This window comes from Saccopteryx bilineata, chromosome 1, assembly GCF_036850765.1.
Source record: "Saccopteryx bilineata isolate mSacBil1 chromosome 1, mSacBil1_pri_phased_curated, whole genome shotgun sequence".
Taxonomy (NCBI): domain Eukaryota; kingdom Metazoa; phylum Chordata; class Mammalia; order Chiroptera; family Emballonuridae; genus Saccopteryx; species Saccopteryx bilineata.
Genome location: NC_089490.1, coordinates 304,237,915 through 304,309,671, shown reverse-complemented (window position 1 = coordinate 304,309,671; position 71,757 = coordinate 304,237,915). Strand labels below are relative to the sequence as shown.

General features: G+C 48.4%; 1 long non-coding RNA gene and 1 pseudogene across 1 annotated transcript; one reads left to right on the top strand and one right to left on the bottom strand.

Moving 5' to 3' along the window:
• Positions 1-3,678: 3,678 nt before the first annotated feature.
• Positions 3,679-5,857, bottom strand: LOC136320456 (polypeptide N-acetylgalactosaminyltransferase 11-like; annotated as a pseudogene).
• Positions 5,858-32,047: 26,190 nt separating this feature from the next.
• LOC136320455 (uncharacterized) lies at positions 32,048-62,131 on the top strand. The gene is made up of 3 exons (XR_010728344.1): positions 32,048-32,147; positions 33,576-33,729; positions 62,015-62,131. It is a non-coding gene; the product is annotated as an uncharacterized lncRNA (long non-coding RNA).
• Positions 62,132-71,757: the final 9,626 nt, after the last annotated feature.

The window sequence follows — 71,757 nt, the reverse complement described above, 5'->3', positions numbered from 1 at the left end:
TATCACCCTGCACTTGTCAGGATGGCTATTATCAATAAATCAACAAGCAACAAGTATTGGCAAGGATGTGGAGAAAAGGGAACCATAATGCAGTGTTGTTGGGAATGTAGATTGGTGCAGTCACTATAAAAAACAAGATGGAGTTTTCTCAATAAATTAAAAATGGAACTGCCCTATGACCCAGCAATTCTATTTCTGGGTATATGTCCAAAGAACTCCAAAACACTAATTTGAAAGAATATATTGAATATGTACCTCTATGTTTTTTGCAGCATTATTTATAGTGGCCAAGATTTGAAAGCAACCCAAGTACCCATTGACAGACAATTGGATAAATATTACTTGGCCATAAAAAAGAATGAAATATTACCATTGGGTAAGCATGGGTGGACTTAGAGGGTATTATGCTAAGTGAAATAAGTCAGACAGAGAGATACAAATACCATATGATTTCACTTACTTGTAGAATCTGATGAGCAAAAATAAATTAACAAAATAGTAACAGACTCAGAGATACAGAGAACAGACTGATGTTTGCCAGAGGGGAGGAGGGCTCGAATTGGGTGAAAAAGGTGAAGGGATTAAGAGGTACATATTGGTTGACCCAGCTATCCCACTATTAGGAATATATCTTAAGAATACCAAATCACTGATTCAAAAGAAGATATGCACCCTCATGTTTATTGCAGCATTGTTTACAATAGCCAAGATCTGGAAACAGCCCAAGTGTCTGTCAGTGGATGAGTGGATTAAAAAGCTGTGGTACATATTGTATATACAATGGAATACTATGCAGCCGTGAAAAAGGAAATCTTACCTTTTGCAATGGCATGGATGGACCTGGAGATTATTATGCTAAGTGAAATAAGCCAGGAAGAGAAAGACAAATATCATATGATCTTACTTATATGTGGAATCTAATAAATAAAGTGAACCGAGGAATGGAATAGAGGCAGAGGCAGGGTCACCGGGAGCAGAGGGATAGCAGTCAGAGGGAAGGGGGTTTAAGAGGTTGGAATTGAGAAGTTGAAGGGATTAATGAAATTATATATACACAACACAGAGATACAGATAACAAGACAGCAAATCCCAGAGAGAAGGGAGGAGAGATTTAGGGGGAGGGGGGCAAAAGGGGTGTAAATAGAGACACAGGGGAGGGGGGTGAGGGTGTTATTTTCAGTGAGACACTTGAATCCATGTAAACACAATAAATTAAAATAAAAAAATGAAGTACATATTGGTAGTCACTAAATATTCACAGGGCTGTTAAGTACAGCATAAAAAATATGATCAATAGTATTGTACTAACTATAAATGGTGCCAGGTGGGTACTGGAAATACTAGGGGATCACATTGTAAAATATATGATTATCTAATCACTATGCTGTACATATAAAATGTATACAAAATAATATTGAATGTTAACTCTAATTGGAAAAAAGATTTATTGAGCACCTACTAGACACTGTTTGGATAGAGGGCATACTGCCACAAGTAGGATACTTTAAGACCCTTCCTGATGGACCTGGCAGTCTAGGGTAGAGGTTACAAAACCATGCATGATGAGGACCCCGGGATCAGAATCTTATTCAGAGCCCTGCTGGGGAACTGAAGTACCTAGAAGAGAAACATCTTGAACTGTAGGCTCAAGGCTCCTTGAACTGTAGGCAGAGTGTATATCTGGTCAGCACCTTTCAGTATGACAAATGTTCACACTGTATATGGACCCACTGACTGACCAGTGAGGCAGAATTTCCTTGGCACAGACGAGGGGGACAGTCATTGACTTGGTGGCCTAATGGTGGCCTAGTGCTCTGGCTCCTTAGTTACGTGGGCTTATGAGGTCAAGACTACTTCTAGACCTCAATATCTTGTTGCCCTGGTCTGCATCTCTCTAGAAACCATATGGGACAGAGCCTATAGGTAGGGGGTAGAAAGGACTCTGATCTGGAGGGAAGAGGGCCCCAAGATGGTAGCCCTTACCCTCCATGAGGCTCCAACCCAACCCAATTGTCCATGTGTTGATAGTCATTGTACCTGACACAGGATAAATGTTTGTGTCTTACCCCAACCCCTAAATTCTAAGTGCCCAATGTGACAGTATTTGGAGGTGAGACCATAGGGAATGATTAGGTCATGAGGGCAGAACCCTCATGAATGAGAATAGTGCCCTTTTAAGAGACCCCAGAGAGCTCCCTTGCCCCTCTGCCATGTGAGAACAGAGAAAAAAATGGTCATCTGTGAACCAGGAAGTGGGCCCTCACCAGACACTGAATCTGCTGGCACTTTGATCTTGGACTTCCCAGCTCTAGAGAAATAAATAACTGAGAAATAGATTTCTGTTGTTTATAAGCCACCCACTCTATGGTAGTTTGTTATAACAGCCTGAAGGAACTAAGACAGTGACCTTGGGCAAGTCCCTTCACCTTTTTACCCCTTAGTTCTCTTCTTGAGCCTCAAACTAGATGACCCTGTGGGAACTTCTTCAGCCCTGAGGTTTTCAAGTAGAGCAGAGACCCCCCCGCCCCCCACTACCACTTTCTATCTCCAGAAGCCTGGCTGGAGCACTCATTACACCTTCGGTGTGACATGTGATTGAAAAGTGCAATCTCAAACCCTGGCTCCCCACTCACCCTTCTTGCTGTTGATTTGCAGCTCAGAGTGGGTTGACTGCCAAGTCAAGTAATCAGGAGGTAATAGCTTGGTATCGGATGAATCCCCAGGGTTGGCAGCTGAGTCTGGAAAACTCCGTCCTCATACTGTCTATGCCATTCACAACCAGAAAAATAATGGTGTAAGGCAGGCTGGCTCGGATCAAACTCAGTCTGACACGGCAGTGTAGGAATTGCTGGCACCGTGGTCTGATGTAGTTACTAGTACCTTGCTTGGGGGCTAAGACTGCTCAGAGCACCAGACGTGCCACGATTCATTTGCCCATGCAGAATGGATGCTATTCTCCAACCTGTGGGGATCGCTCTAATGCAGCCTCCTTTGCCTAGCCCCCCCAGATTTCCCCCAACCCCGTCTTCACTGTCTCTTGCTCCTGTTGCCTTTTTCCTTTTCCTGTTCATCCATCGTTGCTAAAATTCCCACAAAGTACTGATTTTATTGAGTGTGACAAGCAGCAGTTCATTTTTTTAAGGTAAATAATTAAAAGGATCCTTTATTTTAAATGTAGATATGACCATAATTCATCAAAAATAATTTATAATCGTTAACTGCCTCTTAAATATGATCTTATAAATGATACTTTCTGAAGTTAAAAGTCATGTGGATTTAATCAGTTTGTGTAAAATTAACTGTCTGCCAGGAAGTCTTCTAAGAAAGGAAATCATGACGGAGTTCTCGATCAGATAAACACCATTCCCTTATCAAAAGGGATTAAAAAGAAGCCTAAACTAATTTAAATAGGCCTGGTAATTTCCTGGGTTTTGTTCTTCTGTATAAACTTGACTTTATATTAAAATTGTATTCTGGTTTCCAACCGTAAGCAAGAAGTTCCTAAACAGCAGCCTAGAAATGACCTTAATGTCTCGGTGATGCATACCTCACTTCCTGAGGCTCACTCGGTGCTCTGATATAGATAATGTGTCTGTGGTCTCACCTTTGTGCATCTTCCCAGACCTGGCCACCCTAGGACAAGCATGCTGAATCACCATTCCAGCCATGGTGGCCACCTTAACCTTCCAAATGCTACTGCTGGATAGGAGGAGTCATCACAGATTGCCATGGCAACATGCTCTTAGTAACTCAGTGGATCAGCCACTCTCAGGCACTGTCCAGCTGGCACGTGGTCTAGCTGATTACTCTTCCCAAAGGCCCATCACTTGGAACTTCTAGCCCATGGCATTGCATGAGTCGTGGTGGAGCTGATCATTGAGTTTCTGACATATCCAGGAGAGGAAATTACTTACAACCAATTCATGTTCTTCATGATAAATCCAGATCTGATTCGGGTCACTGTAGTTACATACGTTAAGCACTATTAGGCCTCCCTTCTGACTTGATGGCCTGGGCCATCAGATATTTTCTGGTCTGGAGGCAATGGCGTCTTCCACATTGAAGGACTTTGGGGCATTTTAGGCCCCTGTTGATAAAAATGGGTTGCTGGGGTTTGGCATTGGGCCCACATAACTTCATTTCTGGGTAAATGTTATCCAAATGCTACTTAAATGATTTACAACCCAACTTTTTACTCAAGTCAACGCCTACTGATATTTCCATAGCTTCTTGTCCTCAGATCAGGTCTTAAGGAAGAATATTGCTCCTTATATTCACCCAACCAAACATGTGCCAGCTTCAGGGAGTTGTGTGTCCTGGTGTCCTGGCCTTCAGGAGAACCATATGATCTACCTTTTCCAGAAAATGTATCCAATTCTGGGGTAAGAGCTGATGAAGAGCATACCTCCACTCATCCATATTCGAGATATTGCTAAGCTTTCTTTTCCTTATCTGTCCGTGCCATTCTCACACTGCCTGAGTTCAGTGAAGTCATTTCTATTCATGGCAAAGAAGCCTCCAGCCATTGCAGGTGACTTTACTGGCGCAGAAACTCCTTCCAGTCCTCTGAGCTCAGAAAGGGGACCAAGACCCCATTTGAAGTGCAGCCCCAACTGAATCCTCCACACACCACATTGCATTCATGTTACAGTGGCTGGCCAAGGACACCAGGACCTGTCCTGCTGCATGGGCCGCTCCCACCATTCTTTGAATGAACCCTTCACACTTTCTATTTCTTTTTCTTAATTTTAAGATTTTCTTTCTTTTTTTAATTTAGTGTGAGGAGGGGAGGCAGAGACACACTTCCATATTCACCCTGACCATGATCCACCCAGCAAGCCCACTAGGGGGCAATGCTCTGCCCATCTGGGGCCCTTGCTTCATTGCAACTGGAGCCATTTTATAGCACTTGAGGTGGAGGCATGGAGCCATCCTCAGTACCTGGGGCCAACTTGCTCCAATTGAGCCATCGCTGCAGAAGGGGAGGAGAAGAGAGAGAGAGAGAGAGACAGAGTGAAGCAAGAGAGGGAGGGTTGGAGAAGCAGATAGGTGCTTCTCCTGTGTGCCCTGACCAGGAATCAAACCCGGGACATCCACACTCTGGGATGACCCTCTACCATGAGCAAACCAGCCAGGGCCCTTTTTAAATTTTTCTTAAGTGAGAAGCAGGGAGGCAGAGAGACAGACTCCTGCATGTGCCCCAACCAGGATCCACCTGGCAAGCCCCCTATGGGGTGATGCTCTGCCCATCTGGGGCTTTTGCTCTGTTGCTTGTCAACTGAGCTATTTTAATGCCTGAGGCAAGGCCATTGACCCATCTTCAGTGCTTGGGGCCAACTTACTCCAACCAAGCCCTGTGAGAGTGGAAGAAAGAGATAAGGAGAGAGAAGGCGGGGAAGGTGGGGGGTAGAGAAGCAGATGGTCGCCTCTCCTGTGTGCCCTGACTGGGAATCAAACCTGGAACATCCATGAGCTGGGCCTACGCTCTACTGCTGAGCCAACTGGCCAGGGCCTGTATTTCTTGTTACTTTAATTTTTTTCAGGGAAATGTTTTGGGACAAATTCATCTAGTTCTCCTTTCAAATCATTGAAGGGCTGTTGTCATCCACAAGGATGATTTCATGGAGCAGTGGGGCTGGTGTGCAGTCTAGCATGCTGTGTGCAGTCCGGAGCAAAGCTTCATGGTGGAAACAAAGAACAACAACTGTTGAATATGTCTTGTGTTAACATGCTGCATTCATTCCTTGCATCTGACACAGCTCTGCGGTGGCCCAGGCAGTAGCTAATGAGCATACTGAAGGCATGCACCTGATAGCCCACATCTCTTCTGATCGTGCTCATTAAAAATCATACCCAGTTCGGCCTGACCAGGCAGTGGGGCAGTGGATAGAGTGTTGAACTGGGATGTGAAGGACCCAGATTTGAAACCCTGAGGTCACTGGCTTGAGCACAGGCTCACTAGCTTGAATGTAGGATTGCTGGCTTGAGCAGGTATCATAGACATGACCCCATGGTTGCTGGCTTGAGCCCAAATGTTTCCGTCTTAAAGCCTAAGGTTGCTGGCTTGAGCCCAAGGTCACTGGCTTGAGCAAGGGGTCACTCAGTCTGCTATAGCCTCTGGTCAAGGCACATATGAGAAAGCAATCAGTGAACAACTAAGGAACTGCAATGAAGAATTGATGCTTCTCCTTTCTCTGCCTTTCTATCTCTCTGTCTCTGTAAAAAAAAAAAATCATACCCAATTCAGAAGATGCCTTTTCTGTATCTTCAATATGACTAGGTACCACATCATCAATTTTGCTTGCTTTGAACTGTCATTCTAATACCCGACTTGGACCTCTAGTGAAATGAGGATACGATTTTCTGGGAGGAATGTCCATGAGACCCAGACTCCTTGATGGACATATTTTTAAGTGGTTGGGTCACTTTGCTTAAGTTGGAATCAATAGGAAACAAATTTTCCAGGTTGCAGATGCAGAAGGGTATCTGTAACAGAAATACCAAACGTGGTGCTTCTTTTTGTAGACCCAGCACAGGTGCAGGGCCATTTCCAGTGTCCTGGAGCAAAAGCTGCTGGAGCCATAAACTGGTGCTGGAGGCTGGCATGAGGCTGGCATGGGAGCTAGAAACTCCAGAGTTGGGGGCCGGGCACACTTCTGTGAGCTCTACTTCCAGGAACTCCACCAAGTTCTCAAGGTAGAGGTGAAGATCCCATAAAGATTCCCTGGTGACTCCTGACACCCTTAGCCCTTCTCACATGATGACATGTGGTATTAGCTTGTGCCCCTCCACTTCCACATGATGACATGTAGTACTAGCCTGTGCCCTTCCCCTTTCTCACATGAAAATATGTGGTATTAGTCTGTGCCCCACCCCCTTCTCACATGATGACATGTGGTATTAGCCTGTGCCCCTCCCCTTCTCACCTGATGACATGTGGTATTAGCCTGTGCCCCTCCGCTTCCACATGGTGACATGTGGTATTAGCCTGTGTCCCTCCCCCTTCTCACATGATTACATGTGGTATTAGTCTGTGCCCCACCCCCTTCTCACATGATTACATGTGGTATTAGCCTGTGCCTTCCCCCTTCTCACATAATGACATGTGGTATTAGCCTGTGCCCCTCCCCTTTTTCACATAGTCATGTGGTATTAGCCTGTGCCCCTCCCCCTTCTCACCTGATGACATGTGGTATTAGCCTGTGCCCCTCCGCTTCCACATGGTGACATGTGGTATTAGCCTGTGTCCCTCCCCCTTCTCACATGATTACATGTGGTATTAGCCTATGCCCCTCCCCTTCTACATGATGACATGTGGTACTAGCCTGTGCCCCTCCCCTTCCACATTGATGACATGTGGTATTAGCCTGTGCCCCTCCCTTCCACATGATGACATGTGGTACTAGCCTATGTCCTTCCCCTTCCACATGATGACATGTGGTATTAGCCTGTGCCCCTCCCCTTCCACATGATGACATGTGGTATTAGCCTGTGCCCCTCCCCTTTCTCACATGATGACATGTGGTATTAGCCTGTGCCCCTCCCCTTTCTCACATGATGACATGTGGTATTAGCCTGTGCACCTCCCCTTTCTCACATGATTACATGTGGTATTAGCCTGTGCCCCTCCCCTTCCACATGATGACATGTGGTATTAGCCTGTGCCCCTCCCCTTCCACATGATGACATGTGATACTAGCCTATGCTCCTCCCCTTCCACATGATGAGGCAGAGCCTATGATCTTCCTCTCTGCTCTGGCTAAGAGATCCTGGTTTCCCAAGTCCTCATTCACATCCTCTCATCTCTGCTCACCTTCTGAAACTGGATGTTATGTCCAAGGCTTGACCCTCAAGAAAGATGTGGAGGTCAGTAAGAGTCTCCTGGCTGTTAGTGGAATAGGAACCCCAGCAGGGGTTCTTTTTCTTGGCATCAGAACCAGTCTACTTTGTCACCCACAAATGTCTTCTCTCTTTGAACTCCCCAGTTTTGTTCCTGGCTTCATAATCCCTGGGCTCCTTCACTCACAACCCAGAGGTATCTCTGAGTCCCTGGGCCAGAGACTACTGGTTGCCCTCCCATGACCATCTCTCCTTTTTTCCTAGTGATAACTCCTAAGTGTTTTCAGAGTACAGCAGGTCTGTCCAAATGACTCCATTTACTACCCTCCTTTATAGTGAGTATTGGCCATGTGCCTAAATTCTGGTCAATGAGATGTAAGAGGAAGTGTTCTAAGAGAAAGTGTGAGGGCTCCTTAAAGGGCGCTGACTCAGAAGGAGAATTTTGCTGTCTCTTCTTCCTCCCTATTGATGCCTAAAATGTAGACAGGATGGAAGAAGCTTCAGCAGCTATTTTGAGCAGTGAAGTGACCTTGGAAATGGAAACCATAGGCTAAGATGTCAGAACCAGAAAGAGAAAAGTCCATATGTCTGGACCCCGGACTGGCTTCCTCCAGACTTCCTTTAGGTAAAAACTCTCTATCTTGGGTGTCTGTTACATTCATTTATACCTAACCCTAAATGATGTACCCGCTTCCTGCTTCCTGCCTCCTGCCTGGTGTGTAGTCAAGTCCAGCGGGCTCTTTCTGCTGCATACTTCCTGCAGTCTCCTGGCTATTTCCCCAGTTTTGAGCATGTCATCATCCAAATCAAATATCTTAAAGAGATCCCCATTCTTCTAAAGAAAGAACAAATTTCTTCTTCTGACATCTGAGACTTTCCATCTCCGGGTCTCAACTAACCTTTTTAGTTACACCTTCTGTGTCCTCTGGTCTAGCCAGGTAAATCCCCAGCTACCTCATGCTTTTCTGCCTCTCTTCTGTGGCTCCAGTGGTGGTTCTCCTACCTGTCAAAACCCTACCCTTTGTTCCAGGCTCATCTAAAAGTTGCTTCCTCCATGAAGTCTTCTCAGTGCCTCTGAGCGAGGTGTGATGGCTCCCTCCTGTGTACTCCCATACTAAACTGTTTGTAGCTATCATGGTCTACCTGATACTATTACTATCTCTCTTTTGTTTTTACCGACTGGGGCCCTTATAGGGCTGGATTGAGTTTTGTTCATTCCCAAATTCCCAAAATAGACTGGCTCAGGACCTGCACATTGTAAGTCCTTGGTAAATGTTGGCTTATCAAGGTGACCTCCACTCCTTATCTCCGGGCTCTGCCAAATCCAAGTGTAAGGCACTTGTGCGGAAGTCCCCTCCTTAAGTGGTGGCTGGCCCGATCTGTTTTTGCTCTCTTCAGCTGTCCTTCACATTGTCATGCAGCCACTTGCTTGGCACTGGCTCTGGCTGCATGAAGGTAGATAGGTGGAGGCAGGGTCTGGCGCACAGACAGACAGGTACTGCCTCCCAGGCGAATGGAGATGCTCAGCTGATGTGGGCCTGAGCTGCTCATTAGAGCTGCTAAACTGCTGTCACAGGCTTGCTCCTCTTCAGTGACAGGGCTCACCTCTCCCCACCTGGGTCCCTCGTTTGCTCACCAGACCCGTCCTCTCTGCTGACAGTGCTGACCTATCTGGGTGCTGCTCTCACTGTAACCCAAAGGCCACGAAGCGTCAGGACTGTCTCCATGGAGTACAAGGCCATTTGCCTTTCAGGAGAGATGGCCTTTCCCTTGGGGGACTTCCTGAAGCTTCCTGTCACTCTACAGCTGTCGTCAGAGGAGCCAGGGGAAAGAGAACTGGCTTGGGCCAAACTTGGCCTTGGATTCGGGGGTGTTTGGAATCTTTTGCGCTTGAGGCAATGAGTTCTCCCTAAGTGAAATCTCAATTAAAACGATAAATCATTCCCAGGATAAAGTGTGGCAGGGCCACGGAGAGTTGAATCCAAATTTGAATACCATAGGCCTATAAATTACAGGGAAGCTGTTCATCAGGGCCTGGGATGAGGGTGCACGCACAGGATCGCTTAGAGGGGAGAGTTTGCATGGCCACGTTTGCGAAGATATATGTTCTTTGGAACTTTCCCACACTAACATGCAATAATAAATTGAGTAAAAGTACACTGCCTTTGAAGTTATGTTGCCAAGGTTCAAATCCCAGTCTGGCTAAGTGATAACTGAATTTAGGGATGTTTCTTAACATTTTTGGACCTCAGTTTCTTTATCCATGAAAAGGGCATTCACAGACCTCTTGTGCAGATTATACAAGATAACATAGGCAAAACACTTGAAGAGTTTTCAGCATGTTGTAAATGCTAAATGAGCTCTGCTTATCTGTTGGAATGGAAGACAGGGACTCATATTGGCCATCTCAGCCTCCCTGGTGAGAGATCAGCGAATGCTTGTGGAATAAATAAATAAATGTGCATCTAGAGAGTAAGCTTTGGGACGAATAGACAATGCATTTTTTTCTCTATTCTCCTGTGTCCTAGAATAGGTACTATATAGCACCCTGCATGCAATAGAGGATTAACAATTAATGGTAAGTCTAAGCACAAAGTATCCTTGAAACTTTGGAAGATACTTTATATACAATAAAGCAGGGGTCCCCAAACTACGGCCCGCAGGCCACTTGTGGCCCCCCTGAGGCCATTTATCCGGCCCCGCCGCACTTCCGGAAGGAGCACCTCTTTCATTGGTGGTCAGTGAGAGGAGCATAGTTCTCATTTTAATACTGGTCAGTCTGTTGATTTAAATTTACTTGTTCTTTATTTTAAACATTGTATTTGTTCCCGTTTTCTTTTTTTACTTTAAAATAAGATATGTTTAGTGTGCATAGGGATTTGTTCATAGTTTTTTTTATAGTCCGGCCCTCCAACGGTCTGAGGGACAGTGAACTGGCCCCCTGTGTAAAAAGTTTGGGGACCCCTGCAATAAAGAGTACTTAAAAGATCTTAACCAAATAATGCCCACATTTGGAAGATTGTTCAACCTTCTGGAGTCTCTTAGGCTCTAGCTAAGTCACTCCTCCTAGAACTCAGAAGCTTGTCCCAATATAAGGTATCGTGGGAAGGGTCCCAGACTGGATTTCGGGAGACCTGGATCCTGTTCCTAGATCTTTAACAGCTTTACCGTTTGACCCTGGCAAGTCACCATCTGGCTCTGATGGGGTTTGTCAGATGATTTTCCAGATTTATTTTAGTCTGAGCCTTATAGCATTCTGATTTTTTAATTTTATTTTTATTAATTTTAATGCAGTGACATTGATAAATCAGGGTACATATGTTCAGAGAAAACATCTCCAGATTATTTTGACATTTGATTATGTTGCATACCCCTCAGCCGAAGTCAAATTGTCTTCCATCATCTTCTATCTGGTTTTCTTTGTACCCCTCCCCCTCCCCCACCCTCTCTCTCTCCTTCCTCGCCCCCTCCCCATCCCCCCACCATTACCATCACATTCTTGTTCATGTCTCTGAGTCTCATTTTTATGTCCCATCTATGTATGGAATCATACAGTTCTTAGTTTTTTCTGATTTACTTACTTCACTGCTGGTGGGAATGCAGACTGGTGCAGCCTCTATGGAAAACAGTATGGATTTTCCTCAAAAAATTAAAAATCAAACTGCCTTTTGACCCAGCTATACCACTTTTAGGAATATACCCTAAGAACACCATAGAACTGTTCCAAAAGGAGAAATGCACCCCCATGTTTATGGCAGCATTGTTCACAATAGCGAAGATCTTGAAACAACCCCAGTGTCTGTCAGTGGAGGAGTGGATTAAAAAGCTTTGGTGCATATATACTATGGAATACTACTCAGCCATAAGAAATGATGACATCGGATCATTTACAATAACATGGATGGACCTTGATAACATTATAGCATTCTGATTTTAAGGTGTCAGGTTTTCGCCACAACCTAAATCTGCATCCGTGTGTGACTCTGCAATCTCTATCAATCGGGGACCCAGGAACATGTTTTCACTTTGTGTCTCTTAGGGGCACACCAACAGGAGAGGCTGGAGGAGGTGGGCCGTCCCGCCTTCCAGCTGAATCTGGAGAAGAGGGCCACCATGGTGAGGTTGAGGGGCGTGCGGCTGCAGTCCACTGTCCTGGCTGGGGTGGTGATGAGGGTGAGTTATAGCCAGAGTTTCATTTTCTGATCCACTCTGACCTAATTCCTTGGGTCAGGAAACTCACAGTTATACCTGTTGGACTGCCCCTTATTCCCATAAGGGAGTCAGTGCTAGATATAGCATGGAGGATGAAGAGGGTAGGAGGACATGATGAAGGGACCCAAGCACAGCTCTGTTATCTCATCTGTCCCAGCTGTCCCAGCCATCTGCTTCTAATGGACCATTTTCTGTGCAGAAGTCTTGCCTGAAAAGACCTAGGTGGAGCCCACTGAAAACCCTCCTCCACGCCAACATCACTTCCTGTACTGCGTAGCTCATGTGGTGTCTGTCAGCCCGCTGTGCCCTCAGCCTCACGCTGGGGTCTGGAGAGCCAGGGAAGCCCTCTCTGTGGAGTCTAGGGCTTTGCTGCCTTCAAACAGATGTCTTGTTTTCTACAGAACAGATGTATAGTTTTTTCAAGTCTTATGGAATTACCTGCTCAAATTCTTAGTCGTGCATGTCTGAGGATACTCTCCTAGCTCCTGGGGACTTCTGTGCCCTGCGTGATGGGGCAGCTGGCAGCTTGGGCAGGGCAGGGAGTCCTGGGGAGCACCTTGAGTGCCAGGATCAAGCCAGGCTCTGCTGTGGGATTTTTGGTCAGTTACTCATTAAGCCTCAATTTTAAAAAAAAATTTTAAAAATATTTTATTTATTGGTTTTACAGAGATGAGAGAGGGGGGGGGGTGAGAAGTGTCAACTCATAGTTGCTTCACTTTAGTTGTTCATTGCTTGCTTGTCATATGTGCCTTGACCAGGCAAGCCTAGCATTTCAAACTGGCGACCTCAGCGTCCCAGGTTGATGCTGCATGGACTGCGCCACCATAGGCCAGGCTAAGCCTCAGTTTTATTCTTGATACAATAAGGATAGTGATAACTACTTTATAGTGTCCTGTTAAGAGCAAATGAGACATAGAGGGTGAAACACATGTTTCAAGCTGTAGAGTGCTGGGCACGATAAGAGGCGCGTGAGCACTGGCACTGAAGGCAGCAGCCCGCCTCCTGGGGAGGGGAGCCCCTTTGGAGCCATGCGCTCCTGCTCACAGAACTCATTGTCTTCCCCAGCAGCTCCTCCCTCACTCCCAGAGCTCTCTGTTACAGTTTAATCCAACTAATTGAAAGACTTCTGGATCAGGCAAGAAATTTATCAAAGGAAAGAGAGGAGAGCCTGGTGCCATTTGGCTCTCTTCACATTTGTCCTTTCAAATTCTTATAGATAGTTCCATTTCTGCATTAGAAGCAAGACCAGGATTTTGCATGAGAGGGAGGGACAGGAGGAGGAAAGGGAGGGGGAGCAAAGGATGAGGCCAGAGCTGGGGCAGGGCTGAGGCTGTCAGAGCCTGGGGCTGGGACCGCTTAGGGGCTGGCTTGGGTGGGAGAGGACATGGGCATGGCAGGGAGCAGCCAGGACAGGGGTGACGCTGCTGGGGCACTGCCCAGCTGAGAGGGGAGCTCGCTGAGAAGGTAGGGGAGGTGATGCCTGGCAACTTCAGCTCTTTTGTCTCCCAGGGATGAGGAGACTTAGACTGCCCTGGTGCTGGCTTTCTTTTTTTTTTTAAATTTAAAAAAAATGTTTTTACCTTTTTTTATTATTGATTTTAATTTACTGTGTTTACACAGATTCTAGTGTTGCCCCAAATGCTGCCAGCTTTCTGACATACCACTCCCTGCACAGAAGTCAGTGAAACTCTCGGTAACCCTTCTCAAAGACTCGGCCCCACACGGGGGGAAGAGAGAGGTAGGGATGGTGGCAGAGGCCTGACCAGAAACTTTTCTAGGAGGGTCCAACCCAGTCTGACACGAGGAAGACAGAATGCCCGGGGAGGAGACTGACAATCTTGGACACTAAGAGAGAAACTGGATGAGGGGAAATGCAGAGTGGGAAGAGTAGGGCCACACCTGCTGTCTGATGGGTGCTATTTATGAATTGAAAAACTTCGTTCCAAGGAAATCCCAAGAGAGATCACTAATCTCATTTCATGATAGAAGATACTGCACTGGAAAAAGTGAGTGCAAGCAAGTGGGTTAGGCTGAGCCTTCAAGGGGTGGGCGTGGTGGAATGAGTGTGCTTAGCACAAACAGGCTCTAGGACAAGTGGGGTCAGGGCACACTGAGTCAAGCCGGGGCATGGAGTGGAGATAAATGGGCAATTCTACACAAAGAAAGAACATTGCTCTCTGTGGGGCTGGACTCAGGTGTTCACGCACTGTGTGCCTGTCGGCTTGGGCATGCCAAGGAATAAGGCCCAGGCCCCACCCTTGAAGACCTTGTGGTGTAGAGAGGGGGCAGATATGCACATGAGCACATTGGTAAAGGTAATGCAGTGTGTGAGCTGGTGAAGGGATGGGAGGTGTGTGCATTGTACTCTGGAAATCCCGGGAGAAAGCTATTGATTAGTTTCCTGATAATGGGACAGGTGCCAGGAAAAATTTCACAGAGAAGATTGCATTGCTCCTGTAGGGAGTTTGGAGACTGATTTCTAAGGTGTTGATATAGGTCAATTATATCCCAGAAGAAAGGAGTGTCAGCCCTCTGCTCCAATACATTAACACATATACCGACCGCATTTCCCCACGTATAAAATGCACCTTTTTTTGAAAAATTTGTGGTCTAAAAACTGGGTGTGTCTTATACAATGGTTATAGATTTTTTTTAAACTTGCATTTATTGCTTTTTTGTGCTTGTTTTTGCACTCATTGTTGAAGATAGTGATTTGTCATCAGACACAGGAGGACAAGCTAATGGATGGGAGTTTTGATAGTGATGAGGAGTTGTATGAATTTTATGATGAATAAAACTTGAGTTCAATAACTTTATAAAATACATTTCTTTTCAAATTTTGTGCCCCCAAATTAAAATGTGTCTTATACATGGGATTGTCTTATACATGGGGAAATACGGTAATTCTTACAATGATATTGTGAGTCATTATTCTTACCTCCATTTTACAAAGGAAAATACTGAAGCTTACCTATGAAATAATTGTGCCTTTTCCCACTTTAATCCACTTTCTGAAGCTCCATGTTAATGGGTCCTCTTTTTGGAGAGAGCATTGGTTATACACAAGGGGAATATGGCCAAGACATTTGACAGGGCCTAAGGGTTGGTCAAGGTCCAATACTCCAATTGATAGGGTGATGAAATCTGGAACCATGGCCGTAAAATGTCTTTCCAAAATCCACAAACCCAAGGAGTGGGCACTATTTCTAAGGTGATGTAATTTGAGATACCAATGAACATGAGCTCACAGACCACTGAGGTGGCCTGTGACTGTTGTGTTTGGAAATAGGACTGTTCAAGCAGAGGATATTAATAAATGTGTTTCAGAGGAGCTCCAGGCTATTTTGTCCCATTTTCCTAAAGGCACATATACACACATGTTACTAATATGCACAGAAGTGTATGAGGGACCTGCTTGCACTTTTATCCACACACATGTTGTTGACTGGTCATCACAGGATGGTGTCTGAAGTCCAAAAATGATTGATGATGACGACGATGATGATGATGATGATGTCCAGCTTGCTAGGTCTTTTGATTTCTTTTAAACACCCTGAGAAGTAGAAAATAATGTTTGTATTTTTCAGATGAGAAAACTGAGGCATGAGGAGGGTTAAACAACTTGCCAAGGTTATGCTATTAGTAGGAGCATAATTGTAACTTGAGTAGTCCAGGTCTTTCAATTTCTTTCTTTCTTTCTTTCTTTCTTTCTTTCTTTCTTTCTTTCTTTCTTTCTTTCTTTCTTTCTTTCTTTCTTTCTTTCTTTCTCTCTCTCTCTCTCTCTCTCTCTTTCTTTCTTTCTTTCTTTCTTTCTGACAAGGACAGAGAGAGAGACAGAGATAGGGACAGACAGGAAGGGAGAGAGATGAGAAGGATCAACTCTTTATTGCGGCACCTTAGTTGTTCATTGATTGCTTTCTCATATGTGCCTTGACCGGGGGCTACAGCAGAGCGAGTGACCCCTTGCTCAAGCTAGTGACCTTGGGTTCAAACTGGTGAGCTGTGCTCAAACCAGATGAGCCTGTGCTAAGCCGGTGACTTTGAGATTTCAAACCTGGGTCCTCTGCATCCCATTCAGATGCTCTATCCACTGCGCCACCGCCTGGTCAGGCGGTCTTTCAATTTCATGTCAAGAACCACTTCTACTGAACCTCAGATGAAGCCAGTGGTCCAGGTAGCCCTGTTCTTGTGGTCCGGACCAATTTCTCAGGGCACACGGAGAGTCAGGCCAATGGGAGTCTGGCCACTGCAATTGGGAGGGCACCGCTAAAAAGCAAGGCATTAGAGAAGGTGGATTCAGGTTTGAATATTGGTGCCTCCTCTCATAGCTGTGTGATCTTGGGCAAATTCATCAGCTTCTCTAAGGTGACATTTTCTCAGAAGCAAAAGGGGAATAACAAGATTTACTCTACAATTTTTTTTTTTTTTTTTTTTTTACATTTCTGAAGCTGGAAACAGGGAGAGACAGTCAGACAGACTCCCGCATGCGCCCGACCGGGATCCACCCGGCACGCCCACCATGGGGCGACGCTCTGCCCACCAGGGGGCGATGCTCTGCCCATCCTGGGCGTCGCCATGTTGCGACCAGAGCCACTCTAGCGCCCGGGGCGGAGGCCACAGAGCCATCCCCAGCACCCGGGCCATCCTTGCTCCAATGGAGCCTTGGCTGCGGGAGGGGAAGAGAGAGACAGAGAGGAAGGCGCGGCGGAGGGGTGGAGAAGCAAATGGGCGCTTCTCCTATGTGCCCTGGCCGGGAATCGAACCCGGGTCCTCCGCACGCTAGGCCGACGCTCTACCACTGAGCCAACCGGCCAGGGCTTACTCTACAATTTTTATAAAATAAGAGAAAAAATATAAATGGCCTAACTCAGTGCACAGCATTACAAAGGATTCTGTTTGCCCTGAGTGTCCAGGACCTGTCCTATTCTGTGAGGGAGGTGGTCTACCTAGCAGGCAGTGGTGAGGGACAGAGGAGGAGTGTCAGTGGAGGAGAGGTGGCAAGGGGACTGCACAGGGGTTTTCCTGACCTGGGAACTTGACTTCTTTCAGACCTGGGGGACCTCAAGCCCTAGACATGCCAAGTGGGACTCCTGGAGATAGCACCGGTGGCAGAGGCCAGCCCCCCAGGCAGTGACAGGGCTTGCAGGGGATAGCCTGATGAGGTTTTGTGCTCAGAACCCTGAGGTAGAAGAGACCCCCCCCCCCAGGTTCTGCTAGGTACTCTGCCTGCAGCTTCCTACCATCAGCAGGCAAGACACAGGGCCACTACATGGGCGCTGGGTCATGCAGGGGATTACCCCGTTAATGTTTGATGTGCTGAAAAACCGTTAGACCCTGCAGTGGACAAGTTCTCAGCTGGTAACATTAATTATTCTTAAGACTTGGTCATGCCTGCTTGTTAGCAATTATGCATGTCCCAGGGTGCTGTGGGCTTCCCCCCTTTCCTCCCTTCTCTTGGGGAGAGCAGGTTTGCAGACTGCTGCCCCCAAGGGTGGAGAAGTAGCACCCACCGCACAGGTGGTTCCCATTGCCACCCTTGCAACCTGGCCCTGCTCAGGACTGCAGAGGGCTGCCTGCTTCCTATTGGAGCAGAGGAAAGGGAAGAGGTTCAGCACAAACTGGAGGGCGTGCGGGGGGCGGGGCTCACTGCACAGCACAGTGCCCTTCACAGAGCACCTTTGCTCCCATTACTGCATTCCCTTCTGTCACTGTCCCATTTTACAGATAAGGAAACAGCAGCCTTAGAGAGGTTAGAGAATAGCAGTCAGCTCTCAGAGAGTCTGCCTGGTGTGTGTCCCCTTACTGGAGAACGGCCCACTGAAACCTGGGGCCTCACTGCCATGGAAATACACATGACCTCAAACCTCCCCTCCCCTCATTCCATTGCCATAGCTACCTGGGCCAGGGAGGGTTCCTGGCCCACGCTGCGCTACTCAGAGGCTCTCTTCTGTAAATGGAGGCTTGGGACACAGTTGGTTGAATGCTGTATTTGGGAAATGATGGAAGACCAGGAACCTGGGTGGCCCATTTGAGTCATATATAAAGAAAACCAGTCTCTAAGAAGAGATCCTAGAAATAAATTAGAAATAGATTCACAGAGGCAAGGAGAGGAGCGAGAGAGGGAGGAAGAGGGAAAGAAGGTGAGAGAAGGGAGGGGCGTAGGAAATGGGATGTCCCAGAAGGACAGACCACTGCTGATCCCTTGCTTCCACTTCCTTGCGAGACCTTGCTGTACTTGCTACCCTCAGGTTCCTACAAGAATCCGGTGTTTTTTTCTTGCTTGAGGTAGTTTCCTACCTCCAATCCTTTTCGTAGGCTCAGACATAACCATTTAGAGGCCAGACCCGGTAGTCTGAGATTAGAGGGCTTGGGTGTCCCTCAGACTTCAGGGGCAAGGCAGGGTCCTGGAGAATGGCAGGTGCAGCTTGGATTCCAGGCTGGACCACCAACAGTGCTCATTACCCCCTGGGGAGTCTCCCTGGAGGGCCCCCTCTCTCCTACGCCCCTTGCCCCTCCCAGGAAACCTGAGCGCTGGCTCCGCTCTGGCAAATGGCAGAAGGATGCCGTGTGCTGGCAGCCCTGCCTCTGGCCCTGATTTTTAAGAAGGGAAGGGGGAAAAAAAAAGCAAGAAAGAAGTGAACATGAGTAATGGACCTGGAATGAGGCTCACGAGATAACACTGAATAATAACACGTCAAAACTACAAGATATATATATTTTATTTCCCAGTGGAATTTCCATGGCGCTAATCCATCACTGTAGAGCAGGCAAGATTATGCTCCCGCTCCCCTCCCCCCCCCAAAAAAAAAACTCTGGGAGATAAATGGGAGTAAATTAGAGTTTATTATATTATTTGGGGTGATATAATTTCCAAGTGGGCCCTTATTAAATTACTTCCTCTAGTGTTGACACCTCCCGCCCGGGCCTCTGCACTTTCACTCCACTTTCCTGTCAGAGGCTGCTTTGTGTTTTAATGCACCCTATCATTTTTTGTTGAGGGTGGGTGACAATAGAGAGAGCTAGAAGGGAGGCGGAGTCCCTGCTGGTGGGGCTGGTGTTGGTTCCTGCTGGCCTTCCCACGATCACAGAACCACAGACTTAGGCAGCATGGAGATGCATATGTATGGAGATACCCAGCCTACGCCCTCATTTCATAGGTTGGGAAACTGAGCTCCATGGGAGAAAAATGAGTTGCCTTAGGTCACACAAATGGCTAGCGGTGGCATTGACATTGGTGCCCATGTGCTGACTCCCAGCTCAGTGTCCCAGGCAGTCTTCTTGGCTTCAGCGCAGCTTCAAGTCCATTGGTGGCACCCCATGGGTTTAGGAGTCTTGCTTGTCTATACTGGGGTCTTTCCCATGGCCCAAAAGGAGACATGGGAGAAGACCAGTGGTCTAGTCCAGTGATCGGCAAACTCACTAGTCAACAGAGCCAAATACCAACAGTACAACGATTGAAATTTCTTTTGAGAGCCAAATTTTTTAAACTTTAACTATATAAATAGGTACATTGTTATTAACTTAATTAGGGTATTCCTAATCTGGCCTTTGCACCTGCACTCAAGGGGCCAAAGAGCCGCATGTGGCTCGCGAGCCGCGGTTTGCCGACCACTGGCAGTCTAGAGGTTGTGTAAACTTCAGCCAGAGGCTATCTTTCTGAGTCTTTATGGTGAAGTATACCATGTTTACACCAAAAAAAGGCTTGGAACAACTCAGTGGTTTTCAGACTATGTTTTTAGCAGTAGAACTCTATTTTGGAACCTTAATTGGAACTCTAACATATAATATAGTTAAAGGAGGAGTTACTCTGATTGAAGAAGAGGTCTGGAGATTGGATGGCCCTTCCCCTTAGTTTCCCCCTATCTTCCCCCTCCTGGTTTGAAACTACTGGGCCCAGTTTCAGCATCTGACCCTGACTTCACCCTGCAAAGCCCTCTGACATCCTCCCTCCAAAGACTAGAGCCCTGTCTCCTCCAGCGCTGAGAGCCTCTGACAGACTCCACAATACCAGCCCACACGTCTTGTTGTCTTGGTCCCAATCAATATACATGCATAATTCCATGGAGCTCAACCTTGTGGTTCATAGAGGGTTTTGCCATTTACTAGTCATGTGATCTTGGCAAGTTATTACTCTTATTTTCAATTTCTCTGAGTCTTTCTCATCATCTCTAAAACGGACCAATAACAATTTTGACCTCATGAGGCAGTGATGTTTAAATGAGAAGATACTTATAAAATATGTAGTGTGGCACCTAGCATGTTGTAAATTATAGTTATTATTTTCATTATGAGCACTACAACCTTGGTTTGTTTGTTTTTTTTTTTTGGTGAGGTTTATATAAGGACTTATTACAGAACACAATAGATGCTTAACAAAATGGGTAAATGGTAACTGGCATTTTTATTAGTTATTATGATAATAGGCACCGGGGGAATCAACTATGAGTACATTCCTGTTGCCATTCTGAAGGGACTCTCAGGTTCTGCTTCTCACCTGGACGTGGGCACTAATGCCACCCTGGAGGAGGGTTGGGGCTCGGGGGAGGACTGTGGGGAGCCTGGGAGGAAGTCACGAGCCACAACAGGAGGGTCAGCCAAGGCTTCGGAGAGGATGTGGACCGTTCTCCTGTTGCCGCATAAATTACGCCAGCTGTGCAGTTTAAAACAATATCTGTGAGCTATAGAGACCGAAAGTAGCCTGGTGGTTGCCGAGGACTGTGAGGAGGGGAGATGGGAGTTACTGTTTAGTGCAGGGGTCCCCAAACTACAGCCCACGGGCCACATGCGGCCCCCTGAGGCCATTTATCCGGCCCCCGCCGCACTTCTGGAAGGGCACCTCTTTCATTGGTGGTCAGTGAGAGGAGCATAGTTCCCATTGAAATATTGGTCAGTTTGTTGATTTAAATTTACTTGTTCTTTATTTTAAATATTGTATTTGTTCTCGTTTTGTTTTTTTACTTTAAAATAAGATATGTTTAGTGTGCATAGGGGTTTGTTCATAGTTTTTTTTATAGTCCGGCCCTCCAACGGTCTGAGGGACAGTGAACTGGCCCCTGTGTAAAAAGTTTGGGGACCCCTGGTTTAGCGGGTGCTGAACCTCTGTTTTGCAAGATGTGCAGTACGACAGTGTACGTGTAGTTAACATGGCTGAACTGCACATTGAAAATGGCTATGGTGGTAACTTTTGTTGTGGGTATTTTACTACAATTAATAATTAAAACAATAAAATGATGGAAAAACACACACAACAAAATCCTACACAACACTGTCTCTGATTTCCCTGGCCCAGAGGTCAGAAGTCTGGCTGCGACCACAGTGCCCACAAGACTGAGCTCAAGCTGTTGGCCGGGTTGAGCTCTCCCATGAGCGAGGCTCTGGAGAAAACCCCGCTTCTCAGCTGGGGCAGGTCGTTAGCAGTTGCAGGACCGAGGTCCCCGTGTTCTTGCTGACGGTTGGCTGGTGGTGCCTGTCTGCTCCAGAGGCTGTCCTCCGCCCTGGGCGCGTCCACCCTCAGGCCAGCAGCAGCGCGTGGAATCCTGCCCATCCTTCCAGCCTCCTGACTGCCCTTCTGTGACTAGCAGGAGAAGCTCTACTTTTACAGGTCTCAGAGGTGAGGTCAGCCACCTGAATCCTCTCTGTATCTTAAGGTCACTGATTTGGAGGCTTTAAATGATCAGTAGCAAAATTCCTGACAGTGATACCTAGATTAGTGATTGATTGAATGATTAGGGTGCAGAACCTTGGGGGGTGTTTTAGAGTTCTGTCTCCCATGGGATGTGTTCTGAGAATGGGGATGGAAGAATAAGTAGGATTTCAAAGGGTGAAGAAGGGCAGTCCAGGTGGAGAGCCCAGAATAACGATGTGAGAAAGTGACAGGTCCTGGGGCCGGACTGTCTGTGGGTTGGGGGGCTGTGAGGAGAGGGGAGGTAACGCTGGGTGGGCACAGGAGATGCTGAAGCACCCACTGAGTTGTGGGTGGGGGCACTGTGAAGTGAAGGTGTTTAAGGACAGGAAAATCACCTTGGATGGTTTAGGGTAAGAGAGTGCACATGTGCGTACACACACACACACACACACACACACACACACACACACCTGAGTGCACTCCGGGGGAGCCCCTTTGGACCAGAGCTGCCTGGGATAAAGCAGAACTGTTCTCCCCTGCCCTGAATAAGAGGAATGTGGTTCCTTTCTTCCTCTGCTGCGTTATTCTTCACCCGTCCATTGCAGAGTGCCTAGTGTGTGCTATAGCCTGAGCACAGTGGTGAGCAAGATGAGTGTGACCCCTCACCTAAGTGCAGCTTAGAGTCTGGAGAGGGGAGAGGAGACTCCCACACCGAGGGGGTGTAGTGACAGGGGAGGGATTGTGTGCAATGGCAGCCTGGAGGGGGACCCTCAAACCGGGTCCGGTTTACAGTGGATGAGCTGGAGCCCCTTGCCCCACCCAGGTGGTCAGAAGGTGGATGAGTGACAGGGACCCAGTGAAAGGTCACCCAGGCCACTTCTACCCTTTGCCAGGAGAGGGCTTGGACTGGCCCTGGGAGGAGCCCAGGGTTGGCCTGGAATGCACACTTCTGGGGGGAGAGGAGGCAGAAGGAAGTACAAAACTGTTTGGTCAGAGTCCAGCCCCTGGCAAAGAGCTAGGTGTTGTTTTGCTGACAGCTGAAGCAAAAGGTGCAATCATTAGAAGGTGGCATTTTGCATTAAAATTGTTTCCATCAGCCAGTGACATTTTCCTGTTCTTCTGTTCAGGGGACCTTTTAGTGCCACAGATTCAAATGACTCAAGCTTAAACATTTTTTCCCACTGGTGATGAAACCCAGACTAGTCACCCTGGGGTGGACATCTGCATTAGCTGAGGTTAAGAAAGCAGATGAACCGGTGAGCACAGCAAGGCCCGAGGGGTGTGTGTGAGACCATGCAGAAAACAAAGTCTGGGTCCTGTGCAACCAACCGGCCTGCTTTGTGTCCATGAGGATGTCAGGCCTGGGATATGGAACCCTGCACACGAGGCCCTGTAAGTATGTTCATTACTGTGGAGAAGACAAGGACCCACACTTGGGTCTGTTTGTGAGTGTGTGCACTGAGGAAAGAAGAGAGTGGGTGTGCAGGAGAGTGTGTGCATGCGTGCCTGAAGGTGGGCACATCAGTGCCTGGGTGTGTGTGAGGCTGCCAGCTCGTGGCCAGTGGTCAGGTGGTTTATCGAGGGGTGGGCAACAGTGCCCCAGCTCTCTGCTCCCCTCCACCTGCCCACAGCCTTCTTCTCTTGCTGACGGGCACCACCACACACTCAGCTGTCTATCCCCAAGCCCAGGAGTCCCTTTTCTGCCTTGCTTTCAGCTCAAGCTCATGTTTCTCCAGTTCAGAGAAGACCTTTCATTGCCACTTCAGTCAGAATAGTTTCCTTGGCCTCTCCACATGCATTCTCCACGACGGGGCAGCGTCCTCTCTTTGACAGTGTCACCGCTCTCGAGAACCACCTTCCCTGTGTTTGTGTGTATGGAAGGTGTCCTCCAGCCCCTCTAGGGATCAACCTTCTTGTCATGTGTGTCTACTGTGCCAGTACAGGGCAGGCACTCAGCAAGTGCTCGGAGGAATGAGTGATGACTTGTTTCCTTGTGCCCCGCCCCAGGGGGAATGTTGACTTAGGTCATCAGGGAGGAAGAGTATTGCTTCAGTGCAAAGACACTGTGACAGGACAAATTGGCACCTGAGGGAATGAGTTCCTTGTCATGAGAAGCATTTAAATGGCGACTGAGCAAATGAGGCAAGCTGTCCACACCTACAGCTTATCACCCAAGTGCCATATTGTGGGACATGAGGATTGCCAAAACTGGTGCCATTCTCCTGTGTGCCCTTCACACCTGTCCACACATGCTATGGGTGTGGCCTGGAAGGCCCTTCTTTTCTTCCTTGCCTGGAAACTCATTGTCATTGTCATTCTGTGTTCAAGTATTCGTGCTCTATGAAGTCTCCTTTGTCTCTCCAGACAGAACCAGTTCCTCTTTGTTCCTTCTTTAGGGCCTGCTTAGCTCTGACCATCATGATATGTTTGCTGTATGTACCCTCGTAATAGACAAGACCTGTAGTTTGGCATCCCTAGAGCCTAGCATGGAGGTACCCTGATACCAATAGATGCTGGGCAGCTATTAGCAACAGGCACGTGATGGTAGGTCTGGCAGGAAGAAGAAGGTGCATTTCTAATACCAGAATCATCTGCTCCCTGCCCACCTCCTTCAGCCCCTCTGATTCTGTGCCAACAGAGGCTGGTCCTTTCTGGTGACTCCTGGGTTCACCTTGAGAGCCTGTGATGCCCCAGAGAGAAGACATTAAATGATGACTGTTCAGATCCCTGGTAAGATAATGACTGGTGGGACACATTCCCCAAGCCTGGGCCACTGCGAGGAGGGACTGAACTCAGGCCACCGAGAAAATTTACAAGGCCCCCCCATCACAGGGCCCAGATGAATTGTTCTGGGGAGACCTCAGGAATAGACAACGCTTTCTGAGAGGCCCAGACTGGGTGGGAATGGAAAACGGGATCCCACTCTCAGGTGACATTCCACTGGAGACAGAGGACAGAGATGCTGACATGCGGAGAGCAAGCGCAAGGGCCGGGGCAGGGCTGTGGAGGGGCCTCCAGGGTCGGTCAGCTCGGGGTGGTCTGAGCTGAGCCTCGGGGCAGCTCTGGCCACTAGTCGCAGGGTGCACATCAGCACAGAGAGACCTGGGGAGATGCGGAGGGACAGCGCCTGGAACCTGAACTGGAGAGCCGCGGGTTCCAGGCCGCCTGTGCCACTCCCTAAGCACACGACTTTGGACAAAAGTCCCACACTTGTCCAGGCCTCAGCTTCCTCATCTATGAAAGAGGAGTCTGGGGATTAAGCGCTGCGTTGTGCTGTATCCCAGTTATTCTTCATGACATCCCTATGATGTAGGTGCTACCAGACTTCCCATTTTACAGATAAGGACACTGAGGCTTAGGCCAAGTAAATTGTGGCTAGCCACACAGCCGGTGCAGGGATTTGAACCTGTCCTCTATCTAGCTGTTAAGCCCATGTCCTCAGCCACTGCTCCATGTTGCCTTGCAATTCCTGCCAGGCCCAGTTCCCAGGATCAATGTGAAGATTTGAAGACAGCACTCACAGTTGTGAAGGATTCAGAGAGGTCCACATGGAGGCCCTCGCTGTGTGGCCCGGGGCTCAGCACAGCCACTTCTCCCTGGCACCGCTCCCCTCCCCCTCTCGCTCTCACTGGGCGCTCCCTGGGGACGGGGATAGCCTGGTGCCCTCTCTGCCTGTTCCTGCCGCCGCTAAACTTTACACTGGGCTCTGTCATTAGCCCAACAACAAGCTCCCTGTTTGACTAGGCCTGTCCAAATTTGCTCGGCGTGAGCAGGAACCCATGGTAAGTAAACGGGTTTCTGTTGATATTTGAGCACTAATGAAGAGGCAGCGAGCGGGGCCATTAATAACTGAGGAGATGATTGTGTTTGCAGAAGCCTGTGAGCAGCGTGTTGGCCTTGCCAACGGGGCCGCCTCCTTATTGATTTCCCTGTAAGCTGCTGCCTCAGTGGCCGGGGCATGCTCCGTGCAGTCCTGGGGCCAAATCTCCTTCTCCTGGGGGCTGCGGCCCCACAGAGGCACTGGGCTTCAGGTAAGGGTAGGGGCTACACTCATTCTTTGTTGATTCATTCAACATGCATGGATTGAGCAAATTTTATTCATGGGCCACTCTGCCAAGATATATGACCTTGTCTTCACCTAGAAATAGCCTGCCCTTGACCTTTAGTGACACTAAGTTAATAAGTTCTGATAACCCACTACCATCGGACCAGCCCTGCCCTTGACCTTATTGAGGAGCATGGTCCCTGATACCTCTGGGCAAACACCTGGGCAAAAGCTGATTCTGCGTGGACCTCTGACCATCACTAGGAGCTGGTCCTGAGGACCTTCTACCAGATCCTGAACTGACCAGCTGCCCCACCTGTGGTGGGAGGCAGCCCTCTGGCTGGTTAGCGAGGGGCATCTTTCTTCTTCATGTCATCCTTCCCTGAAATCCAACAGAGAAGCTGTGGATTTGGGTGGGATAGTTAGTGATGGAGAAAGGAGTGCAGGACAGAGCTAGGGGCCTGTTCGTTATCCCCACTGGGAACCTCCCATGTCCTGAGCTCTCCAAGGACATGGCATAGCAGATTCAGGGCCAGGGCCCCAGCCTGAGCCCAGTTTGGGCGTGAGTTCTGGCCTGTCTTGCATGGGACATCAGGATGACTAAAGTGATATCCTGACAGTCCACGGTTTGGCAAAGGAGGTTGACCAGCATATAGTAGGTTGAGAAGCACGAATCCAGGGCTGTGGGAGCAGAGAGGTGAGTACTAGGAGGCTGGGAGGACTGCCTGGAAGAGAGGACATGTGAGCAGGTACTTTAAGGCTGGGTAGGGGTTTATAGAAGCCACAGTAACTGCTTTCACTGAGGGAGGAGAGTGGGGAAATAAAGGAGAAAAGTCTGCCATTGACTACAGTTTTGCAAAGAGGCCTGGACTTGTGTGCACTGACCATGTAGGTTTTTCTGGGGGATGATTTTGTCAGGCGATTTCCTTGAGCTGAAATTAGGGTGTTGAGGTTGGGCCTAGGGTGAGAGTTCTCTGGGCTATGGCTAGTGTCCATAGCTTTCTCTCTTTCCCACAGGGAAAGATGGGAAAAGATGTGAGGTGGGGTCAGGAGGCTCATCGCTGGGCGAAGGACTTCACTTCTTGGAGCTACCATTTCCTGATCTGGAGAATGGAGCTGGTAACACCTGCCTGCCTCAAATGGGAGCAGCAACTGGGCGACTAGGGTATAAGGAAGAGCGGCAGGTCTGAGAGGCAGTCAGTACACCAAGAAACACAACCCAAGCACCTGTATTTAGCTCTGGTTCTCAGACAGAGATCATCCATCTTACTCACTGAGGCCCTTCCATGTCACACCAGCCTCCTCTTGCTGCAGTCCTGGAGGCAGCGCGCACCAGCAGATAACGGAGAGGAAACTGCACTCACAGGAGCCCGGGTGCTGGGCTGAGAAGCGAGTGAGAAGGATTGAGGAAGACGCCTGAGCTCACCCTATGGAAGCCGGTCTGGCACTGTATCTTTTCTTCTGGGATGCGGAGACCCCTGGGGCAGTTGGCTGAGTAGCCTCTAAAAGGGCCCTGAGCTCCTGGGATCAAGGGGACTATCCAGAGTCCCCTTGGGGGCTTGGAAGAGTCCTGACAAGTGAGTGTCTAGCCCATGGGACCTATTCTTTCAGCCTTTTGGTTCTGGCCCAAACTACCTCCCCTCCCTTCTTCCACCTTCTGGTTCCGGGAAGCCCAGCGAAGGACTGCAGGGGGTCAGTCCTTCTGTGGCTGAAATCCCTCCAGCGGTAGGAGTCTTTGACTAGATTCTAATAGTGTGGGACAAGAAATTTTGAGAAGTGCAGCAATGTTCCCAACTAGAAACACTCCAGCTCACTCCCAGTTACACTGGGACATTCTCACATTACCTTCAAAGTTGCTCTCACAGAAGCCAGACTCCTCTGATGCCTATTGACTGAAGTTCAAGCTCCTTACCCAGCATGTGAGAGCCTTCACCATGTTACCTGGCTCGTCCTTTTAGCTGGGTCTTGATTTGTTATGCCCCTCATGTCCCCAAGCACTCCAGTCCTGCAGCTCCTTGTCTTTCAAACACCTTGCGACACTTTTCGCTAATGTTGAGCCCAATGCCTAGGATAACCTTCTCTCTCTTGTGTCCTTGATAACACCTGCCCATTTGTTAAAGACTCGGTCCATAGGTTACCTTCCCTAGAAAGCTTTATTGGCTGCCCACCCAGTCCTCGGGGATTCTGTCATGAACATTGTTGTTAACTCACCCCGTCTCCATCTCTGTTATTAAAAATTCACGACAGACCCTGATATAGTTTGGGCATGCACCACTCTCCTGCACAACCAGTGGCTTTAGGGGAAGATGACTCCTATGACTTTCAAGCCCCGGGGTTAAGCCTGATTGGTCTAAAATAAACCCGGTCCCTCTTGCCGGTAACTGGTTGGGAAACTGGAATACAATCCACATTTGTGCCAATAAGACACATAAAAAGAGGTGGACCAAAGGAGTTTCTGAAAAAAAGCCTTCTTGCTTCTAGAAGACAGCTACAGGAAGAGAAAGCTCAACCTCTTTTGTTTGCTGCAGGCTGTCAGGTCTGGGAGGGACTCCTTGGACTGCTGCAGCAGATCTTGTCACCAAAATGAAGATGAGGCCCCAACAGGGGAGAGTACAGGGGGAGGGCAGAAAGGAGCTGGGATTCTAGTCACATCACTGAGCCCTTGGGTGAGTCAACTTCCTGCTACATACAATAATACATTGCCCTTATGATTTAAGTCATTCTTGAAAAAGGATTTTTGTGACTTGCCACCAATGGCATGCTAACTGATACAGTTCCAATAGTACTTTTATATCCTACAAGAGAAATCATGTTCTATTCCAGACCAGGAGAGTATCACAAGCAGGCTGTCATATTCATGGCTCTGTCCCTGGATCTGAGCACTGTGCCTTGGAATACCAGTCAAATGTGGAATGAATAAGTGAATGGATGAACTTGAGGCTAATTCGGAGTTTCTCCTTAGGGGTGTTCTGCCTTAAAGTCTGCTTTATTATTAGTTCTCTCCCCCTCCAAAAAGTTTCAGGTTCCTCACAAGCATGCTGTCCCTGCTCCTTTCTTGGTATAGCTGACATGGGGCAGAAAAAACCCAGGCTACAGGGACTTGCTTGATGCTATGCAATTGGCTGGTGTCAGCCAGGGTCACAGATCAAGAATCCTGGCTCCCAGACTGGCACTTACCATGTGCCAAGAATTGTGCTAAGGATGTAGAAGTAAATCACAGGCAGTTCCTGCCTTCACAGGTCTTACTGTCTAGTCAGATAGATACAGGACGAAGCACAGGTAGGCAACTGGTGTGAACCTCTGCATAAACTTGGGGAACAATCATATCTACCCTATTAAATCACAGTGCCTGAAAGCATACTTTCCTGACCAGCAGTTAGTCTGGGATTTCTCTCCTGAGGTTCTCCCAGCCCCTTGCATGGTTCAGTAATCCTGATGGCATACTTAGTCCAAATGGGATGCCTGCTTCTCATTGCCAGGTGCAGAGAGAGCTGTAGCCTGCGGGCCCAGGATGGCTTTGACTTGCTGTGGTGTCTCATAGCTGACAGTGCTCTGCACAGCCCACCGGCTCTTGTCCTCTGTCCTCTGGTCCTTATGGCCCTGCCAGACCTCTGTGGAGTCTGCTCTTGGGCTTCAACCCTGCAGCACTCATGGATCTAACTCATATGCTCGGCCATTGTCATCAAAGGACAAATGCTGTCCAAGACTCTCTGTGTCTGGAGGCACTTACGCATGTATTCATGGTTTGCCCAAACCAGCCCTCTCCTATGCACTTTTACGTGCTTGACTTGGGTCCAGGTTACTTACCTTAAGATAATTTCACATTCAGGGCCGGGATTCTATAGCCGTTAGTCCAGCCACAGATCTCCCTGACTTCGAGTCTTAACCGGAGCTGAGGTTAGGTCATTCATATATTTCTTTTCTCCCAACAGGCACTAGTTTCAGTGTGTAAATTAGGCTTCTATTCCAGCAGTCCAAAGATATGGCAAATTTTACTAAGCCACTGAAACAAACCACTCCCTCCAAAAAGCCCCCACAAGTTTTATTATATCTTAATCTCTTAAACAATAAACTTCTTCTAGCCTCAAGTGACCCTGGGCAGGACCAAGATCAGCTTCACAAGGACAGAACCTGTGTAAGGTAAACATAATTAGTAAAATGGAGTGAAGAGTTCTTTCCAGAGCCAGTGTGTGGAGTGGGGGAGAGCAAAGGACAAAGGACCAAAGAGCAAGCATACCCCCTCAACATTAAAAAAATTTTTTTTAGGACTTTATTTGTTTTTAGAGAGGAGAGAGAGAAAGGGGAGGAGCAGAAAGCATCAACTTCCATATGTGCCTTGACCAGGCAAGTTCAGAGTTTCGAACTAGCAACCTCAGCATTCCAGGTGGACACTCTATCCACTGTGCCACCACAGGTCAGGCCAACCCTCAACATTTTATTGTGAAAAAATTTAAGTATACAGAGAAGTTGAAGGAATTTTTCAGTGACACTCAACCCACCTATTTCATCACAAATCTACCTCTTCATCTCTCCATCCATCCATCCATTAGCTTTATTGACAAATAGCTTTGCTATTCATTTTATTTATACCATTAATTTTAGCCATTATAAGTGCACATGTCAATGATATCTTTAAGTTTAAGCTGTTGTGTAACTATTACCACAGGCCTGTTTTAGAACACTTCTATCATCCCCAAAGAGTCATTTCATGCCTGTGTGTTGTCACTACTGTCCCCCCCGAGCACAAGGCAACCACAAGAGTCTGCTTTCAGCCTCTATGAGTTGACCCTTTCCAGAAATTTCATGTAAATAGAACCATATAATCCATAGCCTTGGGTGTCCAGCTTATTTCACTGAGCATAATGTTTTTGAGGCTCATTCTTGTTGCTGTAACAATAGTGTGTTTCTTCCTGTTGCTGAGTTGTGGTCCACGGGATGAATATACTACCATTTGATGACACATTCACCGGATGATGGACATTTGGATTGTTTCCAGTGTGGGGCTATTATGAATTATTCTGTTGTGAACCTCCCTGTACAAGCCTTTGTGTGAATATATGTTCTCCTTGCAAGGTTTTAAAGACTAAACAGAAATTGACTAGGCTGTTAAAGCCAGAGGAAAACATTCCTGGCAGGATGCAGAATAGTGCAAGAGCTCAGAAAATTAAAGTTCCAGGTGTATTCAGGGGGATGCTAGTAGTTCAGTATTGTAGGGGAGGCAAAAAAAAAAAAATCTCTTTTCCTCTACCTATCTTGGGTTAATTCCCCAGAACCCTGAAAATTAGACCGAAAAGTGATAGGTTAACAAGAAATAACTCAGTAATGAGTAACTCAAAGGGGCAATCAGAACTTGGGCTATTATCACATCATAACAAAAAACAATAAAATTGTAGAGAGGTGACAAGACAAGGAACAGGGGTTAGGATTTTCAGGGAGGCTGACTGGGGGAAGGTAAATATACAGGGGAAATGAATGAAAGATAAAGATTGTTTTAGCAAGATTTGTTATGTAGGTTCCTCTGGTGCCACCTCTGGGCTGGTAAGTCTAGAGTTGTCTCCGGCGATTAAGAGTCATCCTGCCTTCCTGCTACAGAGGAGGCAGCCAGGGAGTCTGTCCTGTGTCTGTTTTTTAAAAATTGCCTTCAGCTCAAAGTAATCCTTATGCCAGCGTGGCATGTTTTGGGGTGGCATACCCTGAACCCCTTCAGTATCATGGAGGAGTGAATAGAGAGGTAGGCAGGGGCCGGGCCTCAAAGCCTCAGGCAGTGTGCTAGGAGGAGAGGGCTGTAGGATTGTATCTTGAAGTCTTCAAGGAACCTCAGAATTTTATAGGAATCAGAAGTGCTTTGTAGAAAGGTCCTAGGCTTGCAGCACAGAGAATGGGCCAGCTGGAAAGGTATTACAACTGTCAGGTGAGAAATATGAGGACCTAAATCCAGTCCTGGTTTGGGGTGGTGGTCGATGGGAGTGTGTGTGTGGGGGGCAGTGAACTGGGTAAATTGAGACTCTGTGCATGTGTGCCTTGGTGAGGGAAGAGTATGGGGTTCCGAGAGGGCATTTGAGTAATTCAGCCTTGCCCAGAGCTCCAGAGCACCCCTTTCCAGGGAGGAGGCACCCCCAGCTCCCAGGAGGGTGTGTGGCTCTCAAGGTTAGTGCCACTGGGGTCAGCGCCGTTTAAATGTTGATTATAGAGATGGTGGGAGCTGCTCAGATTTCTAATTAAGATTAAAGAATGTACCCGGCTTATAAATGGTTCTCAGGAATGTATAATTTGATTAGCCTGTTTTCTCCAGGCACTTTAATTTCTGGATTAGTGAGTGTGGTCACTGACTACAGGTGGAGCTGCTTGCTCACCACGCACGAAGTTTGGAAGCTTGCTGAGCACGGGGATGGGGGCCGCGACCGGACAAGGAGGCGGTCAGAGAGGGTGAGCGATACCTGCCGGAGCGGCACTTCTCTGTCTTCGCTTCCTTCTCACTCTGGGAAAAGAGTAAAGAATGACACCTGGTGACCAAAAAGTGCCTGTATATCAGCTAATGAATAAGTGTGCTCACCTGGGTCTTGTTCACATCCATGCATTTCTATGCAGAGCCGAGGAGCAGGTCCCCCGCTCCAGAGAGCTGCGGAGGCCCGGTGTCAGGGGGGACGGGAACTGAAGTCCTCCTTGCCTCGCCTTCCTTCTCCCAGGCCCCAGGCTGCTTGCTTCTCTCCATTTTGTCCCTGTTAGCCAGGACTTCAACCAACACTGTTAGCACTGATAACACTGTTTCTGGGATTATGAAGGAGAAAGGGATGTGTGTGGTCCGATTCCTGCTTTGTGGAGTTCAGAGTCGTCTCTTCCAGAAGAGCAGGATTGCTCTCACCCACCCCCTCACCCCATTAGAAGGGCTTGTCTTTTCATGCTTCTGAGGAAGAGGTCTAGGGGCTCAGACATATCCATTAGCTTCTGAAAACATCAGGAAATGTCTTTGGGCAGAAATGCTTGTGGTTGGATAATGCTCACTTTAAGGAAAGCAGCATGAGCAACAGTATAGGCAAGAGCTACATGTATAAATATTTAAAAAAATATGGTCCCAGCCACTCCAAGAGGGTGGGCTGAAGGTACTGCCCCGGATCTGGACACGGCACCCTCTGGCTCCTGCTCCAGCGTTGCCATTCACCAGGGTGTGACTTAGGGCACATGCCCTGACACCTCAGAGCCTCAGTGGCTCATTGGAACCTATTGAGATAATGCACATTGCTGCTCTTTGTAAATGACAATGAACTGTGCACATCATTTATTATTATTTTTTCTATGTATTGCTGTGTTATCCCAAGGGAGTAGTAGATGTGTTCATCCAGCTCTGTTCAGACCAGGGTTCGGCTCTGCTTCTGGCTGGTGATGTGACACGGACATCCTTCACAGGTCTGCGCCGTAGAGACACCATTCCTAGCAAAGGTGGGAGAAAGACATGCAGTCTCAGCTTTAAGACTTACTGCTCTGTCTTAAGGCTGAGGTCTGCCAGAATTACTGTGTGGTACACTGCCTGGCAAACTCGCTCTAAGCTTGAATTTGCACCCCCATGGCCCTTCAGCAGGGACTGGGCAAAGGGTTTTGGTCAATGAGGGGAATGGTTGTGGGGAGCTCCCTGAATGGGGAGCGGCAGCGGCCGGGGTGAGTGCAATAGTTAGGAAGACACTGTGCTTCAGGCTGTCTGGGGTCAGCAAGAGGTCCCTGGGCAGGCTCCTACACCTCCAAACTGGGAGCGCCTGCTGGTAAGGCCTTCCTGGACACCACCATCCCCTTACCCCCAGTGGGGATGAACACATCTGCAGTTAGTTGTGTCTCGGACTCCCGCTGCCTCTCTTTCTGCAGCTCTGTCCTGGCATCCTGATCCCTAGGACCTGAGAGAGGTAGAGAGTGACGAGGGGTAGAGGTGCAGACCAGCAGCAGTCCTGGTACTTGGCGTCTTCCAGTTGTGGCAGTGTAGGCTGGCAAGGGGACACCCCGGGACTTCCAGCGCTGTTCGGTAAGTGTGTTGGGACAGGGCTAATGATCATTATCACTTGGGTCCAGTATTGTCTTCGAAGTGATTTACAAACACCCCTAGTTAGTCCTCGGGGAGGAGCAGCGCCAACAAAACGCTAGCTTTATTGTTCCTTTCTGTATCTTCTGGAGCGCACAGCCAGCGACGCAGCGTTCCCGGGGAGGCTGCGCTGGTTGGGGCGCCTTCTCCCAGCTTACCTGCCCTGGCCCCACCCGCTCTTGGTGGCCTAGTGACTCCTTGCAGTTCAGCCTTTCCCACGCATCTCATTTCATCTAGATAAATGGGTAGGCTTTGTGGCTCAGAGAAGTAAAGTGACATGTCCAAGATCACACGGTCCTCACGGGGGCGCTGAGATACAAGCCCAGGTTGTCGCCACCCCTTGGCGGCTCGCGGACCCCTCGCAGCGAGGTTCTGGGCATCCCAGCCGCTAGCTTCCTCCCGGCAGGTCGGCGCGGTGCAAAGGCAGGCGGAGGTTGGAGAAGGCAGGCGGCGGGCGGCGGTGAGCGCAGGCTTCTGGGCCAGCCGACACTGTTGCCAAAGCAGAGCTCCTCTCTCTACACCTGAGCGGGGGACAGATGTGCATCAATATTTATTCGAAACTCCCAGGAAACCTGGATGAAGTGTAATTATCTCAGCTCAATCAGCTCGGATTAGCATAACATCAAGTCACCCATCAGACGGCGGGTTTGATTTCGGGGATCAAAGCACCACGCTGTAGCCGCTGATTAATCGGGGAGAAGAAAGCTGCCGGCTAGGCTGGCCACGGACGGCCACACCGCTTTGATGCGCCCACCGCGCTCTTAGGGCGGCAGCAACCGGCTGCCCTGACCCGCTGCACCCTCGGGGTCCTTCCTGGGCGCCCCGGCGCTAGCTCCAGTATAACCGCGGCCCCTGCTCCCACCAGACTGTGCTGGAGAGTGGACTGCTGTCTGTCGGTTTTCTGCTTCGGAGCTCCGCCGTCTGGGCGCCCCGCCGGTCGGACACAGGCGAGGAAGGCAGCGTTGCGGTCCCTGGGTGCCCCCCCCCCCCCCCCCCCCCCCCCGGGAAAGTAGTGGGGACGATTCTGGAAGGCCCGGCTCAGGACCCGGCAGAGTGGAACACCTACGCACGGGGTCCTCTCCAGGTCCACTCCAGCCGGTCTTTCTCACCTTGCCCGCCCCGCCCCCCACGATTGTTTTGGTTTTCTTAACTAGCCTGCTTTCTTGTTTATGTATTTTTGTGCACTCACCCCCCACCCCCCCGAAAGATATGCCTCTGTCTCTTTCTTTGGCCAGCCAGGTCTACATCTTGAGCACAGAGCCCACTTGCATTTGCCCAGGGAAGCCAGCTGTCAGGCTTCCAGCGGTTCCGGGACCGAGCAAGCGCCTGTGTCTGGCACTTCGGTGTTGTGTATCATGATTGGAGTAGCTCCTCCTTCCCCAGCAGAATTCCACTGTGCATGGGGAGGGACCCAGGGGTCCCGGAGAAAAACATTTTCTGAGGGGTTAAAAGGGCAGCAAGGTTAGATTTCATTGATAATTCACATTCATATTCTGTTATCTTCAAGACACTCCCTCCTAATTTGCACCAGTTCCTCTCATCCCCATCTGCTGTTCCAAGGACAGTAACCCTGGCTTACCCATGTCTGTGATCCCCTGGGTACAGTCCTTGGCACAAAACAGAAGTGTATTCTAGCACTGGCCCTTTGCTGACTGTTTACTTGACCAGGTTACTTGATTTCCCAGGAACTCAGACTGCCAGGCTGAGTAGGTCTTATAGATGTAATGTCCTGTGTTCAATGACATTTCCTTCGTAAACTCTGTTCAGTGAAGTCACTTTGGTGCTGTGGTCCAGTTGATGACAGACAATCCTAGAATCTTAGGATTGAAGGGAAGCTCACGGACCCCTTCCTCATCTTCCTGACAACTAGTCTTCATCATTTGCTTGATGGGATGGGAGTGTTGGTTCCTGAGGGTCTGCCCTGTAGTGGCCCACATGGGAGCTTACCCAGCATGCTGGGGCAGAGAGACTGACTGAATGGCCCACCTGGGCACTCCTTAAGGCCTTCTCTGGCTGTTGGATGAAGGCCTTAGCAGCCATGGCATCACTGAGAGCAGAGGCAGATTAAGGTTGGTTGAGGCCCCGGGTGCAGAAGAAAATATTGGACCCCTTAAAAAAGAGAGAGAGACAGGGAAAATAAAAATACATGTTAACCATATTTTTAAATAAATAAAAATATTATGTACTATTAATGTTAAAATTGCACATATGAAACCAAATTTGGTGTCATTAGAAAAAAGTGTAAAGTTGGGGTTTTGCAGGGCCCTTCAGATGTCGGGGCCCAGGGCGCATGCCTGGTGTGCCTGCCGTTAAATCTGCCTCTGACTGAGAGTGTATGGGTTCTCCCTGCTAGAGCAATGGAGACCTGGGGGGAAGAGGTCTAAAGGCTGAGACGTGTGTATCCATTGGCATTCTTCTTAGGAGTGTAAGCCCTTTGAAGGGAGGGAACATCTCTATCTTATTTCCTATGATGCCTCAGGATCAAAGCTTGGTGTCTGGCACATAGTAGGTGTTTAATAAATAGATGTGAAATAAATAAAAGAAGAAGGAATGAATGAGGAAGAAAGGATGAAAGGATTGCCTGTCTTGGCGGGGGCTGAGTCTTGAGAGTGGGTGGGCATGTGCAGTTTACTGGCAGAGAGATGACTTGTCTCTATTTGGAATCTCTACTATGCAACATCATGAATTTTTCTTTCCCCTTTAATTAAGGACTAAATATAGATCTTAATTAAGACACTGATGAATTTAATTTGGAGTGGCATTAGGGCCTTAACTCGCAGAGCTGAATGCCGTGTTTGTATAATGTGGGATATAAGCTAAATGAGTGCTCGCTTGTTACCACCAATAATAATTCCCTTGCAGATCCCTTTTGAAGCAGTGCTAACACTAATCTGCCCCTAGCTGGAGGTGCCCCTCTTCATCTGTCTGCGTCACAGGACGAGCACATCTTGTCTCCCACAGTCTGCCCAGACCGAAACCCTCCTTCCCCTACTTCAGCTGCCTTGCCCACCTCTGCCTTGTCCCTCCACTGGGAATGACTTTTCCCTCACATCCCACTTCGAGTTTGTCAGAACTCATCTTCCTTCTTCAAATTCTAGTGCAAGCGTATGGATTTGATGAAGCCTTTTCTACTCTCTATCCACATCTCTTGATTTCCAAGCACTAAGGTGTGAGCTCCAAACCCCCACAGGGTTTTGTTTTATCTTCTATGCACCGTTATTATTTCACTGCCTGTGTCATTGCACTGGCCTAAATCAGGTTGTGAATGTCCAGGATGGGGGCCTGCATCCAGTAGGAAGAAGCTGCAACTTCATCTTTCAGCCATGGAGCGCAGGGGTCAACCTCCCCATCTCAGTCTGGGATGCCAGGCACTGAGCTAGGATCTGGGGGAGCTGCAGGAAGATGCATGGCAAGTCTAGTTGTGTTATGTGGGAGGGGGCAAGGAATGACGTGGGCCTGTTTCATTCATTGTTCAGGCTCCAGTGTGACGCCAAGGGTAAGTACAACACTGTGATTAAGAATTGTAGCTCTAGATCCCGACAGTCTGGGGATGACTAAGTTATTGCATCTGTAAAACAGGGTTGTTATGAGGCTAAATGAGATTTTGCCCTTAGTACAGTACATGACACATAATAAGTGCTCAGTAAATGGTAGTGATGTTGGTGATGGCGCTTGGCTGACTAACTTCACTGTAGACTGGGCAGCTTTCAGTCAAATGGAGAAGCAGAATTATCATTCATACTTTGCACATAGAAAAACTGGGGGTACAGGGGTGTGATTGGCCTTTCAGGAACTCCATGCCTTTTGTCCACATTGTAGCTCTGGCCTTCCTGTGCTCTCTCCGCTTCTCCCCTGTGAAATGAGACAATGGGTTGCAGTGATTTGACCCCCTTCCTTTGTAGTCTTGGATGACTCAGCTTCCTGGCTCCTCCTCCTCTCTCCTAGCCGTAGGTACTTCAGTACGATCTCATCACAGGTGTCTAGAGGGTGGGGACTTTGTTTGCCAAGCACATTGCTCTTTCATGTGGCTGTGATTTGAAGAACTGAGTTATTTCCCTGAACCTACTACCCTGCTTGCTACAGCACTGCTGTTCCAGGCTCTGAACAAAAGGCACACCTCTGTTTCCCTTGTTGTTAGTATGTACTGAACACTGTTCTATGAGGCTCTAGGCCAGGGCTTCTCAGCCTCGGCACTTGGACCTGAGAATCCTTTGCCATGAGCTGTTCTGCGCTTGTAGGACATTTAGCAGCAACCCTGACCTCTACCCACCAGATGCCAACCCAGTTGAGACAACCCAAATGTCTCCAGACTCTGCCAAATGTCCCCTGGGGGACAAAGTGCCTCAACTGGGAGCCATCTTTTTATACTATGCCCACGCCGTTCACATTTTCTTACGTATCTGTTCATCAAATATGTGATATAAATACTATTCCAATGCTCACTTTATAGGTGAAGAAATAGGCTGAGTAGGGTTTCTGGAATCAGGCATATTGCCAACTGGAATGTGGGCACTCGCTTAACCTCCTTTAACCTCAGCTACTCTCCTTTAATATGTTGATAACTGTACCTTGCTCAGAGTTTATTTTCAAGATCTAAGTACAGCGCTTGACACTTCCTAAGTGATCAATATAGATCAACAAATAATTTTTTTGTGGACGCACATTCAGACTCAACAGACATTTTCCATGCCTACTGTGCTCCAGTGATAGTAAGTTAACATGTATGGAGTACTCAGTCTCTGCAAGGTGCTGTTTAAATGTATTAACTTATTTGACCCTCAGAGGAATCCTGTGTGGTCCATGTGATTCTTGTTATTCATGTGAAGAACAGGAACAGAGTTTAATAACTTGCTAGTCATGTCAGATAGAGGACTCAAAGCCAAGGCTGCGCTCATTATTACTACGCCATGCTGCGGCACTGAGCTCTTAATAGGAGCTTGCACGTTCATTTTACTTACGAGCTCCATCTCCAGTGACACCTATTTCTAGAGCTGTGCGGTTCAGTGTGGCCATTCACATTAAAATTAATTAAAATGAAATTAATTAAAATGTAAGATTCAGTACCTCCATCGCACTAGCCACGTTTCAAGCGCTCAATAGCCCCATGTAGAGAGTGATGGTGTCTTGGAAAGCTTAGCTGGAGAGCCTCCTGTCATCACACAGAGTTCTGTTGGGCAGCACTGTTCTGGGATTGTGGAAAATGAACTTCAAGAGGTTTCTGATGGCCCTTTAGATCATTTGTACCAATCAACACTGTCCAGACTGTATAGTTACCAGAGTATTTTGCTCCTTTAACGTTTATGAAGTCCCTACGATATATCTGGAACAGTGTTTGGGACTGAAGATATCATGGTAAATAAATAAATAAGTAAACAAACAAATAAACAAATAAATAAATGTGGCCCGTGTTCATAAATGTCATATATTAATAGCGATAGAATAGCATTAGGTTGTTAACTTACAGAGCTCAGTGCTGTGTTTGTATCATGAGGACTAGGATTAGGAGCTAAATAAATGTGAGTGGTGTTAAATTTGTGCAAAGTCACATGTCTTGCTAGCCAGGGCAGGGGGGAAGTCACTCTCTCAAAGCTGGGAAATGGGTTGCTTCCTAGGGGGCACTTGGTAGTCATCTGGCAGACAGAGACTGGGTGCTGCTCTTTGGGCTTTGGAGTTGCTAAAATCTCTTTGGCTGGAATTTCTATTGCAGAAACTTGCAGCTAAGAAGGTTGCACTCTGAGGGCACAACAGCATTATTTAAAGGAGATTTTATTTGGTGAAGATGCTACATACCAGGTGAATCCACAGTTGAGTGGGGTGAGTGGCGTCGGAAGTGCGGAGCTAGAAAATATTAGGGGTGTCGCCTCTGCTTGCACCTATGGAGACCCCAGTATCCTTCTTTTCTAATTTCAAGCTGAGCCCTACCTCCGACCACCTTGGAGCTCTCAAACCCTTTCCCTATCATGTGAGCTGACCCTGACCAATTGCCCGTCTTCCTACTCCAATTCAACATTCCCCTAGCTCAGAAATTGCTTGGTGATATAGGGAACAATGAGGCCTGACTCTGTTAGTTCAGAGCAAAATGATTCTTTTTCTTTCTTTCTTTCTTTTTTTTTTTTTAAGGATATTTCATCACTGGTGATGTATGGACAAGTTGAGAGTTCAGAAGGAGGGCTAGGACCACAGGAGAAAGTGATTGGGACTCCAGAGTGGCTGGAGCCTCGTGGGCTGTTACTGCTGACTTGTGGGCTTGTGGTCCTGTGGAGCAGGCTCTGGCTGAGCAAGCTGAAGGAAAGCCGAGGAGGGGTGGAGCCGTGGGGGGGGGGTGCCAAAGAGCAGAGTCTTCTTTGGAGGCCAGAGAGGGATCAGATTAATTTATCTCATCCTTCATCTCACCAGAGGAGTGAGGCAGCGAAATGGGCTCACAGAGGGCCACTTGGAGGTCCAGAATGTGCAAGTGATTTATCTCGGGTCATACAGCCAGTTAGTTAGTAGCTCTGTCACTCAGTCACCAGAACCTAGGGCTCCGTGTGTGTGTGTGTGTGTGTGTGTGTGTGTGTGTGTGTGTATCGAAAGTTCATTCTTTTTATTATGGAACGGTGTTTCATGGTAAGCATGTACCACAAGTTGTTTAACTATTTACCCAATAATGGTCATTTGGTTTATTTCCAGATTTTAGCTATTATTATTATTACTTTTTTTTAAAATTTATTTTTTATTTTTTATTTTTCTGAAGTTGGAAACTGGGAGGCAGTCAGACTCCCGCATGCACCCGACTGGGATCCACCCGGTACGCCCACCAGGGGGTGATGCTCTGCCCATCTGGGGCTTCGCTCTGTTGCAACCAGAGCCATTCTAGCACCTGAGGCAGAGGTCACAGAGCCATTCTCAGCGCCCGGGCCAACTTTGCTCCAATGGAGCGTTGGCTGTGGGAGGGGAAGAGAGAGACAGAGAGGAAGGAGAGGGGGAGGGGTGGAGAAGCAGATGGGCGCTTCTCCTGGGTACCCTGGCTGGGAATCGAACCCGGGACTCCCGCACGCCAGGCTGACGCTCTACCACTGAGCCACCCGGCCAGGGCCTATTATTACATTTTTAATTAATAGAATTTGATATTTTTAGAGCAGTTTTAGGTTTTAAAAAAATTAATTTGAACATACACAGACCTCCTATGTACCCTTTTAATTCCCCTCACAGTTTTCTGTGTTATTAAATCTTGCATTAGTGTGGCATATTTGTTACAATTAATGAACCAGTATTGATACATGATTATTAACTAATGTTTATAGCCTAGGTTAAGGTTCACTCTTGGCCTTGTAGTCTATGGGTTTGGAAAAATGTGTAATGACAGGTATCCACCGTTACTGTGTCATGCAGAATAGTTTCCCAGCCCTAAAAATCTCCTGTACTCCACTTGTTCACCCCTCCCTCCCTATATAACTTCAGCCAATCACCAATCTTACCATCACTATGGTTTTTCCACGGTTTTTTAATTTGCTTTTAAAAAACGATTTTCTAGAAGTCTTTTTATTATTATTTTTTGTGTGTGACAGAGACAGAGAGAGAGAGAGAGAGGGACGGATAGGGACAGATAGACAGGAAGAGAGAGAGATGAGAAGCATCAATTTTTTGTTGCAGTACCTTAGTTGTTCATTGACTGCTTTCTCATATGTGCCTTGACAGGGGCTACAGCAGATCGAGTAACCCCTTGCTCAAGCCAGTGACTTTGGGTTTCAAGCCAGAGACCTTTGCCCTCAAAGTGACCATGGGGTCATGTGTATGATCCTACTTTCAAGCCAATGACCCTGTGCTCAAGCTGGTGAGCTCGTGCTCAAGCCGGTGACCTTGGGGTTTTGAACCTGGGTCCTCTGCATCCCAGTCCAATGCTCTATCCACTGCTCCACCACCACCTGGTCAGGCTAAAAAAAGATTTTCTAGATGTCTTACCTCTTGGATCTCTAGACCCAACTATGCCTTGATATAGAGCCTTCTTGGACCTCAGGTCCCACTGGGAGCCAGTTTTGGGATATGTAAGCAGCCTGCATATGAATTTGAATTCCTTTCTTTTAAAGTCCAACAATTGTTGGAACTGGCTGGTCTAGCCCCATTTCACTGGTTGAGCTGTAGCCTCAAGGGACTTACTATGTTCCAGACCATGTTTGGGGGTGAGAGAGCACAGAGGAGTGGAGGTGGTGGCCTTGTCAACCTGAAGCTCAGCTCTGGGGCCCTTTCCAACCCCAGGCCCTTGGAGACCCCAATGCTCAGCTCCTGTACAAGCGCTCAGAAGCCAATTGCCTGGCCTTCTGCCCCTGCCCCCCACCCTGTTCCCTGGTTCAGGCAGGGGCTGCCTCCTGACTTGCAGGTTCCCTCTGTATATCCCACCTTCATTTCTCAATAGACAATAAAATTAGCCATTGATTTTGGATATTACATAAGCTGGGTGAGGGAAACTTTAATAAGGGAAAGAACAGAGGGAGGGGGTCTCAAGATCTTTAAAGTCAAAATTACAGCCTGACCTGCGGTGGCGCAGTGGGTAAAAGCATCGACCTGGAACACTGAGGTCACCAGTTCAAAACCCCAGGCTTCCCTGGTCAAGGCACATATGGGAGTTGATGCTTTCTGCTCCTCCCTCCCTTCTCTCTCTGTCTGTCTGTCTGTCTCTCTCTCTCTCTGTCTCCTCTCTCTAAAATAAATAAATAAAAAATCTAAAAAAAAATGTTTACTTTTTTTTTTTACAAAAGCCCACCATTTCCAACCGAAATAGAAATAGTTACTAACCTGCTATGATCAGAGACAGAGTGCAGGTGGCCCCAGGCCCTTGGGAACAGCCTGGCCCTCCAGCCAGGGCTCTGTGATGTCTCCCTGGGACTGAGCCTAGGGAAGACTTTTCTCTCTCTTCCCTTCGCGGGTCCCAAGGTCCTCCCTTCTGTTCTTTAGGCCGTGATGCACCTCCACCCTCACACCTTCGTTTGGTTCTCAAACCGTCCTTAGAGGCAGACTGGGACTTCAGGCAGTCAGGGACACACAGAACAGGACAGTGGGAAGGAACCACAGTGACTAGTCAGCGCCTCTCATTATACGGCTAGCGGAACCTGAGTGAGTTGGTTCTGTTAGTGCACAACAGAGGTTGCAGCTCAGGTGTTCCTGAGTCTGGGGCAGTGGCCGAGCCACTGTCATCAGGCGAGGTGAGGAATGCACTGTGCTCTGCAGGGTGTCTGTGGTCGGTACTCCCCTCAGGATTATTGGAGCTGCACACACTCTAGATGAGGAAACTGAGCTGCAGAGAAGTGGCTCTCCCTTGCCCGGGCCCTGGACTCCTGGTTTGTTGTTCTTCCTTATTTCATGTTTTCCTGCTGCTCCTGTCCATCTAGCCCATTTCAGGCTGGGTGGGCTGTCCAGACCAGGTGGTTGGGGTGTGGGAGGGATGTGGAAAGATAAGGATTATGGGCGTAAGTGGTAAGGAGGGGTAACTGAAACTTGGAAGGAGGAGTGTGGAAAGGTAGTAAGGATCTCATGGACACTGTTGTACACTTGAGGGATTCTCACTTAGAACATGTGGCCCTACACTGGTGGGGCCAGTGTAGACTGGCTGCAGACAGGTCTGTGAGTCAATGTCACTACCACACTTGGCCTCTTGTGAGCAGGACCGCAGAGGATTCGAAGGCTGGGTAGGGGCCTCCCTCTACGGCCCACTGGGAATCCAGAACTCTATCCTGTCCTCTACACTGAGTCTGGCCTCTTCCAAGGGAAGCACTGGAGTTTGGTTTTGAAAAAATCCGAATGGGCTATAGAAATACTTCTGAGATCTTGTCTGGTCCTAGGTTTTCTGGGTACTCAGTAGGGATCCCCAGACTTCTATGGGGAAACCTCCACTCTGGAACCCATGGGGGCAGCTGTCTCTGGCATTTGCTTTCCTTCCCACATACTCCATCTTTGGTGATCTTTACTGAGAGACTTCAGCTTTGTTGTCCCTTTTGATTGTTTCTGAAATGGGGCTTTGTGAAGTGGAAGAACATGGCATACTCCTGATCTGACCTTGTAGTACCAGGCACAGCGGCAGGAGAGACGGATGCCACCCCTGCTGGATACCATCTCCCCCTCTGACTCCCTCCATCTGACCTGTTGACACGCCGCCCGCCAATGTGAGGGCCAGGCGGGCTCTGTCTCTTTGGCTTGACCTAGAAATCTGACACTAGACTTGAGGGGCTACAGAGGTGTATAAAATATTCTGTTTTTGATCCTATGGGAGAGGGGTTGTTGTTGGTCAGAGCTCTGGGGAGATGAATCTAGAATAGGCAAAAGGAATAAAGAAATATTTAGGACCAGGCAATATGACCCTACATGTCTCCTGCTTCCCCTGATTCTTGCTTGTATTCAACTAACTGAAGTCTAAGTTGCTGGTTGTTGCATCTTAGGAAGGACATGTGGATGGCTGAAGAAGAACCTGTAGCCTGAGAGGGCAGGGGCAGAGCCAAGTCACCATTCACGTGAACATCATGTGATGTGTGGCACTCTGTGAGAGAGCCTCCCCCCTTCCCACCCCCATCCTGCTCAGCCCATCCAAGCAAGGTCAGGCAGAACTGTGGAGCTGGTTCTCATGGGGGCTTTAGATTTGGCACGTAGTTTCAGGAGGGGTCTTTCTCCCTCTGCTCAAGGGTTACCAAAGCTTTAATGCTGCCTTCTGCCCAAAGCTCATTCTCAGGTGACTCACGGGCTATTTACACAAGAGTCAAGCTTCCCCATTTGCCCCATGTGAAGAGCTGGTAGTCAAACTCACATTGGGATCAAATCAGATCTCTGAGCTTAGAAGCAGGGGTAGGAATGGGTGCCTTCAGTCGCAGCTCCCCAGAGTGGTGATAAAGCCCCTTTGGGTTAATCTGGGGGACAGCCTTTGAGTGGTGGGTCCTGGAGCATAAAATGTGAGGTCTCCCCCACACTCAGGACCGAGAACCTAATGCCCTGGACACCTGCCCTGCACGTCTGCATTCCCCGAGAACCTGGGAGATGAAAGAACACACCAGCTGCCAACCCACTGGCCCCTGGGCCTCTCAACTGAGGAAGTGGCTGAATAATGAATGAGACCAAAGCACTTCAGAGAAGTGACCCCAGGGACAAGTAGGGGAGGGCATGGACAGGTGGTGGGGGACACCTGGCAGGTGGAGAGAGGACAGGAGCTCTGATGAGGTCTGTTGCTGTGGCTTCCACTGCAGGTCAGAGCTGTTAACTCATATGGGGGAAAGTGGCTGTGAAGCTCACATGCGGATTGTGTTGGAAACCCTCTGCCCGGTGCATGTTTCACCTGGTACCGTTCCTATGGCACCCACCAGGAAAAGCTCCCTGCAGAGATAGTTTTGGGGGTTGGGTTTAGACCAGATCCAGGGAGACTTCTTGCAAAGAGGACTGAAGGACAGGAGACTTTCTCGGGGCATTTTAAGAAAAGCCGGAGACGCTGGGAGGGTGGTTGTGATACATGTGACTTGTGGCAGGTGCTGGACAAGGGCAGTGTGCAGGGAAATCCCTGGAGGGGGTTGAGGGTCCTCAGAAGCAGCCCTGCCAGGTACTTCATTGCTTCTAGTGATGAGATGCTCTCTTCCCTTAGGCTGACCTTCCCATTCAGCAGGTCAGGAACGTGGGTACTGTTGGGCAGATAAAATGTATTATGCTCACTTTGTAAAAGATAACGTTACCCACGTGGAGGCCATTGCCCAGGTGATATTAATGTGTGTTGGGGGGCAGGCAGGATCGTTGTAGCCTGGGGCTTGGTTTTGGGATTAAGTCTTTCCCACCCTTTTTGATGTGGGGTGGTACAATCCAATCATGCTTCAGAGAAGTGACTTTGTATTAGAGACTTCCCTATTTTGTATATTGGATTAAGGGTTTGGATTTCTACACTATAAAATGGGGACGGAGCAGGAGCTTGCGCTCTTGGTTCCTGAGATTATCATTAGAAGAGGGAGCAGAGCAGAGAGCAGAAGGAGGCCACGTGGCCAGGAGAAGCAGCCAAGATGGCGGAGTGCTGAGTGAAAGGCCAGTTTGTGCAGTTTGACGCTGGTGAAGGAAGGAGATGGGGAACTGAGGAGAATAAGGCTGGTGAGCTAGAAATCTTTGATTCTAGGAAACTCGGATAAATCAGTGGCTTTGTGAGCACTGAATGTGAGTGGGTTTTGGAGCCCAGTGTATATTTTTACTTGCCCACCGGGTGCAAGCTAGGATTAAAGACTATGGCCCACCAGTTTGTGGCTCCGTTGTTTCTTTACCTACTGTCCGAATCCAATGCAAACCTGCATGAGCCAGGCTGCTGTGATAATGGCCCTGGCCGTGGCTTCTGGCTTTACAGGTCCCACACATGTGACCTGAGGACTTTCCTCCCTTGTTTTCTCTGTCAGCTCCACATGGACCTTACACTTTCTGCATGGCTTAAAAGGGACAATAGCTCCCTAAACTCAGCCTGCAGAAATAGAGAATATACCTTTGTTGAGCGCTTACCATGTGCCTGGTTCTTTTCTCATTGAGTCTATGTGATAGCTGAGATACGCAGGTATGAGCATCTCCCCTTAAAGGGAAATACACGAAGGTCTGGAGGGACCGACAACTTGGCTTAAATCACACTGTTAATTATAAACGTGTAAGTTAGGTTCTAAATGTATGTGGCTGAGCTGGGAATGGAACCAGAGGAGGTCCTCAGTCTTTTATTGAGCATTCTGAGAGCCCTTCATTAGGCTCACTCTTGGGCCAGTTCTCAGGTATAGCCCACTGGCCCAGACCCCTGGCTCTCTCCATCCCTTCTGGGCAGAAAGTAACTGCTCAAGTGTTTTTGGTGCCAGGGAGACCGCCTGGTGCTAGTTCTCTTCCCCAGGAAGCTCCTTCTTCACAAAGCCAGGTTGACACAGGTAGACAGCCGGTGTTTGCCAGGTGAGTGGGACCCACCTGATAGCCCAGTGTCCTGGTCCTACTGCAGGAGTGCTTTGGGCTTTCTCTCTCTGCCAATACCAAGCATGCTGCCAAAGCAAGTGCAGACCCCTCCTCTCAGCTCATAGCCATTGGCCTATGCCCACCATCTTACCCCATCCTTCAGGCAGGAGGCAGCATCTGATAGATATGTGAATTCCAAACTGCCCTCTTGATGTTCTGCTTATCTGTCAGACCTCACCCTTACTGGAATATTGCCCCTGAGACAGGAATTCCAAGAAGCTGGCAAGCCCCCCTAGGAGGAGCATTCCAGACAAACCAGGACTTTAGATTCAGTATCCCCTCAGGCTCTCCCAAACACTATATAATTTGCCCCTAGTCTGTAACTGGTGCTCTTCTCCCCCTAGAAGTGCCCAGCAGGGTTCCTTTCTTCCTTTCAATAAAGCCTGTTACTCTGGTCTTTTGGACTCCCATGGATTCCAATAGCATCCTTGGGCCTATGATTGGCTGAGGGCCTTCCAGTATGCCTCTCCCACTGGGTGACAACCCCACAGCAGCCTCCCCTAGCTGCTTGCTGTAAATACCAGCGGATCAGAACCCAGCCAGCCAGAGCCTCTTTGCCTACAGAAGAGGCTGGGCATCCTGTCTCCCACTCCCCTGCATAACTGACTTAGAGAACAAGAGTCAGGAATCCCCTACTGTGGCCCTGGGAAGCATGATTCAACAGGAAGGCTTTCTGCTTTGGTGTCAGCCAGCCTGGACTGCCAGAAGGCTGGGAATATCTTAGAAAGTTTTTCTCTTCACACAGAATACACCGGCTGAGAGGTGGGAGAGGCAGGGACAAACCCCCCTGAAGGGGACTTGTCTGAAAGTTTGAGGCCATCTTGCCCTGGCTCAGGGGCTTTGCTGGAAACATCTCCGACTCCGCTGCCCTGCCAGACCCTGTCTCCTCCACAGCTCCTCCCCTAGGTTGGTTCCCTGGGCTGGTGCCTCAGTCTGACATCCTGCCTGCCTTAGGCAGGGCTGGGCTCTCCGAAGGTCTGCACAGACCCGGGGCACCCCTGGGCAAGGCAGTGGTGTTAGGGCAACCCTCCGTGTGCATGCGCAGAGCTCCCCTTCAATCCAAATACACACGCAGCCACATCTCAGCAAATCTCACTGTCGTTCATGTTTTATTAGTATAAGTGCCTTAAGAACAGATCAGAGATTCAACTAATTTGCTCATTAGTAAAAGGAAATTAGCCATTTGAGATCTGTTCTAATAAAATTAGCTTGGTGACAAACCCTTTGTTGCCATGTTTATCACATTACCATACTCCTCGCATTTTAAAGGCCAGAGCAGTCTTAGCAACTCTGCGGGGTATTCTCGGAGCTTCTCTCTTCCTTGTTTTTATTCCTTTTTTTTTCTTCAGGCTGATGCAAATTCTTTTTTCCTTTTCAAGGCTAATTGGGAAAGCCTGCCCCAAATCTGTGTTCCATTCACACAGCTTCCAGAGCCGGAACCCACGGACTCTATCCCGTCCCCCTCAGTTTCTTGTGCCCCTGCCTCTTCGCTTGGTCCTGCTCCCCATCCCCATCCCTTAGAGAGGTTTCCTGTGTTGCTGGCCCTTTAAAAGCCAGCCCCTCCCTGTGTGCACCTCCTCCAGGCACAGGCAGGCTGGGAGCAGCAGCAGTGCTCTGTCCACTCCCCTAACTGCCAGGCGGGTCTTGTCACTCTTCACTTGGTCTCCCTGCCCCAGGGAGCTTTTGCCTTAGATTTCAGTTTAAGTCCACCCTGGCTTTATCCAATCATTTGTGGCCTGCCTCCTCTAGAGTGGACAACTTACCCATTTATTTCTTTTTTCCTTCTTTTGAAAAACATCTTTTACATTTCTATTCCTTTTGTAAGTGATCAACATACTTTTTTGAAATAGTAGAGAACATACTCTTCTTTTTGAAAAGAACTTTAAATTTTATCTTTCAATTACAGTTTACATTCAATATTATTTTGTATTAGTTTCAGATGTACAGCACAGTGGTTAGACAATCACATACTTTTCGTGTTCCCTGCTATTTCCAGTGCCCACCTGGCACCATACATAGTTGTTACAATATTATTGACTTTATTCCCTGTGCTGTACTCTCCATCCCCGTGACTATTCTGTAACTACCAATTTGTACTTCTAAATCCCTTCACCTCTTTTCACCCATCCCCCAACACCCCTTCCCTCTGGCAACCATCAGAATATTCTATGTATTTATTGAGTCTGTTTTTTTTTTTTTTTTGTATTTTTCTGAAGCTAGAAACGGGGAGAGACAGTCAGACAGACTCCCCCGCATGCGCCCGACCGGGATCCACCCGGCACGCCCACCAGGGGGCATCGCTCTGTTGCGACCAGAGCCACTCTAGCGCCTGGGGCAGAGGCCAAGGAGCCATCCCCAGCACCAGGGCCATCTTTGCTTCAATGGAGCCTCAGCTGCGAGAGGGGAAGAGAGAGACAGAGAGGAAGGAGGGGGGGGGGGTGGAGAAGCAGATGGGCACTTCTTCTGTGTGCCCTGGCTGGAAATCGAACCCGGGACTTCTGCACGCCAGGCCGACGCTCTACCACTGAGCCAACTGGCCAGAACTATTTATGAGTCTGTTTTAATTTTGTTTGTTTATTTTGTTTTTAGATTCCACATATGAGTGAAATCATATGGTACTTGTCTTTCTCTAACTGGCTTATTTCACTTATTTCATAATGCCCATGCGTCGCAAATGGTTAAGATGTTATTACTTTTTGTGGTCAAGTAATATTCCATTGTGTAAATAGACCATGGCTTTTTTATCTACTTATTTATTGATGAGCACTTGAGTTGCTTCTCTACCTTGGCTACTGCAAATAATGCTGCAATAAGCAAAGGGGTGCATGTATCTTTTTGAATTACTGATTTGGGTTTCTTCGGATATACATATACCCAGAAATAGAATTATTGAGTCATAAAGCCGTTCTAGTTTTATTTTTTTGAAGACCTCCACAGTGGCTGCCCCAATCTGCATTCTCACCAACAGTGCATAAGGGTTCCCTTTTCTCCCCATTGCGTCTAGCCTTGGCTGTTTTGGCTTGACGGGCATGGACAGAAAACCCAGGGCACATTTCATTGTACATACACCGGGCTGCCTGAAGCGCCCACACAGGGCCTGAGTCTGGGGAGTGATGTGTGGACTGTGGGAGCTCCTAGCTAACCCAGGGCTGTGTAAATTAGGAGCAAGTGCCCCCAACATTGTCACAGCACTCTTCTGGCACCTCCCTTTAGCAGCATTTAACCCCACCTGATGTAATTTTTACAGTCATAGTGAGCAGTTACTCTGCACCGGGCACTGGGGATGGTCAGTGCTTTCTTCATGTTCTTTATGTTAATCTTCTGGATGACATTAGGAGGTAGTCCAAACCTGTATTCTTATTAAAGATATAGGGACAGATGTTTGGAGATTCCCAAGGTTACCTTGCTTGTAGGTTGCAGAGTAAGAATGTGAACCCAGGCTTATCTGTCTCCCAAGGACCCGTCCCTAACCACTGCACCATGTGCTTGGTAAACGCTGCCTACCCAGACTGCAGTGCGGGGTGCAAGCTTTCTGAGGTGGGGTCTGTGAATCAGGCATCTCATATCCTCCCCGGGGGCACAGACCAGACATGTGGTGAGTGTTCACAAGCATTTATTGAATGAACAGGTGGCTAGGCAAGGGATGATCAGGCCTCTCTAACTTTGCCTGGGGCAGAGGCCTGTTCTAGGGGGTCCTGGGCTGGTCCTGCAGAACCTGAGAACTTTTTTTTCTTATTTGTCACCAGCAGCCCTAGTCCCTGCCTCTCCCTGCCCCATGGCAGCTCTCCCTGCCCTCCCCAGCCTGATACAAATCAGTGGCTCAGACTACAGCAATGGGTTTATCCCACAGAATGTGACTCTGAATATTAGAATGTCAGAAGTGACTGCATTCGCAATAAGTTGCTGTCAGAGAGGAAATAAAAGGGGATTTGCAGTTATTTTATTTGGAGCGTGCAGGGGATGGGCTGAGCCTGAGGACTCACTGTTGCTTCCCTAGCAGCTTGGGCATCAGACCCTCAGGTGCTCTGGATTCTCATCCTGGTCACTCCTTCCACCAGCCTCGTATGTCCCATCCACCCAGCCTTTACTCCAGCCTCCCTCCACCCCCAGCATCTCCGGTGAGGTAGACGTCATTTCTCTTAAGGAAAGATAAAATTGAGGCTTTGATCCAGGTGTTCTGATTCACATACAGGAAGACACAAGAGAGGCCAGTAATAGTGCTTCAGCAATTCTTGCTGAGTGCTTTCCATGATCTCTACTCTTAAAATGCCCAGATGAATGAGGGGCCTGTCTGTGCCCTCGAAGTGGGAGGGGAGTGTGGCCGCTGAGCTCTCGTTCACATATATTCCTTTAATTATTTAAACATAGCTTCTTTTAATTCTTTAAACACATTTAGAATAGTTGCTTTTAAGTCTTTGTCTGCCGAATCCAACATCTGCACCTGCTCAGAGTTCGTTTCTATTGACTGCTTCTGTTGTCTTTCTTGAATATGAATCATTTTCTTGTTTCTTTCCATGTTGTAAGTTTCTTGTTGAGAACTGGATATTTTAGGTAATAATGTACAAACTCTGGATTCTGAGTTTTCACTCTTGAGGGCTGTTTTAGACTTTTATTTTTAGTAACTTATTTGGATTTACTCTGAGGAATCTGTCTCCTTAGTTGTATAAGCTGCTAATATTTCTATCTCTACTCAGTTTAAAAAGAATAATTTTATTTTTCAATTACAGTTGAGGAACAATATTATATTAGTTTCAGGTGTACAACCCCGTGATTAGAATTTATGTGACTTACACTGTGACCAACCCAATAAATGTAGTACCCAGCTGGCACCATAATAGTTAATATAATATTATTGACGGTATTCCCTGTGCTGTACTTTACATCCCCATGACTATTCTGCACCTACCAACTGTACTTCTATATCCCTCCACCTTTTTCATCCCCCATCCTCCTCCCATTTGACAGCCGTCGAAATGTCTGCTGTATCTATGTTTCTGTTCTGCTTGTTCATTTATTTATTTTTTAGATTGCACATATAAGTGAAATCATATAGCATTTGTCTTTCTCTGTCTGACTTATTACATTTAACACAATACCCTCTGGGTCCATCCATGTCATTGTAGATGGCAAGATTTTATTTTTTTGATGGCTGAGTAATATTTCATTGTATATACGTACCATTTTTTTTATCCATTTATCTATTGATGGACACTTAGGTTGCTTACATATCCTGGCTATTGTAAATAATGCTGCAATGAACACTATGGATGCATATGTCTTTTTTTTCCTTTTTTTCTTTTTTACAGAGACAGAGAGAGAGTCAGAAAGAGGGATAGATAGGGACAGACAGACAGGAACAGAGAGAGATGAAAAGCATCAATCACCAGTTTTTTGTTGCAACACCTTAGTTGTTCATTGATTGCTTTCTCATATGTGCCTTGACCATGGGCTTTCAACAGACCGAGTGACCCCTTGCTCAAGCCAGCGACCTTGGGTCCAAGCTGGTGAGCCTTGCTCAAACCAGATGAGCCCGCGCTCAAGCTGGCGACCTCAGGGTCTCAAACCTGGGTCCTCTGCATCCCAGTCCGACACTCTATCCACTATGCCACTGTCTTGTCAGGTGCATATGTCTTTTTGATTTAGTGTTTTGGGTTTCTCCAGATACCAAAAGTGGAATTGCTGAGTTCTTCTTTGTCTCTTGTTATGCCTTTATTATAAAGTCTAGTTTGTCTGGTATAAATATTGCTAACCTAGCTTTTTCTTTGTTTCCATTTTCATAAAATATTTTTTCCATTCCTTTACTTTCAGTCTGTGTGTTTTTCGATTTAAAGTGAGTTTCTTATAAACAGCATATGTAAGGGTCTTTTTTTGTTATCTATTCAGCCCCCGTATGTCTTTTGATTGCAGCATTTAATTCACTTGCAGTTAAAGTAATTGCTGGTAGATATGTATTTATTGCCATTTTATTATTCATATTCATTATTATTATTTTTTCTTCCTTAAGAAGACCCTTTAACATATCTTATAATACTCTTTCGGTGGTGATGAATCCCTCTGGCCTGCAAAGTTTTTGTTGAGAAATCAGCTGACAGTCTTATGGGGGCTCCCCTTCAGGTAACTAATTGCTTTTCTCTTGCTGCTTTTAAGATTCTCTCTTTGTCTTTAACCTTTGCCATTTTAATTATGATGTGTCTTGCTGTGGGCCTTTTTAGGTTCATCTTGCTTAGGAATCTCTGCTTCCTGGACTTGTGTGTCTGTTTTCTTAACCAGGTTAGGGAAGATTTCCATCACTTTTTTAAAAATAGGTTTTTGGCCCTGGCCAGTTGGCTCAGTGGATAGAGTGTTGGCCCAGTGTATGGATGTCCCAGGTTTGATTCCTAGTCAGGGCATACAAGAAAAGTGACCATCTGCTTCTCTCCTTTCCCTTTCTCTTGCTATTGCTGGTCCTGGGGGCACTTAGCAGAGGTACAGGGTATGCTGAAGCCATATGCTACTGCTTTGGGGTTTGTGAACTTCTGAAAGATTTTAGGAAAGTCTAAAGCATAGCTAAGAGAGGACATTTGTATGGAAAAGCCACTGGAAAAGGCTTGGTGGGCCCTTAAGTTGGGTGAGGAGGGGTGTCAGGGAATCACCAGGGTGGGGCAAACAGTGTGAGCCAGGTTGATGGAGGCTCAGGTATGGCGCCTGCCAGCCTGCTCTGTGGGCGGTGGGCTCAGCAATGGAATAACAGCTTCTGCTAGCATTCTGTCTGGGGGAAAGCTGCCCTTCCAGTCTATGCGGAACACTTTACTTTCCACCCATATGTTCCTGGCGACTTTTGAGCAGCTGCCCCAGTGCTGGAGCTCAGAGAGGATGAGTCCAAGTAAGTCCGTGCATGGGCTCTCTAAGGGGAATGGCTGGGATTCCAGCCCAAACCCTGGAGTTTTCCACAGCCAGAAGTTATAGGGACTTCTCTTCCTGGCACTGGAACCCTGGGCTGAGGGGCCTGCTGTGGAACTGGGACCCTTCGCTCCACAGCAGGACTTCCACAGCTGAGATATCCCTCCCAGTTTTTTTTTTTTTTTTGTATTTTTCTGAAGCTGGAAACGGAGAGAGACAGTCAGACAGACTCCCGCATGCGCCCGACCAGGATCCACCCGGCACGCCCACCAGGGGCGATGCTCTGCCCACCAGGGGACGATGCTCTGTTGTGAAAAGAGCCACTCTAGCGCCTGGGGCAGAGGTCAAGGAGCCATCCCCAGCGCCCGGGCCATCTTTGCTCCAATGGAGCCTTGGCTGCGGGAGGGGAAGAGAGAGACAGAGAGGAAGGAGGTGGTGGTGGTGGTGGTGGGGAGTGGAGAAGCAAATGGGCGCTTCTCCTATGTGCCCTGGCCGGGAATCGAACCCCGGGTCCCCCACACACCAGGCCGACGCTCTACCGCTGAGCCAACCGGCCAGGGCCTCCCTCCCAGTTTTAACTGCCGTACATGGATGTGGGACCCGCCCATTCTGCCTCTCCACCCCTCCTACCCATCTTGATGTAGCTTCTTCTCTGTATCCTCAGTTACAGGACTTCTCTTCAGCCAGACTTCAGGTGGTTCTAAATGATGGTTATTTTGTAGTTCACTGTGATTTTTAATGTGGTGGTTGGAGAATGGAGTATTGCATTTAACCTACTTTGTGGTCCTGCTGCGGAGCCTCTCTACTTAGTTAAAAAAAATTTTAAATAATTTTTTTAAGCTTGGCTTCCTAAGGGCTATCTCCATGTCTCTGCAGGTTGGTGGTCATCAGTGATTGGTTAGGGCTGTGCAAACACCTCCATCTTCTGTGTGGATAGTGGTGCAACATTCCAAGTACAGATGGTTTTCGGGTCTTCCCTGCTCTGACTTTCTGAGGTCACCCTGGTCTTCCCTGCAGTGTGCCACCCCTAAGGACACCAGGAAAGGGGATGCTTTTCCAGCTCTCTGTGGCTCTCTCACCTCCAGGAGCGCCCTGTTAAATTCCAGGCTGGTGTGCTTGCTGCCTTGCAGCCCTGCTGCTTGTCCCCATGGGATGCAACCTCTGGCCAGCAGGCCTGTGAGCCTTGCCTCGGTGCTTCCCCGCTGGTGGGCTATGTGTACTGTCCACCACTGGACCTGGGCTCGTTTCTTTCCACTCCAAATCACATCAGCCCTCTCCTGCAGTCAGGGTTCTCAGTTACTTGGCCAACCCCACTCAATGTTGGTGGCCGGGGGGGATAGGAGCAGTCTTAGGCAGAATTTTGCACATTCCCATTTTTTTTTTTTTTTTTTTTTTTACCAAAGTTCAGTGTTTTCATGAACAGAGGCTTCTTGGTTTGTTGTTTTGTCTTTGGTAGCTTTCCAGAGCCCTGAAATGGTTGTTTTCATTTTCATGATTTTCCCCTAGATTTTGGGAAGAGAATTTGCTGGCCTCTTGGTTCTACCATCACTAAGTCCAGTCTTGAGTCTTGAGACCTGGGTCAATCAACGTGTAGCTTGAGTTCTAATTGTAAGTGATGACATACCCTCTAACTTTTCCGGGTGTCTCGTGAGCTTCTTGAGGCCTTTGATGACCTGACATTTTCCCAAGGAAAAGACCAATTTGCATGATTGTCTTGAGCCCTGGCTGCTGTCCCTGAGGTGTTCTTCACTTTGCCCTATTTAGGGCAGAGGACCAGCCCTGCACTAGCTACTTCAAGGACTAGAAACCCTCTGACATTGGAAACCTACTTTCTTCTGGGGCTTGTCTCATAAGCACTTCCCTTAGCAGAAGATTATGATCAATTCTTCCGCGGTGGAGGGGTGCTGTTCTTTGAGGATTCCTTGATCTTCACCGCCTTCCGGACCCCATAGTCTTTGGAGCATCAGGTCTTGTTCTCCCACAGAACTTGCTAAAACAGAGCTCTAACTCTTCACGTACTTGTTTAAAGCCATGTTGGCTTGGCATTTGCTACTGAATAACATCTAAACCTTCTTGCCTGGCACCGAAGCTCCATCCTGATCTTCCCCCACTAACCTTCCTAGGCTTTGCTCCTGTCCCTGCCCCCTCTCACTCTGGGCTTCAGCCAGGCAATTCGCGTTGCTCTTTGAGCATGCCATGCTCATCCACATCTCCGCACCTTTGCCTGTGTTCTTCCCTCTGCCTAGAATGCCTTTACTCCTTCTCCATCTGGTAAGTCCTTTCTTTATGATCCATCCCAGGAATCCCCTTATCTATTAACCTTTCTCTGAGCTGAAAGGCTGTCCTTCCTCTCTGCTTCCCCAGCTTTCTGCCGTCACCTGGGCCAGCCCAGTTATGCCACTGGCTGTTTCCATGCCTGCTCCTCTCTCTCGCCTGTGAGTAAACTGAGGGCAGGAACTGTTCCCAGCTCATTGTTACATCCCAGTATCTGACGCCGTGCTTGGCCCATGGTGGGTTCCTAATAAATGTTTGCTGCATGTGAGAATGATCATTCTATAGCCTTTTATTCGGCCAGAAGTGGGTTTTCTTGATGGCACACTGTAGGTTTTGAGCTCTTTGGAATATGATTTATAATCTGATTATAATCAGAAGTAGGATCGATGTGACAACATTCAATTAAACTCATTTTTTTTTTTTTGTTATTTTTGGTGGCTTTTAACTTATTTAATAGTTACTGTCAGTAGCACTGGGAGACCCCATCCTCCTCAAACTCTGTATTCAGGCTCTATTATTGCTTATTTTAGTTATGTCTATATGTCCTATATAGCTGTGTTTGGAGCCTAAGAAGCATCTTCTCCACAACCCCACCTTTTCCCTATGAGATCAGGGGTCTTGGTGCTCATTGCTGCCACCATGGGCTTTTCTGGGACAGTTGGCATTTGTGTGTGTGAGTGATTGTGTGTAGGACCACTTGTATTTGGAATGAGGAAACTTCATCAAATGATATGGCGTCAGCTTGTTATTTTATTATTTATTCTTTTAATAACCAAATGGTGCAGGCAAGTATTAGAGATCAATCCCATAACTTCCTCTCTGAGCTGCAGTGATTCTGTAAGCAGGCCTCTTCCCTGATGGAACATATTCCAAGAGAGGGATTCCAGAACATATCCTGCCCTTCTAAGGGGACTCTGGACTCCGGTACCCACCCCACTGAGTAGCTGGAGGGTGGCAGTGTAGGACTGAGCAGTGGGACACTGGTGTGGCCCTGCTTCTTACCCTCTCCTCCAAGCCAGCGACCCCCCAGGATAAATGGTGAGGCTGCAGATTATCACATGTCCGGGTGTATTGATGGGATAAATGAAGGACATCTATAGGGTGTTCAGTTCTCAGAGAATGATGGACAGTGCCCACTCTGCCACATGATGGCCCTTCTCACAGCGCCTCCAAGACTCTGTGTCCTCAGTTCTGACTCCCACCAGACGTGAGCTCCCTGGGGCAAGCACTGTGTTTAATTTATGTTTGTATTTCGGTACCTTGCTCTGTGTCTGGGATGTAGAATGGGCTCACTAGGGCTTACTGCAGGGGTCCCCAAACTTTTTACACAGGGGGCCAGTTCACTGTCCCTCAGACCGTTGGAGGGCCGGACTATAAAAAAAACTATGAACAAATTCCTATGCACACGGCACATATCTTATTTTAAAGTAAAAAAACAAAATAGGAACAAATACAATATTTAAAATAAAGAAAAAGTAAATTTAAATCAACAAACTGACCAATATTTCAATGGAAACTATGCTCCTCTCACTGACCACCAATGAAAGAGGTGCCCTTCCAGAAGTGCAGCGGGGGCCGGATAAATGGCCTCAGGGGGCCGCATGTGGCCCACGGGCCGGGCTGTAGTTTGGGGACCCTTGGCTTACTGAATGAGAGAATAAATGGGCAGACTGAGGGATACCATTTCTGGTTGGAGGTGGGCCCAGGCAAGAGAACTCTGACCCTGTAGTGTATGTAGTACATTAGCTCCTGTGTCTGCAAGGGGGCCGTCTTACTAGTAAGGATAGGTATCCTTTCCAATATGCCTCATATACTCTGCTGAGCAGCTTAGGGCTGAAGACAGGGTCCCTGGTTGGCCTCAAGCTAGTAGTCCAGGTCAGGATCCCAGCCAGAAGCAGATGATCCACTCCAGAGGAGTAATTAAAGAGGGGGGGGTCTAAGAAGGGGCTATTGACAGAAGTGTAAACAGGGTTAAGGAAATCCAACAAGGATGGCAAAGTACCCCAGGGCATAGCAGGGTATTACTACCCAAGCCTAAGAGGCAGCTGTAGGTGTGGGAGCCTTAGGTAGAGTCTGCAGGGGAGGGAGCCAAGAATCAATAGCCCAACTTCTCTTCCACCCTCCACTCACTTGCCAGTGCCTCCTCTGGTGAACTCAAAGGGAAGACAGAGAGTGAAGAAGCTTAGGGGATGCAACCGTAGAAGTGGGTGGGCCTCCTGGGTCACGTTGTAGGTAGGAATGGGTGCAGCTAGGACTGGGGGAGGGCAATGGTGATTCGTAGAGCACGGGGTATGGGTGAATGGAGAGTGTCAGCTCACAGGCCTCACCTCGCGTGGAGGCTGAGCTGGGTTGGAGATGGGCAGCTGTGTCCTGGAGGCTCCACCCCAGAAATGTGGAACTGTATCCGCAGCTGGTCCAGAGCCCAATCCACCCTCACCTGGCCTTACTGACCTCTGACTCCGTGGCCCAAAATACTTTTTCTCTTTCCCTCTTATTAAAGACCAGGCAAGAAGGCCAGTTGGCTGTTGATGAGACACCAATAGCCTTGTACTCTCCCAATCAGTAGTGGAGTGGAATGGGAAAACATTTTGCGGCTTTTCATCTTCCCAGGAGTAGGCTGTCTTCTGTGCAGGGTAGAGGTGGAGTGCTCCTGGCTGGGGACACCAAAATGCTTCATCAATCAAAAGCTAGGGACTTCTGAGTCTTATGATGAGGTTGATGGACATTTGTAGAGCTGATGTGTGGGTTTGACCGGGGCTGGAAGGGGACAATATCTGGAGGCCCTTGTCCTGAAGAAATAGGTTTGGAATTGAGGGAGAGAGGCATCAGGGTTCCAGGGATTGATGACTTTTCTTGGCCCACACAAGCTGGGCTGTGAGTTCTCAGATCAGACAGTGCAGGGACTTCAAGCTGTAAGAACCTTAGCAATCTATGGATAAATCCCCTCATTATACAGGGGGAGACACGGGGGCTTCATGGGTGTAATGACTTCCCCCAGGACACAGATTATCTTAGGAAATCTTTTTTACCAGAGATAGGCTCTCTCCCACCTGGTTTACAGCTGAGGAGGCAGAGGCTCAGAGACAGAGGATCAAGGTCACCTAGTCAGTGAGTGGAGACACCCAGGTCTGCCTGGCTTGGCATCCCCTTCCCTCCCACCAGACATTCTGAGATAGGTTTGACAGGTCAATCTGGGGCCATCTCATCATTTCACACCTTGTGAGCAGAGTATGGATTTTTATTTTGATAACATCAAAGTCCCACAGCACTAATTGTTATTGTCTGTCTGAAGTGGCACCGCTCTATGTCCCGGATGATACATGAGGGTGGGCCTAGGGATATTAAAGGGCTCCATCCTCCTTTCTTCTGCTCAGTTGAACTCAATTTGGGTGATTTTCTTGAGTCCATCTGGAGGTCTTTATCCCCCCACAGGGGTGGGAGGCCAGTAGGCTAGTTTGGAACTGAACGAGGGAGCGAGGCATCGTTCCAAGGCTGAGGCACCTGAGTCGCCCACAGCAAGGCAAGTGGGCTGACGTAGTCCCTCGCCACTGTCAGGGCCAGCTAATGCGGAACTCCGGCTTCCCAAGGAGCAGAAGGAAGACTCTGATGGATCCTGCTCTGGGCCTTTGTATGTGCATGTGTATGGACAAGCCATGCCTCTGCCTTCTGGTCCTCCCTGGAGGCTGAGAACCTGTGAAACTCTAAGCTGAAAGGGACCAACTTGCTTTCCAATATTTGAACCCTTTCTGCAGTACCCTTTCCCCCAAACCCCCATCTGGTCTTTATTCACATACCTCCAGTGATGTGAAGCTCACTATTCCTATACCAGAGCTTCTCCAGTGTACACCCATTGGACACATTTTGTAAATTCTCCTCAGCCATGGAACTGCCTTGTGGGTGGTCTGAGTGCCATCACTGGTCACCCGTGGCTGTGGGTAACCTCATCCATTCCTCTTCCCCAGTGAATAGTACAGATATGATCAAGTTTCTGCATGCGTCATGACATGGACAAGGTTGGGGAGCATTGCTGTGCTGTGTCTGTCAGCTGTAACTTCTATGTCCTCATATGGGGCCTAAATGATTTTTTTTCTTCTACAGTTTCCAACAATTGTCTGAATCCCACACTTTATGGGCCAAATGGCCAAGTCCATTCTATAACAACTCTTTTTAAAAAAAAAATTTTTTTTATTCATTTTAGAGAGGAGAGGGAGAGACAGAGAGAGAAAGAGAGAGAGAGAGAGAGAGAGAGAGAGAGAGAGAAGGGGGGAGGAGCTGGAAGCATCAACTCCCATATGTGCCTGACCAGGCAAGCTCAGGGTTTTGAACCAGCGATCTCAGACCTCAGCATTTCCAGGTCGACGCTTTATCCACTGCGCCACCACAGGTCAGGCTATAACAACTCTTTAAATACTGGATAATTTATCTGCAATTCTACAAGCTAAATATGCCCAATTTCTTTAATATTTCTCCTTTGACATAATTTGAAATCTATCCTTGTACTGTTCACCTTCCTGTCTAAATCTCTCTAGAGCAGTGGTTTTTGACCTTTTTCATCTCATGGCACATGTAAACTAATTACTAAAATTCTTCGGGACATCAAAAAATATTTTTTTTTGCTGATCTGACAAAATAATAGGTATAATTTTGATCATTTCACACCAATCAGAATGGCGCTCATCAACAAAACAACACAGAATAAGTGCTGGCAAGGATGTGGAGAAAAGGGAACCCTCCTGCACTGCTGGTGGGAAAGCAGACTGGTGCAGCCTCTGTGGAAAACAGTATGGAGATTCCTCAAAAAATTAAAAATCGAACAGCCTTTTGACTCAGCTATACCACTTTTAGGAATATACCCCAAGAACACCATAGCACTGTTTGAAAAGAAGAAATGCACCCCCATGTTTATGGCAGCATTGTTCACAATAGCGAAGATCTGGAAACAGCCCAAGTGTCCATCAGTGGATGAGTGGATTAAAAAGCTTTGGTATATATATACTATGGAATACTACTCAGTCATAAGAAATGATGACATTGGATCATTTACAACAACATGGATGGACCTTGATAACATTAACTGAGTGAAATAAGTAAATCAGAAAAAACTAAGAACTATATGAATCCATACATAGGTGGAACATAAAAATGAGACTCAGAGACATGCACAAGAGTGTGGGGGTTACAGGGTAGGGGGGAGAAGGGGGAGGGGAGGGACACAAAGAAAACCAGTTAGAAGGCGATGGAAGACAATTGGACTTTGGGTGATGGGAATGCAGCATAATCAAATGTCAAAATAACCTAGAGATGTTTTCTCTGAACATATGTACCCTGATTTATCAATGTCACCCCATTAAAATCAATTAAAATTTTTTTTTTGCTAAGCTGACAAAATAATAGGTATAATTTTGATTCATTCACCCTGGACTGCTATTGTTGTGTTGGCTATTGTAATTTCTTTATTTGCCAATCTAAGAGGAAAGCAGTCAGTGCCCCTGACTAAACAGTCAGGTAGTGCCTGTTTCTAGGATCCCTGTGGGACCCACATGCCTGCCGTGGTGCACTGGTTGAAAACCGCTGCAGTAGAGTGCAGCTCTGAGCACTGAATTCAGTTCCGGTGTTTGGGGGAGGGGGAGGCGCTAATGTGCAGAGACAGACAAGACTATCACCTCCTTTATTTGGGACCTGTGTCTCCATGAAAGCAGCCCATACCCCCTGGCTTGGCTGGCAGCCCCACCACAATGTTGACTTTCTACTGTTTGGAGTCCCTAAGTCCTTTTCACAAGGACCAGTGAGGCCTTATCCCAGGTCTTCATCCATGGCCCTTGTGATGCCTGTTAGAGGCCATTACCATACTCCTCTTTGATCCCTTAGTTAAGAAGACCCAACCAGCAAACATTTTCTGAGTGGTCATTATGTACTTAGACTTTTGCTGGTTCAGGAGGAGGAGGAGGCATGGCTTCTGCTCCCAAGAAGAGAGAGACCCATGCAGGCGATGTTAGTCATATGAGTGTCCTGTGAGGGTTCCCAGCCTCTTTGTCCTTCCTTCCTCCTGCTCTCCCTGGTGTCTTGTCCCTGCTCACTGCAGTCTCACATTCTCTCTTCTCCTTCCCAGTTGCCGGTGGATCCTTGCTTGGCTTTGGCGATGACACAGGCTGAGGAGCAGGAGGGTGCAAAGGCCTGACTGACTCTTACCTGACCTCCTCATGGCGGACCAAGCCGTCCATCCTCCCACCTCCAGGTGGGTTGACTGAACTCATCCAAGGCTGGAGGTCAGAGGCTAGGAAGAGGGACCCATCCTTGTTGGCCTTGAGATATTCACAGCCTCTGTTCATGGTCCAAGCCAGATTGTGATCGCTTGTGTCGGACAGATCCTGGTCCTAACCCAAGCTCTACTTTGTTAGCTGTGTCCTCAGGGAAGTTGCTCACCATCTCCTAGCCTCAGTGTTAATAACTATGTAACATGGGGATGTTATTTCCATCTGCCAGAGCTGGTATGAAACTTTAAAAAGATACCATGTGACCTAGTGCTCACATCAAATGATTTTCTAAAATTATTTATTTTCATTGATTTGAAAGAAAGAAAGAGTAAGACAGAGAGAGAGAGAGAGAGAGAGAGAGAGAAAGGAGAAACACTGATTTATTTTTCCACATATACATGCATTCATTGGGCAATTTCCATATGTGCCCTGACTGGGGATAGAACCGACAACCTTGGTGTATTGGGATGACACTCCCACCAACTGAGTGAAAGGCCAGGGCTCAGTTGACTTTTCTTTTAATTGGAATTTTTAACCACTGGTGCAATGAACACTTTCCAGGATGAAAAGTCAGAGTGGGGCTGAGTTAGAGGTCCATGTGCAGGTCCTGCAGAGCCCAGCTTCCTCCTGGATCCTAGGGAGAGCTGGGGAGTTTTCCAGGAGCTGCTGCCTGGCCCCTGGCGCCCCAGGTCCTGCAGAAACTGTCCATATGCCCTTGGTGCTAGGCTCTAGTGACACTGCGAGAAAACAGCGGTTGTCAGAGCTGATTTAACGTTTATATTTTTATCATATGTCAGGGCCTGGCGCTGTGGCAGGACATGACAGAGCAGGAATGCTGTTATTTCTCTAAATAATGACTGCTTCCTGGGCTGCCGGAGGGAGGGACGGAGGGAGGGCGGGGTCTCGGATCTGTGCCAGAGGCACCCTTAGCCCCTCCTCCCCAGGGGCCTGCTGTGACAGTCTCTGGTGGGCTGGCTCTGCAGGGTGTGAGCGGCCATGGGGCAGCGGAGGAGGGTGGGAATCAGGCAGAGGGGGGACAGAGTCAGGGAACAGGGAGAGAGGGAGAGAGAGACAGGGATCAGGCTCAATAAACACTTGTTGATTTGATTTGAAAGGAGATAAGCAGGGAGGAAAGTGAGGAGAGACAGGTGGAGCTGAGACCGGGAGGAGAGAGTGGGACACAGATGGAGGAGACAAAGGGAGAAGGGAAGCCAGGGAATGGAGTGAGAGTGAGGGGAAATGGAAGGGACAGAGATGGATGTGAGGAGAATGACCCCAGATGGTGCTGCCCTGGGAGAGCAGGACACGGGCTGGACCAGGGGACCAGGAGGGAAGAAGCGGGTGGCTGGGACAGGCATGGAGGCAGGTCAGACCCCAACAGTGCCAGGCAGGCCAGGGTCCCAGAGGGTGAAAACACTCACCATTTGCAAACCTCAACTACTGTACTCCCCCTCATCCTGATCTCTCACTCTTTATGGGCGCAGAGTTATTCCTCTGAGCTTTGGGGGAGGCAGGGAGGTCAAGGCTGTGCAAGTTTATGTCCCCCTCAAACCGACCGAGCCATCTCTGGGGGAAGCCGTGCATCCATGCAGCCTGCAGCCAAGGTGGGGAGGTTCTACCTCTTTTCACCCTCACCCTGCCTGGGAGGGCCCAGATGAGAGGGCTCTTCCATGGCCTGGCTCAACCTCCTGGACTTCCTGGCTACTGACTCCAGGAAGGCCTTCCAAGGGCAGTGCATGTCACCACCATGCTTTCAGCCTACAGTCTCCCCGTGGAGAATGACACTGGTGTCTGGACAGGGTGTGTCTAACTCATGTCTATAATTCCAGCCCCTACCAAGTGTTGAAATATATTAGGTGGGTGATGCATGTTCACAGAATGAATGAAGAAGTAAGCCAATCATCTCAGGGTGAGGGAGACATCAGAGATGTAAAGAGGTTAAATGACCCTGTCCACAGCACATTTGTGACAGACCCAGGACCAGGGAGCCAAAGCCCACCCTGCCCCACTCAGGCTGCTACAAGGTCTTCCAACTTTTCAATAATGTTAGAGTGGAAAGGTGGGACCCTAATCAGTCTAAGTGGTGGCTGAGTCCTTCTGGAAAAGTCCATCTCCTTACCATCCTACTTTCTTCCCTCTACCATTCTTCCCACATCTCACTTCTCTGCCAGTGCAACCTGCCAGGAAAAAATATATTATGACTGGTTCTCGTGGAAAACTGGTGGCTAGCTACCTCCCACCTCAGCCTTCACTCATGCCATCCTTGGTCACCACATGGAAATGGATATGCCGCATTGGCAACTAACCACCAGATCTCAGCAGCTTGTCACAGCAAAGCTAACACTCTCTCATTCACTGAGTGGGTGGCACCTGCCTCAACCTCTGTCCTCATGCCAGCACCTCTTAAGGTCTTGGAACTGTAGTGCCCACACAGGAGGCCCATCCCAAACCCTAGCCTCTGGGTCCTCACACCTCTTCATATATATGCAGGCAGACCTCAGGGATATAGTGGGTTTGGCTCCAGACTGCCCGATAAAGTGAGTATTGCGATCGAATGGGTTGTGATTGATTTCCTGATGGAGGGTCTTGTTTTCAATTTGTAAACTATGCAACAACAATCAAATGATATTGTACTCAAACGAGATGTGCTCACACTGGTCTTTATTGTCACTGGGCTTCTGGCAGCTGCTCCCACAATGACAATGTAACCTTGTTGTCTAGAACTGCTGCCCTCCCCCATCCCCACTCCCACTTGGAAAATCTACTTCTGCACTTAGAACACAATGGCCCATCAACCAAGTTCTCTTGCTCAGTTTCTCCTTCCACTAACTGTGTTTTTCACTTTCATAGAGTGTCCCCTGATCTCTTTACCTTTCCTGTCTGTTTCCTTTCCCATCTAGCTTAAATTCTCTGGTCTGTGATTTAGCCACTGTATTAGGTCAGGTTTCTTCAGAGAAACAGAACCAATAAGAGATTATACCTATGTATATCTAAAGAGATTTATTACAAAGAATTTGCTCACACAGCTATGGAGGCTGAGATGAGTTTGAGGTGTCCCAAACTTCAGTCAGGAATCTGGAGCCCCAGGAGAGCTGATGGTGTCATTCCATCCTGAAAGTTGGTGGCATCAAGATCTAGGGCGAGCTGATGTTTTCATTCCAGTATGCCATCAGGAGAGAACCCTTGTTCCAGCTGGAAGTGATTTTTCTCTACTTGAGTAGGACCAGCCTTTATGTTCTTATTTGTCTGGCTCTCACTGATGGACAGGGTCCACCCACTTTGTGAGGCCAATCTGCTTTATGAGGCTGCAGATTCAAATGCTGATCTCATCCAAAACACCCACAGACACACCCAGAATCATGTTTAACCAAATGCCTAGCCATGCCATGGTCCACTCACCTTGACACAAAATTGCCTGTCTTAGCCATTGTTTGTAATATCCTCAAATCTTTTTCTCCATTGCTTCTGTCTTGAAACCTGGAAAAACTCTAAACCCTGGATCATTCAGTGGTCTACTTTCTTCACTTCATGAGCAGGGGTGATGAGTGCTGCTGGACACAGACACACACACAGACACACACACAAACACACACACACAGACACAGACACACACAGACAGACAGACAGACACACACACACACACACACACACACACACACACACGCACACACTGCTGAGCAGACTGGCACTTCCTAAATTCATGACCTCCGGTTTCACTTGGAACTTCAATACTGTCAGCAGTCCTTCTCCAGTCCCCTAGGTAGCCCCCTTCCCACTTCTCCAGGGAATCCTCAAACTGTCTTCATCTTCCTGGATGTCCTTCGTCCTCTCTCATCCCACCTCTGGCCCTTCTGAGACAGCAGCAGCCTCAGACTGGGATTCTACAACAGACCTCCCCTCCCCACACCCATTTCCCTGCATCTGTGTGTGGCCTTTCCTGAGCTCTCTTATGTCCCAGTGAACAGTGAGAGTACTCCACAATGTTATGGCCCCTCCTTAGACACATTACCTAGCCAATCAGTGAGCTCCTTTCTGTGCTAAGACTGCAGACACCTTCCTTCCTTTTCTAGACTCATCCAGGCATCATTTAAACATCCATGTCTCCCATCGCAGAGAGAAAGACACCCCCGTGGTGGAAGTCACTTGCCTCCCTGGAGATTGCCCCATCTCTCTTGTCTTCTTTATAGCCAGACGGCTTGAGACATGGTATAGAGTTCTATTTTTCTTTTCGTCACTCGGTTGGAAGCACTTAGCTCTCACCCCACCTGTGTCACCAGAAGTGACAGACAGGTTTCTTGCTGGTCCTCTTCCTCTCCAGACCCTCAGACCCAGCTGACCACACCTCCTGGAAGCAGTCTCTTTCTCTGGCATTCACGATGCAGTTTTCTTCAGTTCTCTTTCTACCTCTCTGACTGCTTCTCCACTGTGAACTCCTTTTCCTCCCCCTGTCCTTAGATTTGGGATATTTCTTGGTGTTCAGTTCTCTGCCTCCTTCAGTTTGTCACACGTTCTGTCCAGGTGTTTAGATCCCATCCTCATGGATCCTTCTCTTTGCTGAACAGCTCCAAAAATGAACTCATCTTCCCCCTCCACCTGCTCCTCCTCCTGTATTCCTGCCCTCCGTGAATTCATTCATTCATTCAGCACATATGTTCTGGGGCCTGCTGTGTGCCCAGCAGTGGTCTAGGCTCTGACACCTTTTACTTGGCTGCCCAAGATGGAAACCCTGGTGTCAGTGACACCAGGCACTGAGGCCTGCCAATTAAACCTCTGAGTCTCTCTCTCTCTCTCTCTTTTTCATTTAGAAATTAAATTTAATGGGGTGACATTGATCAATAAGAGTACATGGGTTTCAGGCAAACATCTCTATAGCATTTGAATTGTTGATTGCATTGTGTGCCCATCACCCAAAGTCAAGTCATTTTCTGTCACTGTATATTTGTCCTTTACTTCCCCACACTCCTCCCCCACATCCTCCTCCACCTGGTAGCACTTCAATTTTGTCTATGTCCATGAATCTCAGTTTTATATTCCATCTATGTGTGAAATCATATAGTTCTTAGCTTTTTCTGATTTACTTATTTCACTTAGCATAATGTTCTCAAGTTCCATCCATGTTGTCGTAAATGTCACTATGTCATCATTTCTTATGGCCGAGCAGTATTCCATTGTATATATGTACCACATCTTCTGTATCTAATACTCTATCAAGGGACACTTTGGTTGTTTCCATGTCTTGGCCACTGTGAATAATGCTATGATGAACATGGGGGGTGCTTGTGTCTTTATGTACCAATGTTTTTCAGTTTTGGGGGTAGATACCCAGTAGAAGGGTTGCTGGGTCATGTGGTGACTCTATTCTTAGTTTTTTGAGGAACCACTGTACTGTCTTCCATAATGGCTCTACCAGTTTACGTTCCCACCAACAGTGAATGAGGGTTCCTTTTTCTCCACAGCCAACACTTTAGTTATCACCTCTCTGAGTTTCTTTTAAACACTTCTCTAACTCTTCAATACTGTTGTGTCCTTAGCTCCCAAATTCATTTCCTTGTTTTAAGTCTTGCCTGCTCCAATCCCTTAATTCTATTCAGACCAAATAGTTCATACCACTTGGCTGCTTTAAACCTCTAGTAGATTCTCTTTGCTCTCAGGCTCCCAGGTCCCTAATAATCACCTGCTTCTGCATGACATGGCTTCTGCCCCTTTCTCCAGCCTCATGTTCTCTCGTTTGCCCCCATCCAGGGCTATGCTACATCCAGGATGAAATACTTATAGTCCCAGGTGAAAAAGTGCTATACTCTGTGCCCGGGATGCCCTGCCTCCTCATCTTTGCCTAGCAAGCCTTTCCCAGCCCAGGTAACGCCTTAGAGGGCCCCTTTCTCAAGACGCCTTTTGTCTCCCAAGACAACCCAGGAGTTTCAACAGAAGTGCTTCCAGAGCACCCTATGCTTCTTCTTTTTTTTCCTGTATTTTTCTGAAGCCGGAAACGGGGAGAGACAGTCAGACAGACTCCCGCATGCGCCCGACCGGGATTCACCCGGCACGCCCACCAGGGGGCGATGCTCTGCCCACCAGGGGGCGATGCTCTGCCCCTCCAGGGCATCGCTCTGTTGGGACCAGAGCCACTCTAGCGCCTGGGGCAGAGGCCGAGGAGCCATCCCCAGTGCCCGGGCCATCTTTGCTCCAATGGAGCCTCGGCTGCGGGAGGGGAAGAGAGAGACAGAGAGGAAGGAGAGGGGGAGGGGTGGAGGAGCAGATGGGCGCTTCTCCTGTATGCCCTGGCCAGGAATTGAACCTGGGACTTCTGCACGCCAGGCCGATGCTCTACCACTGAGCCAACCGGCCAGGGCCCACCCTATGCTTCTTTGTCATGGAAGCCACCATAGTGTGACCTCAGACTTCTTTACTCACTGCTGCTCCTAACCCCCACCATGAAGCTTCTGCTAGGAGGGGACCGTGCTGTTCATCACGGTCCCAGCACTTGTATTCCCAGCACTTCACACAGGCCTGGTACACAGTGGTTGTTCAATAGATGTGTGTTAACTGAAAGAGTAAGTAGGGCAGTATGACAGACAATGTGTCAACTGACCCAGAGCCCAGCTAGGACCACAGAGATAATAGTGTCTACGGACAGGAAAGGCTCCAAGGGTATGGCATGCAGTGAGGCCCTTACCACAGAGCTGACTGCCTGGCACTTGTTTGGCAACACCAGTGGTGACAGAACCAGGAGTAAGCTCTAAGCAGGGTGCCTGAATTCAAGTTGTGTTTCTGCCAGTTCTTAGTAATTAATGACTCATGAGAATTCCTCGAACCTATTCTCTAAGCCCTTGGTTTTCTCATTTGTTCAATGGGAACATTAATGCCAATCTCATAATACTGTGGTTAGAAGTAAATGAGGTTAGCGTTGGGTGGAAGTGGGGGGCAATGCACTTCACAGTGTGACAGAGGTCTCTTGAGTATTCATTAGGGGCTTGGCTGAGGGACAGCCTTAGACAGGCTTGCTTGGTCAGACACATGGAAGAGGCCACTGTCCCCGAGCCTGGGGTTAGGGTCACAGCAGGACAGAGAATATCACCTGCTACAAACTCTTGGGAGTGACACATAGGGAGAAGGGCTGCCTGGACTTGGTCCCTGCCCAGACTCAGGCCTCCTGTCTGGGAGCAGACCCCACCTGGCTCCCCTTGGAGTTTCCTCCTAGGCCTGAGGTGACCGGAGAGCAGGATGGCCAAGTTCCAGGGGAGGCCCCACCCCACTGAGCCAGGCAAAGTCCCAGAGCCCTTCCCCAATGCTGCTTCTTCCCAGACCCACACCTGACTCCCCAGCTCTTGTGCCCAGGGCCCCAAGCAGATCACCTGTGAGCCTGAGGAGGCACCCAAGTGTGGGACAAGAGGCAGTGCTCCATGGCAGGAACACCATAAAGGAAGGAAGAGACTTGGGTTTCTGTCCCAGCTCTGCCACTTACTGACTCTATGGCCTGGGCAGTTGCGTCTGGGCCTTTTCTGCATTGTAAGAATGGAGCTATAAACCCACCACATAGGTTGTTGTGAGGGCAAGTGGAGTAAAGATGTGAAGCTACTCTGTGGATTATAAATTCTATCCCAATAGTAGGAATGGTCGGAGCCACTGGCTCTGTAGAGGCCTCCGTGGAATGAATGCACTAGTCAAGATGAGTCCCAGCCAGACCTGCTGGATCCTCAGCCCCGTGCTGGCACATGTGCGGTGGTGTCGGTGAGAAAGATTCCAGAAGAGGGGATTTCCCTGCTTCGTGTCCTCTAATGTTGGGATTTCCAGGAATGTGCCTGTAGGGAAGACGGGTGACTGCCCGTTTTGGGATGGGCTATGGCTCTGTGAGCAGGAAAGCCTGGGAGGGCTGGCAGTGGGTGACCTTGCGAAGATGGCCAGGCTGGTGCCAGGACTTCGCTGTGCCAGTTTTAAACTGGTTGCTTACAGTTGAATGTTTAAAGCAGTTTGCTTGCAGTGCCAACTGTTTTTGGATGGTTTTCCCTAAATGTTTTATGTTTTGTACTTGTGCCCATGACACCATGAGTGATTAGAGGAAAGAGGGAGGAGAGGCAGGGGGAGGAGCCCCTGGCCACCTAGGGGGTTGGTATTCGTCTGTGCACTCAGTTGGTCAGTAGATTGTCCAGGGGTCAGTCAGCTGCTTAAACTCCCTTAAACTCCCTAGGTGCAACCAGATGGGGGTGCCATGGGCATGAGCTGGCATCTTTTCTTCCTTCAGGGCACTTAGGATTGAATGATGTCTCTCTCTCTCTCTCTCTCTCTCTCTCTCTCTCTCTCTCTCTCTCACACACACACACACACACACACACACACACACACACACACACTTTGACTCACATACACAGAGGAGGCTTGAGTACAAGCTAACTTCCCCAGTGAGTGGTTTCCTATGGGGCACAATTTAGGGCATTCTAGGAAGATTCTCCGTCATGAAACCTTTCCTCTCCCCTAGTTCCTGGCATTCCTTTTCCCACAAGCAGTGACTGCCTCTCCCCTGAGGCCAGGGCAAGCCCTGTGAGAGCAAGCTGCCTAATCTGGGAGGTGGGCGGGCCCCTGGCCCCCAGGTGCTCCCTTTTTGGTCCCTGACTTGAGTGCTTAGATGTCAAGTGGTGGCTGTCTGGGCTCAGAGCTGGGCCCAGTGCCACATCAGGATCAACTGGCAGACTCTGGTCAAAGGCCAGAATGTGAGCTTCTCAGGGAACAGGTTTATGTCCGCTGTTGGCAAGAGTGAATATTTGCTTGAAGAATGAATGAATGAAGACATGTCAGGATTACAGAGTGAAGGTTTGATTTTGTGAGCAGGGTTTTTGACAATGCAGAAGATGCCTTGGGCAGAGACAGGGCACTTAGTTGCCCAGAGTCATGGAATGTGGCCCAGTATAGAATTAGACAAGATCCAGGTTAGAATCTCAATCGACCCATGACCTCGGTTTCCTGCTCTGTGACAAGGCCTCACAAAGTTGTGGTGCAGATTAAAGGTGTGAGAATGTGTGAGCTGGGAGTAAAGGGAGCAGGCACGCAAGAAGCCCAGACTGAAGGGAAAGGGAAGCTTAGTCTCAGCAGACTGCCAGTGGGAGGAGCTGGTGTGGACATCCACACCCCTGGGTAGTTTGGGATGCCAAGCCCTACCTTGGGGTCTCCGTCCCCCTGTGGCAGGCAATCCAGTATTCACCAGACAGAGGGCTGAGTGAACAAACCATCCCTTCACTGGGACTGTGTGTTTGCTCCTCCCTGTTATCAGTAAGCCTACTTCCCTGTGCACATGTTGGCAAAGCCTTCCATGCCTTTTTGACTAATGGGGTGAAAGGTTTTTTTTGTATTTTTTTTTCTGAAGCTGGAAACAGGGAGACAGACAGATTCCTGCATGTGCCCAACTGGGATCCACTAGGTACGCCCACCAGGGGGCGATGCTCTGCCCATCCAGGGGGTCACTCTGTCGCGACCAGAGCCACTCTAGCGCCTGGGGCAGAAGCCAAGGAGCCATCCCCAGCGCCCGAGCCATCTTTGCTCCAGTGGAGCCTTGGCTGCAGGAGGGGGAGAGACAGAGAGGAAGGAGAGGGGGAGGGGTGGAGAAGCA